This window comes from Mobula hypostoma, chromosome 25 (genome assembly GCF_963921235.1).
Source record: "Mobula hypostoma chromosome 25, sMobHyp1.1, whole genome shotgun sequence".
Taxonomy (NCBI): domain Eukaryota; kingdom Metazoa; phylum Chordata; class Chondrichthyes; order Myliobatiformes; family Myliobatidae; genus Mobula; species Mobula hypostoma.
This window is the reverse complement of record NC_086121.1, coordinates 32,933,594-33,005,682: the sequence shown is the minus strand read 5'-3', so window position 1 is coordinate 33,005,682 and position 72,089 is coordinate 32,933,594. Positions and strand designations below refer to the sequence as shown.

At 40.5% G+C, this 72,089-nt stretch overlaps 1 protein-coding gene across 2 annotated transcripts; it reads right to left on the bottom strand.

The window, feature by feature from the left end:
- Positions 1–23,956: 23,956 nt before the first annotated feature.
- hp1bp3 (heterochromatin protein 1, binding protein 3) lies at positions 23,957–59,178 on the bottom strand. Of its 2 annotated transcripts, none has more exons than XM_063033320.1 (12): positions 59,053–59,178; positions 56,306–56,396; positions 52,433–52,577; positions 51,432–51,585; positions 49,239–49,382; positions 47,964–48,047; positions 43,018–43,172; positions 42,162–42,252; positions 40,005–40,164; positions 26,989–27,100; positions 25,376–25,501; positions 23,957–24,987 (listed from the first exon to the last, which is right to left on the bottom strand). In XM_063033320.1, exons 2-12 carry the CDS (start codon positions 56,370–56,372, stop codon positions 24,711–24,713), a joined length of 1,515 nt encoding a protein of 504 aa, XP_062889390.1. In that variant the 5' UTR covers positions 56,373–56,396; positions 59,053–59,178; the 3' UTR covers positions 23,957–24,710. The 2 variants fall into 2 exon arrangements, with proteins under 2 accessions (XP_062889390.1, XP_062889391.1); XM_063033321.1 differs by having other exon boundaries at positions 56,306–56,408; positions 59,053–59,167.
- Positions 59,179–72,089: the final 12,911 nt, after the last annotated feature.

Below are 72,089 nucleotides of genomic sequence, written 5' to 3'. Positions count from 1 at the left end.
TTATTAACTTGTACGGTGAACTAAAGGAATGCTTACAAATTGCATTTGGTTGGCTGAAATCCCACATTGCAATGATTTCCTGCTTTTACTTTGTTGATAGTGCAAGCCATCCTTCTTTTCTGATCTGGCAGTCTGCAACAGAGACTGGAAGATGAATACTCTTAATCTCCCTGTGCTGAAGATAGCCAGCTAAGTGAGTTGATTAAACTGCAGTGGTCAAGAAAAAAATAGGAGATTGTATGCCAGTGGCCTGTGAAAGGTTGATTTTATACCGGGTACTCAATATATAATCAACTCACTTAGCTGGCTATCTTCAGCACAGGGAGATTAAGAGTATTCATCTTCCAGTCTCTGTTAAAATCAACCTTTCACAGGCCACTGGCATACAATCTCCTATTTTTTTCTTGACCACTGCAGTTTAGATTTCTCACACTGAAGCTATATTTTTGGTGTGATGCACTTTCCACATTCCATTTAGACTGCCCTACACTCTCCCCTCTCAAAGGGCCAACTATGGTCTCTAGCCAATTTTTTGAGTCATTACATCTTTTAATCTCTATTTCCAAGAAAAGTGTTTGTGGTGGTTATACCCTGAATTCTCCTAAGCGTGGAAGAATCTAATGCACCATCTGCAGTTGTCTCTCTCTGCTTTTTCTTACTCATTTCCTGAATAGATTTAGGGAGGTGGGAGCTTAGGTTATTGCCAAGGTGTAGAGATTTCGAGAAGAGGTCCTCTACTCTCTGTCGGTGTAGTGTGTAATAAATAGGCAAGGTTACAACATTTCAAGGTTGAAAACATCTGAATGCAGTTCATTGTAATCTGATATGTATTCTGTCTTAAGCATTACAGTTGGCATAAAAACTCTAATTCTTATGTTAGTAACAACTAAAATACTGCTGACGATGGTGAAGAAGATAACGAATATAATTTAATAACCCAATATGGATTTAGAACTTATCTTCACAACTACTTTTGTAATCATATGTGCATGCATACTTTAATGAAGGAAATCAACAATTTTACTGTTTAGAGTACATATTTTATTCATTTATATTTTCTAAATAATTTAGGATAGTGGTCTACAGGCGTATTGCTATAACTTGAATCCTTCAGTGATAGCCAGTGAAAAGAGGATACGGTCTTTCACAATGTTCCGAAGTACCACATAGCCAACCTTTGAAAACTCCAGACTGTGATGTTTTCAAAGTGTCCTGAAGAAGGGTCTTGGCCCAACACATCAACTATTCACTCTTTTCCATAATTGCTGCCTGGCCTGCAGAGATTGTCTAGCATTTTGTGTGTGTTGCTTTGGATTTCCAGCATCTGCTGATTTTCTCTTGTTTGTGACATTGTGGTAATGCTGGGACACTTGTCTGTCAGCTTATATTCATTGAGTAAGATTTCATAACAATGAAGATATTCACAAGATTATAACAGATGGAAATAACAATAGTTAGGAATGAATATTGGACAGAATATTCATGAGGATCCTCTTATCTTTAGAGAGAAGTTGAGGGATTCTTTATGTCATTTGAGGAAGCAGATGGAACCTTGTTTTAAGACCACATAAAAAGTGTTGTTTTCATTGGTAAGATGAGAACCTCAGCCTCAGAAATATGTTCAAACCTGTAATAGTGGGCATGACGTCAAGATATTTAATTCCGCATTCCCATCTACTGATTGGAAAAACTTTCACCCTTTGCTTTTGAAGTATCTAATTACCTCCACCTTAAGAATATTCAAAGATTTTGTTCCACCTCCCAAAACTATACAAACTTTAAGTAAATAAAAAACATTATTTCAGCTCTGTCTTAAATGAGAGATTCCTAGTTCTAAATTCTCTTGCAAGAGGAGACACCCTCTCCACATCCACCCTATAAAGAGTTGTAGGGATTGTGTGTCCATTTAGGTATTCCCTCTCAATTTTCTAAACTCCAGCAGATAAAAGCCTAACATGTCCAATTTCTTCTCATGAGGGATACATCTGTTTATTAGTCTAATAAACTTTCTCAAAACTGCTTCATTCTGTAAATACAGAGACCAATAAAAGTAGCTAAAACATTATCTCTGTATTCTTGTATTTAATTTCCTAGCAATGAACAATAGCATTTCAAACACAAGAAATTCTGCAGATGCTGTAAATCCAGAGTAACACACACAAGATGCTGGAGGAACTCAGCTGGTCAGGCAGCATCCATGGAAATGAACAGTCAATGTTTCAGGCTGAGACAATAATATTTTGGTAGTTTTCCTAAAATATTTGCTTCTTTCCATCACGAAGAACGTACAGAAGCCAGAAGGCACACACTCAGCGATTCAGGAACGGCTTCTTCCCCTCTGCTGTATGATTCCTAAATGGACAATGAACCCATGAACACTACCTCACTTTTTAAAAAATAAATTATTTCTGTTTTTGCACTAATTTAATCTATCCAATATACATATTTACTGTAATTCATTTACTTGTATATTTTTCTTCTTTTGATATTACCATGTATTGCAGTGAACTGCTGCTGCTAAGTAACAAATTTCACAACACATGCCGGTGATAATAAGCCTGATTCTGGTTCTGAGCCTGTGTACTAGCTTTCAGTAAGTAAGGCATCAGGCTTCCTGAACCCTCAGCATCTCAGAGCTCTGCAATCTCACGCCATTTATTGACTGTGCTTTTCTTTTATTCCTCCCCTGAAAGTTTCCACGTTTTCCTATTTTTCAGACCTTTGCCCAGTCATGTAACCTATCTATATTTCTCGGTAATTTCCTTACTTCTTTTCCTTCGCAACTTTTTTTTCTCTAACTATCTGTAATCAGCAAATTTAACAAACATGCTTTTAATCCTTTCTTCCAAGTAAGTAAGAATTTCAAGGCCCAACACTGATCCCTGTAGCCCACCAATCATTTCATCTCATCAACCAGAAAAAGACTCATTAACACCTACTCTGTTTCCTGTTCCTGGCTCAATCTTCTATCCACACCAGTGTGCTAAATTCTAAACTATGATTTATTGTCCTCTGTAACCTCTAAAGTCTCAGCCTATCAAGCCTTCTGGAAATAGACTGGCTCCTCTTTATCCACAGCATATGTGACTCCTTTAAAGGTCTGCAGCAAATTGATCAGAAATGATATCCCTTTCATGATAACTATTTTTAATTGTCCTGTTCTTAATAACAATTTCCAACATTTTCCCTATGACTGAAGTTAGAGAACTAACTTTTGGATTTATTCTCCTTTTTCTTAAGGGGACACTAGAATCATGGATCTTAAATTTTGTCTCCTTCCTTTTTCCAATAAAGGAACCTTACTTACTGTTTTGCAACTTATTGGAACCTTACCCAAATCCATGGAATTTTAGAAAATTAAAGCCAATGGATCAGCTCACTCACTGGCTATTTCTTTCCTGGGATGAAGTCCATTAGAACTTAGAGAGATGTCAGCACGCAGCTCCAACAGTTTGCCCAGTTTTCTGTTAAATGGAAAATATAAGGTGGAATGAATGTAGTTGAGGGGCTGCAAACCATGGTGGAGGGAGATGAGGGAAAAGAAGGGCATATCAGATGCACTGTTACATTGGATGACATTGTCAGAACAAACAGAATGGAGATGCAGAAGCTCAAAGAATGGAAACAGAGCCTCATAGAAAATTGGGCAGGGGAATATAGGGCTAAAATCAGAAGCTGAGAACATCCACCACACACTGGCTGAATACTTATCTCCAGAAAGGGAAATAGGAATTAAGAATAATTCATATAAAAGACAATAAAGTCTTGAAATTTGATGGAATTTTCCAGATTGAGTTGTAAGCAAGAAACAGTTTTAATCATAAATAAGAGACCATAAGACATAGGAGCAGAATTAGGCCATTTAACCCATTAAGTTTGCTCCGCCTGTCAGGGCACTGGAGCAGGGATCCAATCGCAGACCCAGTACTGTGCACACAGTGATATTAATTGATTGACAAATCCTGAGGTGCAAACAAAGTTGGCATCAAAGTTCAGGCAGAGATCAAATCATCCGGAGAAATCCAAAAACCGGAACCAAGAAAGAAGCAGAGTCGATATTCAGACTGACAGAGTACAAACCCGAGGTGCAAACAAAGTTAGCATCAAAGTTTAGGCAGAGGTCAAAACATTCAGAGAAATCCAAAAACCAGAATCGTGAAACAGGCAGAGTCAATATTTATACAGACAGAGTACAGATACGAATACTGGAAAGGCTCAGGAAAATTCACTGGCACAATCTGGCAACAAACAGGTGAAAACACAGGACTGAAATACACTGAACAATAAACAGATGATAGGTGGAGAACAATGAGACACAGGTGGCAGCAATACAGGTAATAATGAGAAGCAGATGAGAGACGGAGTACTCAGTAATACAGGGGCTGGAGTGGAGCAGGAGCGGGGACAGGAGCACATGGCAATACAAAACCACACTGACAGCTAGAAGGAAACACACAAAAAGACAGAGTTCAACTGGAGGTACTGACACCACCATTCAATCATGGCTGATCCTTTTTCCCCCTCCCCAACCCCACCCTCTGGCCTTCTTCCTGTAATCTTTGATGCTGTGGCCAATCAAGAACCAATCAATCTCCACCTTAAATACACCCAATGACCTGGACTCCACAGCTGCCTCCGGTAACAAACTTCACAAATTCACCACCCTCTGGCAAAAGAAATTTCTCTGCATCTGTGTTTTAAATGAGTAGCCCTCTATCCTGAGGCTGTGCCCTTTTGTCCTAGACTCCCCCATCATGGGAAACATCCTTTCCACATCTACTCTGTCTAGGCCTTACAACATTCGAAAGGTTTCAATGAGATCTCCCTCATCCTTCTAAATTCTCGCGAGTACAGACCCAGAGCCGTCAAATGGTCCTCACATGATAAGCCTTTCATTCCCAGGATCATCCTTGTGAGCCTCCTCTAAACCCCCTCCAAAGCCATCACACCTTTTCTTAGATAAGGAGCCCAAAACTGCTCACAATACTCAAGGTGAGGCTTCACCAGTACCTTATAAAACCTCAGCATCACATCCCTGCTCTTATATTCTAGCTCTCTTGAAATGAATGCTAACATTGCATTATCCTTCCTCACCATTGACGCAACCTGCAAGTTAATCTTTTGGGTGTTCGGCACAAGCACTCCCAAGTCCTTTTGCATCTCAGATTTTTGGATTTTCTCCCTGTTTAAAAAATAGTATTCACGTTTATTTCTTCTATCAAAGTGCATGACCGTGCATTTTTCAACATTGTATTTAATTTGCCTCTCTCTTGCCCATTCTCTAAGTCCTTCTGCAGCCTTTCTGTTTCCTCTTCACTACCTGCCCCTTCACCAATCTTCGTATCATCCGTAAATTTGGCAACAAAGCCATCTATTACATCATCAAAATCATTGATATACAGCATAAAAAGAAGTGGTCCCAACACTGATCCCTGTGAAACACCGCTAGTCACTGGCAGCCAACCAGAAAAGGATCGTTTTATTCCCACTCGCTGCCTCCTCCAATCTACTGGCTAATGCTCTAACCATTCCAGTAACTTCCCTGTAATACCATGGGCTCTTAACTTGGTAAGCAGCCTCATGTGTGGCACCTTGTCAGAAAATCTAAATATACAACATCCACTGCATCCCCTTTATCTATCCTATTTGTAATCTTCTCAAAGAATTCCAACAGGTTTCTCAGATTTTCCCTTAAGGAAAGCATACTGACTTTGTCCCATCTTATCCTGTGTCACCAAATACTCCATAACTTCACCCTTAACAATTGACACCAACATCTTCCCAACCACTGAGGACAGGCTAATTTGTCTGTAATTTCCTTTCTGCTACTTCCCTCCTTTCTTAAAGAGTGGAGTGACATTTGCAATTTTTCAGTCTTCCGGAACCATCCCAGAGTCCAATGATACTTGAAAAGATCATTATTCCTCAATCTCTACCGCTACCTCCTTCAGAACCTCAGGGTGCAGTTCAGTTGGTCTGAGTGATTTATGTACCTTTAAGTCTTTAAGCTTTTGATCATCTTCTTGCTTGTAATAGTAACTGCACTCATTTCTCTTCCCTCACACCCTTCAACACCTAGCACACTACTAGTGTCTTCCACAGAAGATCTACAGATGCTAGAAATCAAAGTAACACACACAAGTTGCTGGAGGAACTCAGCAGGTCAGGCAGCACTTATGGAAAATAATAAGCAGTCAATATTTTGGGCCGAGACCCTGATGAAGAGTCATAGATGCTGCCTGGCCTGCTGAGTTCCTCCAGCGTTTTCTGTGCATTACTTTAATCATTATTGCATCTGAATGAGGTGAAAAGGGATCTGGTTAAGACCAGAACAAAGAATGTTCCTCATCTCTCACAGCAAACCAGGTCTAGTTAGCATCCTTACAGATCACCTTGGTAACAGCTTCCAAATGGAGGAAGTGAGGGCCTTTTGCTTCCTTGAACAGAGGAAAAAATAGCTCCCTCTGCCACCCGGCACACCTGCTTCCCAAATTGAACAACTTCTCCTTTGACTCCATTCACTTCCTTCAAAACAATGACACAAAATACAAGAGCAGGTTTGATCATTTCATCAAAATCCTTGAAGGTATGCAACAACATATTCAAAACCCAATTTGCTTTTATCGTAGCATTGACAGTTCTTTAATGTAGTTCTTATACTGGAATTTCAACACATTCTAGTTGTTTTGAATTGCTGGCATTACATAATTGCTTTTGGAACATAGAGTTACTACATAATTGGTATAATTCAGCATCTACCAGATAGGTTCAATATGTTAAATCAAGCTGGTGATTCGGAAAGGAACAGACGGTATTCAGCCACAAGCAAGTAGGTACAACACCATAGTTCTGCGATAAACTGGGTGGAAGCTGGGATTCCCCATTACCTGCCTTCTGATCCCAGGCCGGAAAGGCTTGGCATAGGATCACAATTCCTAATGACTTGAGATTGGAAGGGAAAAGTTAGTTTCTTTAAACTTAGTATTATTTTAATGTTTTAATTACAGTACATTTATAACTTCATTTAAATGTAGAAGTATAATGAACATATATTGAATCTGAATATGCTTTAAATGTCTCTGAATATCAGAGGCGTTTCAAAACTGCTTTAGAGCCTCAAAGAATCTGACAGAAGTGGAACGCTGCTATTCCCCCCCTGTCAAAATCTTACTTTATGTACAGTATTGATTTCATAGAACATGTACAACACTGACAACATTAGCATTGCTTGGCCATAACTAATTGCCCTGAACAGGAGGCAGTGGAGAATCAACAACATAGTCCAATTAGAGTCTCGTATAGGCTGGACCGAGTAAGGACTTCAGACTTTCTTTCTCTAAAAGGGGGTTAACAAATCAGATAGTGTTTTATAACAATTTGAGGGTTCTGTAGTTATTGTTACTGATACTAGTCTCTTTCAAAAAGATTGTCACATTTATTAAATAGCCTGAATTTAGTGCTCACTTTGTCAGAAGAGTAACTTGATGCCAGTTGTGGAACACAGATCTCCCCTTAAGTGAGGGGTTGCTTGGTCCCAAAGCCTTTGCCATATCCAGTACTCTTAACACATCGATGTTGTAATGAAATGAGTGGTTGAAGACTGGCTTGTGTGAGAGTGGGGCCTCTGGATGAAATAGAATTCGATAATCCATGGCACTTCTATTTGAAGATGGCTGAGAGTGATAGATTTGTTACTAACAAATCGGGGTGTATGGGATGTCAGGGAGGGGTAGCACCTCTGGTGGGGTAACATGTCACGTTCTTTTCAAGGCGGTTAGTCCACCTTTGGTCCCCACCTGGCACTCAGCTCTCACCTGTAGCTCCCCGTAGCTGTTTGCATGTGACAGCGGCCACACCCTGGGCAACGGCTTCGACAAGCCGGCTAAACCAGGTGAGGGTAGCCGACGGGTCTCAAACCCTCGGTGAGATAGGGAGTTGTCTATCCCAGCATGTGAAGACAGACTCCGGCGGATTGAGCAGACGAGACCAATGCAAGGTCCAACGGTCAAGAAGGCGGTCTCTGCAAGCGTCGTGGAACGTGTAGAGCAGGACAAGACACAGAAGATGTCCTGGTCATCCACTGCGCCTAGTCCCATCTCCAGCCGTCTAGACTCTGTCTTGCCACTGGATCCAGATGGGAATTGGGAAGAGAGAGTGAGGCTGACGCTGTGCAACTCTCCCTCACTTAAATCCAAATCACGCTCTAGTCTCGACACCATCAATAAATGGTGTCGAGGTCCTCATTGACATACGATGGACGAACAACAACAACAACTAATAACCAGATTCCATGTTGAGAATAAAGATGCTCTTAGAGCCGCTTGCTTTCTTCCTATTGACTCTTTCTTTGTCCACCACAGTCCACAGCTGAATGTTGCATGAACCACACAGCTTTGACTTGACACATTGGTGGTGTTCTTTACGCAGTTTTGCTGTTTAGCACACATGTAATTCAGTGATACATCTTCATTAAGCTGGCATCTCACCACCTCACCATTTTCAGATACACTTGGTGTTGTTATGAGCACTTTGATCTTGGTTTAACGGTAATGATAGAATGAGGAATGAATGCATCAAGCCACAAGATTGCAGATTGTGGTAATGTCATCTATTCTGCCATTGACTGTCCAGACTGCCCCAGAAATGCCCAGAGTGGCAAAATCTGGTCTGAGTCTATCCCAATCAACACAATGGTAATGGCACACAATACAATGGTAGGCATTCTGAACATGTAGGTAGGATCTGTTCTCCTTAGAACTGTGTAGTGAGATAATTTTTCTACCAAAGCTTTCATATCTGCAATAGGCAGACTGCTGAGGACAAGTTGAAGTAACTTATCCATAGGTTGGTTCACTATCTGTTCATGTCCAGCTGGACACCCTCGTCCTTCAGGTGATGCAATCAAGCCATTCTTGATGATGGGTCACTGATTCCTCACTTCAAGTATATTTTTGCATTTACTGCTACTTAGATTTTTTTCAAAGTTTTACTGACTATGGAAGAGCAAAAGTACATCATTTGAGGGAGGACAATACACAGAGGGAAGCATGCTCCATGTTTCAGTAGACACTGTGAGATTTCGCAGAGTCAGGAGTCAACTCTTATTATACCACTCTACTACCACCTCAGGTAGAACAGGGTGTACTCTCACATAGCACCTCTGAGGGCTGATTCTGTGAATGCAACACAATGCAACTGTGTCAAGCTGTTGCTTCAATACACTGACTACAGGACACAGAAAATGGTGAGGAGAACTTTAAGAATATTGACAAGGCTGGGAGTAACTTTGTGTGGCTGAATTCAGTGCCAAGGTAATCGCTGGGTGGTCTTTTTCATTTCAATAGAGTGACTTTAGTACATCATAGGGTAGCTTGCTAGGAAGCTTCAGAAAGTATTACAGAGTCTCTGCAGGTCTAGAGATACATATGCAGAATGGAACAGGATGGCATTTGACTCCCCTGTCAAATGAATGGAAGCAAATACCAAAATTTCAGGAAGTTTGTAGTTACTCCCAATAAGAGAGCTATTTTCAACCTCTGCAATGGTACAGTATTGTTAATACTTGTGATGCAGAGTTTCCTGCAGCTAAGATTTAACCTTCTGCTGGAAATTCTACACTTAGATTTGCTTATATAGTCCTTATCTCTGAAGATGCTTTCATTTGCAATGAATCTTAATTCCAATCTATTGTATATGTAATAAATGATTTCATAAAGATCTATTAATACCTTTTACAGTTTCACAATTTAACTTTCTCCCAATTGTTTTTATTTATATTCAAGTAATATGCTTTCCAACATCCATGTCCATAGTTATCTGAAAATTCCAGTCTTGGACATAGCATGAAAATGAGGAGCATGTTCAAGGACCACATTTTCCATCATTCACTCCTACTCTCACTGGTAAGGGGAAAATCCAGTGAAGTGTTCCCTCACCTGGAAGAACTGAATGGAGGTGACAAAGGAGGTGAATGGGCAGATGCAGCACTTTGACCACATACAGGGATGAGTATTGGGAGGGATGAATGGACAAGGGAACCATGGATGGAGCTATCCCCATGGAAAGCAAAGTGGGGAGGGGGGAGGCAAAGATATGTTTGGTGGTAGGATCCCTTTGGAGATGGCAGAAGTTGTGGATAGTGTGCTGAATGTGACAGCTGACAGGGTAGTAGGTAAGGACAAGGGGAACTCTCACTGTTAAGACAGTGAATGCAGATATTTGGGAAATGGAGGAGCGGTGGTTGAAGGCAGCATCACTGGCAGAGGAAGGGAAATCCCATTATTTGAAGAAAGCCACATACTGAGAACCACATGCTGCAGAGACAAAGGAGCTGGGAAAAAGGTGGGAAGAGGAATAGTCAAGATAACCCTAGGAATTTATAGGTTTATAAAAGATGTCTTTCGACAGTTTGTGTCAAAAGAGAAGGAGGTTCAGAAATAGACCAAATGAATTTAAGGACAGGCTGGATGTTGGAGGCCAAGTTGATGAAATTGATCAGCATGGGTGCATGAAGCAGCACCAATGCAGTTGTCAATGTTGCAGAGGAGCAGCTAGGGAGCATTAGCAGGGAAGGCTTGGAACATGGATCGTTCCATGTAGCCAACGACAAGGCAAGCATAGATAAGGCCGGGGCAGGTACCCATGGCTACCCCTTGTGTCTGGAGAAAGTGGAAGGAGCTGAAGGAAAGAAATTGTTGAGGGTGAGGACCAGTTCTGCCAGTCAGAGGAGAATGGTAGTGCAAGGGAATTGGTTGGGTCTTTTATCGGCAAATAAGGGGAGAGTTTTAAGGCCTTCTTGATGGGGGATAGAAGTGTATAGGGACTGGACGTCCACAGTGAAATGAGGCAGTCAGGGCCAAGGAATTGAAAGTTAATGAGGAAATCGAGAGCATGGCAGGTGTCGCGGATGTAGGTGGGAAGGGACAGAACCAAGGGAGGTAGAATGGAGTCCAGGTATGAAGACATGTGCTCAGTAGGACAATGACAGGCAGAGACCGTCGGCCTACCCAGACGGTCAGGTTTGTGGATCTTCGGTAGGAGGTGGAAGTGAGGTGTGCGGGGTGAAGGAACTGTAGGAGCCATATTTCTATTTTCTATCACGTGGTAAAAGAAAATGAGTATAGGTAGGTATTCTCGTTTCGTTAGTTATTTAATTTAGTGTAAAGGGGTTGAGCCACGGAGAATGATATTTTTTGCTGAACGCTGTTAGTTTATCTTCGATGATTTTATTGATCGCTAATTGAGATGTTATTGGAATGCTAACGCTAGAACGCTAACGTCGCTATTTCGTTTAAATACATACAGAACGCTAACGTCACTATTAGATCGCAAGTTAGACCTTGCATCGCTATAAGATTGTTGGTCTTTGCTGGTTTCGTAGTATATGATCGAATGTACCTTTCACAAACCAGAGAAAATCTGCAGATGCTGGAAATTCAAGCAACGCTCACAAAATGCTGCCTGGCCTGCTGAGTTCCTCCAGCATTCTATGTCGAATGTACTTATTTTTCGTCTTTCGAACCGCCCTGTTCGTGAGCGCATCATAGTGTCGAGCTCGGCGATTGTGGTTTATTTTAAATTAGCCGCTGCAGCAACAACGAGTCTGGTGGTAGAGGATGCGTAGTCTCCAGAATTGATGAGGTCAGTGTCGGACACAGTCTTCTGATGGTCCGGAGTGGGCTCCTCTTCAAGGGGTAGGTATGGGGAGGTGTCTGAGAGTTGCCGCCTGCCCTCCACAAAGTAGAGGTCAGTCCGCCACGCTACAGCAGCCCTTTTGTCTATGGGTTTGACGGTAAGGTTGGGGTTGTTGTGTGGAGAGAATGGGGGCGGGGGTGTGGAGGTAGGGTTCGAGGAGATAACAGCTGCTGTGATCATCCAATTTAAAAAAAACACCAGTTGCTACTTACAATCAGTTTGGAAAGGAGAAAACACAAGAGGGATTGGTAAATGGAGTCATACACACAAGAGATGCTGGAAATCTAGAGATACACACACACACACTGCTGGAGGAACTCAGCAGGTCAGATAGTGTCAACGGAAATGAATAAACGAACAGTCGACGTTTCGGACTGGCACTCTTCCTAGGCAGGATAGGAAGGGGGATGCACCAGATTTAAAAGGTGGGAGGGAGGGAAGGAGGACTAACTGGAAGGTGAGAGGTGAAGCCTGGTGGGTCGGAAAGATCAAGGGCTGGAGAAGAAGGAATCTGAAAGGAGAGGAGAGTGGACCATGGGGGAAGGGGAAGAAGGCGGGGCACCGGGGGTGGCGGTGGGCAGGTGAGGAGAGAGTGAAAGGTCTGAGGAGTGGGGGAATTGAAGAAGAGGGAAGGGGAAGATTATGGTAAGGAGAAATCGATGTTCATGCCATCAGCTCGGAGACTACCGAAGTGGAATATGAGGCGTTACTCCTCCACCCTGAGATGGCCCTCGTCGTTTTTAAAAGAGGAGGCATTGAGCGACATGTCGGGACGGGAATGGGGATAGGTATTAAAATTGTTGGCCAAGGGGTAATTCCGCTTTTGACGGATAGAGCGGAGGTCCTGCTTCTGTGCTGTATTCTGATTCTTACATCGGGTCTCACCCATGTAGAGCAGGGGTCCCCAACCTTTTTTGCACTGCGGACCGGTTTAATATTGTCAATATTCTTGCGGACCGCCGACCGTGCGGGGGGATGTTCAAGTAGGGTTAAACTCACCTCAGCATGTCTTTTACAGTTAAGTTTGCCAACTTTCTCACTCCCAAATAAGGGACAAAAGTAGCAGTCAAATCCTGGACAGGAAAGACTACCATGACCATGAAGCCTTGCGTGGGCACCTGTGTGCGCATGCGTGACGTGCGCATATAATGTGCGCGTGCGTGCCGATCCCCCCTCACCAATCGGTTTTGCCTTCATCTTCCCGACTATACTGTACATGCATTATTTCTACTTTATATAGGCTGTGTATTTATCACATAATTCCTGCTTTTACTATATGTTAGTGTTATTTATTTTCGGTTTTATGTGTTATTTGGTATGATTTGTTTGGTTATTTTTTGGGTCTGGGAACGCTCAGAAATTTTTCCCATATAAATTAATGATAATTGCTTCTGCGCTTTACGCCATTTCGGCACGAAAGGTTTCATAGTAACGCTCTACCCTAGCGGGGGAAATACGAGATAAACCAATTTAGCCCAATATACGGGATGTCCCGGCAAACACGGGACAGTTGGCAACCCTATGTTCAAGTTCAACAGTGTGTGATAGGGAATGAGGAAAGGTGCAGCTGACTCATATCGTTTCCTCCCGGCCCGGTAGCACATGCTTTGCGGCCCGGTGGTTGGGGACCGCTGAAGCCGCATCGGAGCACTGGGTACAATTGACGGCCCCAACAGGCTCACAGGTGAAGTGCTGCCTCACCTGGAAGGACTGTTTTGGGCGCCGAATGGGCAACGGAATCACAGAGGAAGGGATCCCTCCAGAAAGCAGAGTTGGTGGGGGCAAGAGGAACTCTATCCCCATGGATGTCCGGGAAATGGAGATGTGGGTGAGGGTAACATCAATGGTGGAGGAAGGGAAACTCCGTGTCTTTTAAGGTGGAGAACATCTCTGACATCTTGGAAAGGAAAGCCTAATCCTGAGAACAGATGGGGCAGAGACGAAAGAACTGAGAAAAGAGAATGGCATATTTACAGGAGAAGGGGTAGGAAGACGTGTAGCCAATGTAGCTGTGGAAATCGGTAGGTTTATAAAAGATGTCGATAGACAGTTTGTCTTCAAAGATGGAGACGGGGAGAGTTGTGTCTGATGTGTCGAGCTCAGCGTGGGTGCATGAAGGAGCATCAATTTGGTTGGTAACGTAATGCAGGGAGATTTGGAGCGTAGACTGTTTTACGTAGCCAATAAAAAGGCAGGCATTGATGGGAGCCTATGCGGGTTCCTGTGGCTACTCTTAAAGTTAGGAGAAAGTGGGAGGATGAGGACCCGGTTCTGCTAGATGGAGGAGGTTGGTGGTGGAGGCGAACTGGTCGGATCTTCTGTTCAGAAAGAAGCGGAGAGATTTAAGGCCACCTTGATTGGGGGTAGAGTGTACAGGGACTGCACATCCACGGAGTAAATGATGCGGTCAGGGGTAGGGAATTGCAAGTTGTTGTGAGAATGAGACCGTGTGAAGTGGTGGGAGGGGACTGAACCAAATGGGATAGAATGCAGACACAAGTTGCATGGGGCATGAGCAAGCAGAGATAATGGGCCTACCTGGACAGTCAGGGTTTGTGAATCTTGGGTGGGAGTTAGAAACGAGTAGTGCTCAGTAAGGAAACTATAGATCCAAACAGTATCACTCGTCGAACAAATCTGCAAAAACTGTGGATACATTAACATCCACAAGATAGTGATTTTAATTGCTCATTGTTTAGAATTTCCAGAACTGTTAATGAACTGTAAATAACACAACAAAACGCTGAAATTCAGGTCACAGCTCACTGCATTATTTGCTTCTTGTTCTTTGGTAGCTATCTGAAAATAAGCTCAGCTGCTAATAACTTCTAGAATTTGTTTTTATCTATGTAACTAAAAATATCAGTGTCTGGTTACATCTGGTTAAAATAAAATGCTTCATGAGTCAGCCTCAGAGGTGACTTTGCCAATATGATCTTCCCCACAAAATACTTGTGCTCTGGAGAGAAGATAGTTGTTACTCTATAAATCAAGATCTCTTTACTCATCATCCCTACTATAGTAAACCCATGCTTACCCCAAATTATTCCAGGGTCAGGTCAGAATGCATCTCTAAAGAACTAAATAAAAGACAATGGATTTTATTTAGAGTTTACAGGTGGCCCACCCTAACAGCTGAGTGCTCATGATCATACGGTACAACACTTCCCTTCTTAACCCAAACCTCAGCATGTTTCTATTTCTTTTGCCCTCATATACTTTACAGCTTCCTTTAAGAGCAGGGGGTTCCCAACCTTTTTATGCCATGGAGTCTTACCGTTAAGGTCCATGGACCCCAGGTTGTGAACCGGTGACTTAGATGATCCATAGCCATCTCAATTCCAGGTGATAAAATGCTCCACATTCTAAAGCTTTCTGAGTAGATGCCTCCACCAGCGTGGAGTGGGCAGTTTTTGGGGGTGCGAGCTACTCTGAAGGCAGGATCAGGACAGAAACCGGGGTTGCACTTCAGAAGGCCTCCCATCCCAGTGCCATCCCGCTCTCTCTTTACGCGTGGTAATGACAGTGGATGAAGAATAACAGTTGGCTTGTCAACAACACATTATCGGCAAGTATAATGTTTTTAAAGATTTAAAAGGGTGTTCATACAGTCCAAGCCATTTTGCCCACAATAAACAAATGTGGTTCCTGAATTTGAAAAATTACAATGTTTAAGAGAAAAAGGTTGTGGGATAGACCGGTTTTGCTCTTTTAATTCGGATAGAATTACGAGACGTAGTTTACTTGGCGGCCACACAGCGCCATCTATGGCAGTAGAGTAGAGCTACTAGGACTTGCTGTTTCAATCCCTTGGGTAAATCGGCGCTCTCGATGTTGGCAGTGGGCTTGGAGTGGTGACAGGGAGGGAGGCTAGGTACCTCATTGGGGTCATCAGGTGGGCACCCTCCTTCTTTGACGTTTCGTTGATACGCCCACGACGTCTCCAGAGGGCTCAACGGTGCTACCTGGCATCCCAGATACACCCCCCTCAGTTCCATACCCTCCTGTCTTCATCTTGCAGCCCAGTTGTTGTCTTTCCTTTTAATCCAAATCCAATTGCTGCTTTCTTCTGCTGCATTTGACAAGGACTTGATTGCTTGTTGGAGGGAGTGACCCCTCACCCCCATCTTCCTCGGTAGACTGGTCGTAGATGTAGCAACAAATTCCATGCATCCCACTTCTACAGGGAAAATCTTGGTCTTTCAGCCATTCTGGGCAGCTTCAGTTGCCAGTTCAGAGTACTTGGTCTTTTTCCTCTCACAAGCCACTTCAACACCATCTTCCCATGGTACTGTCAATTCCACAACATATGCCAGCTTGGCTGTTGTGGACCACAGGACCATGTCTGGCCGGAGTGTTGTAGCCATAATGTCTGGGGGAAACACAAGCTTTTTTTCCAAGTCCACGTTCATTTTCCAATCCCGAGCAACCTGCAGAGAGCTTACCTCTTTTGATGTTATATGGTGCTCTGGAGGTTGGTCTGCTGGTACAAATCGTGTGATGTGGATATTTCCTGCCGATGTTTGTGGGAGAGCATTTGTGGTGGTTCGCCTCTGTTCCAAGATTGATGCCAGCTGTCTGAGAACTTGGTTATGCCGCCAAGTGTACCGCTCCTGGGTAAGGCTCGTGGTGTATCCTGTTAAAATGTGTCTTACTGATGCAGGTGCTTGACAAAGAAAGCAAGCGGGGTCTTTTCCCCACCACTGGTTCAGGTTCTGGCGTGTGGGTAGGAGGTCATAAGTGGCTCTGATGATAAAACAGCCGAGATCCCGCCATTTCGCAGACGTCACGCCAGCTAAGTTTCCTCTTTTCCAAGCTCTCCCAATTAGTCCATTGGCCCTGCTTGGTCATTGAGACGGGTCTGGTGTTTTGCTCTGCCCCCTCCTGCCTTCTCAACTCCTCCACCACGAGCCGTCTCTTCTGCACTGATGTTGCCTTGTGCCACTGAGGAGCTTTCGGGACGAGCTCGAGCCTGGCTCTCCCATGTTGGACTTGGCCAACCACATCCCTGAAGCGAAGAGAAGACGAGACTCATTTTGACAAAAACACGCTATTTTTATTCTTTGCATTGCACAAATTGGTGGTAGTCCCAAAATTTTGTGCTTATTTTTGCATATTTTAGGCAAATTTAACCCTAGCTATGGCTTCTAAGATAAGTGCAAATACCAGTGTTGGTGGCAAACGTAAACATCAGTCCATATCGAGCCAAGAGAAGGTTGAAACGTTGAAAAATAAACCGGATCACGGCGTACGGAGAAAAACGGTCTGCAAACCATGACGGAACTACTCAGTACAGACGAATTTGCGAAGCTCATTACCGACGAAAACCTCAGTCCTGAGCAGGTGTACATTGCAGATGGAACTGCATTATACAGGGGATGCACACTTAGCAAAACATTAGCAACAGAAGACAAAGATCCCACAGAATTCAAACAATCTAAGGACACAGTTACCATTTTAGGATGCTTGAACGCAGCAGGTACTCACTGGTGATCAGAAAATGTACATGTCCTAGGGCCTTGAAAGGTGTTAAAATTGACCCAGTAACATAGAAAACCTACAGCACAATACAGGCCCTTCGGCCCACAAAGTTATGCCGAACACATCCCTACCTTAGAAATTACTAGGCTTACGTACAGCTCTCTATTTTTTCTAAGCTCAATTTACCTATCCAAAAGTCTCTTAAAAGACCCTATCGTATCCATCTCCACCACAGTTGCCGGCAGCCCATTCCACGCACCTGAAAAAAACTTACCCCTGACGTCTCCTCTGTACCTACTCCCCAGCACCTTAAACCTGTGTCCTCCTGTGGCAACCATTTCAGCCCTGCGAAAAAGCCTCTGACTATCCACATGATCAATGCCCTCTCATCATCTTATACACCTCTATCAGGTCACCTCTCATCCTCCGTCGCTCCAAGGAGAAAAGGCCAGGTTCACTCAACCTATTCTCATAAGGCATACTCCCCAATAAAAAATAGCTGGATTACCACTGATATTACGTTAGAGTAGTTTGAAAAATATTTTGTGCCAGGAGCCGGAGCAATTGCACATCTATAGGGCTACTCAAATATTGCAAAATTACTATTTTGGATAACTGTTCAGCTCATCCCAAAGCTGAACACGTGTGTGAAAATAGTGTTTGTACAGTGTACTTACCACCAAACTGTACATCGCTTATACAATCCCAAGACCACTCTCTAAAGGCCAAGTATTGTTTGCTTTTCACTAAACTCCGGTTAGATGAAGTTGAATGCTGACAATTCTGTACAGACATTTATTAAAGAATTTAATATGAAGGACGTTCATTGTATAAAATCCTAAAGGGATTGGACAGGCTAGATGCAGGAAGATTGTTCCCGATGTTGGGGAAGTCCAGAACGAGGGGTCACAGTTTGAGGATAAAGGGGAAGCCTTTTAGGACCAAGATTAGGAAAAACTTTTTCACACAGAGAGTGGTGAATCTGTGGAATTCTCTGCCACAGGAAACAGTTGAGGCCAGTTCATTTGCTACATTGAAGAGGGAGTTAGAGATATGGCCCTTGTGGCTAAAGGGATCAGGGGGTATGGAGGGAAGATTGGTACAGGGTTCTGAGTTGGATGATCAGCCATGATCATACTGAATGGCGGTGCAGGCTCGAAGGGCCGAATGGCCTACTCCTGCACCTATTTTCTATGTTTCTATGCTCGAGGGTGGGAGAAGGCCCGCCTTGATGTTTGTTAATGCGCCTGAAGAGAAGGTTGACGATGATTTTACAGGATTTCGTGTACCAAAGGAGAAAGTTCACGATTTGCTTGCGTGTACAAAAAGTATTACAGGATCTGTTTTCAAAGATATAGCAAGTAGTCTTAATGAAGAAGATCTACATGAGTGGATGATTGTCGACGACGAAAGACCTGCTGTGCATCACCTTACAGACTCGGAAATTATAGACAGTGGTTTGATAGAAACACTGCAAGTTATGATGATGGCAGCGATGATGATGATGAAGTGGATGGAACGGGAAGATGTACTATCGACAAGTTAATAGAGTTGTTGGGTGATTTGATCAGAGTTGGAGAAAGGTACCTTCGTGAAGGAGAAGCTAATCAATTTTTATTTGATGCAAGAAAAATTACACAGGGAGAGATAAAAACACATGAAACTACTGCGCTAGGTTGATATGTTTAAGATAACCTAGAGCAACATTCTTTGTATGCACAGTAATTAATAAATATACATTAATTTTTAATTAATAAAATTTTAAGCTTCTACAGTCCATTTCTGCCAATATCAGTGCGTGGCTTCTTTTAATCCGGCAAGGCTTAGAACCAAAGGTGCCAGAAAATCGGCACCTGGTATTACCTTTCTCTACTTCTGCTTGGAACTCATTAACAACGATTTTTTGAAATTCATTCTACAAATTAGGTGGGACCTGGAAAGCTTCCTCCGTCAATAAAAGCTCCAGCCAACAATAGTCTTGTTAACTATTCATTCACTTCTCATTAATAAGACCATAAGACATAGGAGCAGAATTAAGCTATTTGGCCCATCGAGTCTGCTCCGCCATTCAATCATGGTCGATCATTTTTTTCTCTCCTCAACCCGTTCCCCGCTTTCTCCCTGTAACCTTTGATGCCATGTCCAATTAAGAACCTATCAATCTCTGCCTTAAATACACCCAACGACCTGGCCTCCACAGCTGCATGTGGCAACAAATTCAACAAATTCTCCACCCTTTGGTGAAAGAAATTTCTCCACATCTGTTTTGAAAGGGCACCCCTCTGTCCTGAGGCTGTGCCCTCTTTGTCATAGCCTCCCCCACCATGGGAAACAGCCTTTCTGCATCTACTCTAAGTCTTTCACTATGTCTAATAAGCATTCTGAGAATTGAATATCAAAGCCATCCCCAGTTCAGAGTAACCTTGAGTTTACATTTGTCACTTTAATTTCCCATCACATTGCCACCTTGACCCCTGGGTGTTTGGCCTTCTACATTGGTCTAAGGATGCTCCACAAGCCTGAGGAACACAATCTCATTTTCAACTGGGCACATTAAAGCTTTCTCAACACATCAAATTTGACTTCTAACATTTGTTTCCCTTACAATTTCAGAAAAAAATTAAGATTTTGTTCAGTCTCCTATTTTGACTTTGCCAAACTTACCTTCACCCGCACTTGCATCAATCACTTTGTCTCATTCACGTCACATACCTTTTCCTCTTCACATTTACCTTTTTTATGTTTAAACCATTTTATAATTTTATTTTTATAATTGCTTTCATGTAATTATGTATAACTTACCTATTTCTGGTGTAGAATTACTGAGCTGAATGAAGTGGTAGTTACATTTCTCTCTCCCCACAGGTGCTACCTGTTGTGAAATTTCTACAATTTATTTTAAATTTTAGATTTCCATTTTAAAAATTGGGATTTTCATTCACAATCTGCAAGTAACCACTTTCACTTCCCAGAATATGTTCAGCTTTCCGAGATAGTCATAAAGCAGTAGCTTTGGTATTGATCTTCTGTTTTCAGCAGTACTTCCACTTCACTCACAGGACTCCAAATACTTGCCATTAACCTCCATGCTTTCACAGTGTATTAATTTGCACTGATGTATTAATGATGTAGCTGTATCCAATTGTGAAGAACCAGATTCTCTCCAATAGTTTCTTATTTGTTTTAAAGGTCTATCATGTGGAAATCTTCTTTGAATAAGATTATCTTCCCACAGAATAGATTATGAACCTATTGTATTTTATTCTAGATCTGCTTGACTCCCCATGTATTGAGAATGGTACCTTTAATAATTGGACATTTGTAGCAAATTAAAAGCTTCGGTTTATGCATAATTTTTCAGAAGATATTTTCCTGATGCATAGAACAGGTAGGTCCTACATGTATTGGTCTAAAAGACAACCATTAGAAGTACATTTCTTTTCCTCTCCAATGAAACACATTCAATTCAGCATGGATCATACTAGCATCTTATTTAAGACCTACTTTTCAGCACCAATTTTAGAATTGCATTTATAAGAGAGATGTACAAAGAATGCATTCAATTACAGTGGCTGTTTGCTGGAGATTACTGTTCCAAGAATATTACACATTTATCAGCTCTGCTCTACAATTAATTATTTTTGCTGCTTTAGATTAATTGCAAGTGCAACTGAATTTTCATTGCTCCAACCATGTAGACCTTTTAAAGACTGTGCTTGGAATGATAACACAATGAAGATACTTTTCCTTTCTCATATCTCCATAGTGTACAAACATCCTCATTTCTGTAGCTTACAGACCTTTTAGATTTATACATTTAATAAACAAGAAATAACATGCTGTCATTATTGGATATCTCCCATTCTCCACATCGTAATTTCAAATAATGCCACATATAGCTAGAAAGTGAACAGTACTTTCAAAAACTATGGAAGTCGAAACCTCAATAAATGAGAGATATAGTTTGGCCTACCAGCAAGAGATAAGTACATGTGCTCATAAAAGACTATCAAAATCTTTTGCCACTTATGCACACTGCTTTTGCAAACAATTATGTCCTATCTGGGAGTTGGAAGAGAGATGGGAAGAAAGCTGGACTATAATAAACTGGCAACATTTCCTCATACTTTAATGGAAAAAGGGGTGAAGTTTCTTTTTAAGATTTACTGAAATACTTATTTCAGCAGCACTAAGTACCCAGTCTTCTCTTATTAGTAAGTTATTGTAACCTGCCAATAGCAGAATGAATGCCAAGTCTACATTTCACCATGAGTACTGCAAGAAGGTAGACATTTTAACAAATGCTGTGAAAGAGCAGCCCAATTCCTTGTAAAATTGATGATATATTGACTCAGGGCAACAAGGCTTATAAATTCCAAGAAACTGGTTTAATATGCAAATGATTAAATTACAAATGCAAATTTGTAGACAAGATACTTTAAATAATGATATGCATTATTATAATTTTTTGTATTAATTGAGTTAGCCCCCTTAAGATGATCATTTCAATAAACATTGGGTACTGTATCACCTCATCTTTGTCATACCTGGCCCCCAGTCTGATTCCAGCAGGCTCTTCCAGTTTTCAGATTATAGTGGCAACAATATAACTAATATTTTATCAAATAATACATTCTAAAATAGGTTGATAGTTTATATACATAATCTAAATCCAATTCAGGTCTTCCTAGCTAACAAAGGGATTAATCTCCTAAAGAACCCTTTGTTATGCAAACACATACAATGGGGGACACAACAAAACCTTAATTTTCACAATGGATACCCATAGCTGGAAATGATTTAAAGTCAGAAGCACTTCAAACTCTTCCCTTTAAAGATGCAGTATATTAAAAGTAAACCACTCTTATTTTGAAAAGCTGAAACATAAAAACCCAAATCAAAATACTTGGCTTTTGTTGCCAGATTGAAGTGGTGATGCTCAGGGGACCACTTCCATTAATCAGATCAAAAAGTCTTAAATTTTACAGGTTTTCACAGAACTGTGTTTGAAAGAGTGTTTACAAATGTGTTCTCTATCATTTGTTTCAGCAAGCAAAACCCTTGTAAAAGAACAAATTAAATTATTGCTGGAGCAAAGATTTTAGTGGATGTTCACTAATGATAGCCCAGGAAATTAGAGACCTGTGAGTCTTACTTCAGTGGTTGGTAAGTTGATGGAAAAGATCCTGAGAGGCAGGGTATGATTAGGAATAGTCAGCCTGGCTTTGTCAAAGGCTTACAAGCCTGATTGAATTTTTTCAGGATGTGACTAAACACATTGATGAAGCTAGAGCAGTAAATGTAGTGTATATGGATTTCAGCAAGGCATTTGATAAGGCACCCCTTATCAAGGCTTATTGAGAAAGTAATAAGGCATGGGATCCAAGGGGACATTCCTTTGTGGATCCAAAACTGGCTTGCACACAGAAGGCAAAGAGTGGTTGTAGACGAGTCATATTCTGCATGGAGGCCAGTGACCAGTGGTGTGCCTCAGGGATCTTCTGGGACCCCTTTTTTTTGTGATTTTTATAAATGACCTGGATGAGGAAGTGGAGGGATGGGTTAGTAAATTTGCTGATGACACAAAGATTGGGTGTGTTGTGCATAGTGTGGAGGCCTGTCAGAGGTTACAGCAGGACATCGATGGGATGCAAAACTGGGCTGAGAAGTGGCAGATGAAGTTCAACCCAGATAGGTGTGAGGTGGTTCATTTTGGTAGGTCAGGTATGATGGCAGAATATAGTAAGACTCTTGGCAGTGTGGAAGATCACAAGGATCTTGGGGTCCGAGTCCATAGGACACTCAAAGCTGCTGCGCAGGTTAACTGTGCGGTTAAGGCATACGGTGTATTGGCCTTCATCAACTGTGGGATTGAGTTCAAGAAGCCAGAGGTAGTGTTACAGCTATATAGGACCCCTTCAGACCCCACTTGGAGTACTGTGCTCAGTTCTGGTCACCTCACTACAAGAAGGATGTGGAAACTACAGAAAGGGTGCAAAGGAGACTTACAAGGATGTTGCCTGGATTGGGAAGCATGCCTTATGAAAATAGATTGAGAGAACTTGGCCTTTTTTCCTTGGAGCAACAGAGGATGAGAGGTGACCTGATAGAGGTGTTTAAGATGATGAGAGGCATTGTTCGTGTGGATAGTCAGAGACTTTTAGCCAGGGTTGAAGTGGCTAACATGAGAGGACACAGTTTAAGGTACTTGGAAGTAGGTACAGAGGAGATGTCGGGCAATTTTTTTTTAACACGCAGAGTGTGTGGAATGGGCTGCCAGCAACGGTGGTGAAGGCAGATAACATGTTCAGCACAGCATTGTGGGCCGAAGGGCCTGTATCATGCTGTAGGTTTTCTATGTTCTAATGGAGATGGGCATCAGATGGCAAAACATGGAAGATGCAAGAAATCCAATTTTCACACAGAAATCAGAAAAAAACTTAGCAAAGACACTGTTGAATACAATCAACCCGAATCTCTGCTTCTGTTCAGATGTTGCCCCATTTATTGAGTGCTCTAATACCTTCTGTTTTAACATCTTTTGAAAATATTATAAACCAAAACTCACTTGTTTGGTTTGAGAGGGTAGCTTGAGGGTAAGTGTTACCTGCTGTTTCATGAGGGTAATATTAGACATAATGGACGGAAAATCTGTTCCAATAGTTCTTCCTTCTTTGTCATGTTTATTTTACATTGAATGTCAGAAGTGATGGAGAACCAAAAGGAACAATTCTGAAACAATTCATGTGAATTTGTAGACAAAAGATTGTTGACAACAATATACAATGTACAGTATTTTTACTAAGTGAGACAAGATTACAGAAAAAATGCTTAACAAAATGGTGCTGCATGCAAGTACTGTACTTACAAATCTGACACTAATGCAATTATCAAAAGAGTAGCAACATTCAGTAAATACACATACTGTGTACAGGCCAATTTCTTAAGACTAATCTCCAATACAAATCATACAAGGATTTTGAACAATGAACTTGTAATACCCGACTTCAAAAGGGCAAAAACACACCAAAATGCTTCCATTTTCACTCTGTAGTTACCTCATTAAGCTTTCATGTCTCAGCAGTAATGTCAAAACTCAATATACTATGGCACAGATAAACTTTTGTATTAGCTTAGGAGGATTCTCCCCTTGCCTCCCCAAAGTATTTATCAACTGTACATACCAGTTACCTTATTTAGAAGAAAATTCCAATGAATTAATTCTCCATTACCATAATTTCCATTTAATTCAACAGGCATTTTGGTTTGCTCCCCACTTAAAAGGTAAAAATTGAGTGTGTTGCCTATAATTTTGTTAAAAGGTCACACACTTAAATATAAACCCATTAAACTAAAAAACATTCTTGAAACAAGTTGATGTCCAACAGCTTATCTAAAATAGCATTCTACTGAATTATCTAAAAATAAGTATCTACTTTTTTTTTCTAGGTTAGCTGCAGAAAAGTATCGTGTCACGTGGCACATTTCAAATGAGAAAACATGCACCACTGAGTAAGAGCATTCCAGCCTTGCTGTTACTTTCTCTGCCTCTGTGAATACCTTGTGGTGGCCTTGGCAGGTCCTTTCACCTTCTTTGGGGTTGCAGCAGACTTTTTAGGAGACCCACGCCGAGGCTTTTGAGGTGCTGCTGGCTTTTTAGCCAATTTTGAAGAAGACGGCCTTGATTTTTTAGCTGTTTTTTTTGCAGGTACTTTCTTTGACAGCATGCTCTTCTTAGCAGTAACTTCTTTCTTCGGTTTGGCAGCTTTTCGCTTCTGCAACTTGGCCTTGGCTTGTGGAATTGGCTTCTGTCTATTTTGGGTTACAAATATGATAGCATTAATATTGGTAGTTCAGCAAAATGGCTCTACTGACTGCTCATGGTTACAGTACAACTCCGTTTTTGGCATCCATCAAGGAAAGGAAGTATCAAATGGTTAAATCAAAGGACATTGGTTTAAAATCAAATGCACTATTTTGTTGCTCTTTCCAGGTATTAAACCAATGAGTAACAGTAGCATTCTATTTTTGTTTCAGATTTCCAGTTTTTCTTCATACCCAAGGCTTTGTAATTTTTCAATGCTGATGCTCTTCATACTTATAAAATTCCTAAATGACTGTTTGGGCAATCTTGTCAATATATTAAAAATGCAGCCACAAACATTCTCAAAATTAAAATAATTTAATGGCAAATACATACCTTTTTTTAGGAGGTTCATCTTCATCAGATTCTTCTTCTGACTCTGATACCTCATCCTCATCTTCCTCTTCTACCTCAGATTCATCCTCATTCTGATGCTGCTTTTCAGGGAAAAGGACACTAGGACTAAAGAAAAAGAAAAATATTTAGTCACAGTTAAGGAATATTACTCAACAGCAGGAAAGCTTAGTCCCTACATTGTCATCTAAATGGAAACAGCCTGCAGTAGCATAAGCAATCCTATTACAATTTAGACAGCAAACTACTGGAAATAAAGATGATAGAGAAAATTAGACAGCAGAGCAGAAAGAATTCAAGAGACAGAAAAAGACAAATATGAAAATTTGAAGCCTCATTGTATCTCTCAGCACTTAAAAGTCAATGAAATTGTAGTCAATTGTAATGTAAAAAAATAATCTAAGGGTTCAAGGCCTTTAGGCTGCATTTAGATTGTCCCTTCATGAAAACGCCAAGCTGTCCCGTCTAGATTTGAAAAACAATGATGATCAACTTCCAGAGTAACAGAATAGATTTCAAAACAAAAAGCTCCAGTTAACACATTAGAAATATGGAATGAAGGAAATGTTACAGTGCTCAATAGAAAGAAACACACTGCCTAACACAGATATCAAATTCATATTATCGAACTTCCATAAGTATACCAAATTAAAACAAAAGCCAGTGGTGTCAAAGAGATGAGAATGAAAAACCAGCACTGAAATACTAGTTCAAAATTGTTCGACTAAAACGATGCTATTTGCTCAAAGCATGCTAATTATCTTAAACCTCAATTACCTTGCAAATATTCAATCCCCTCTGTTGGCCAGATAGTAGTTATGAAACAGACTGAACAATCTAATCTCCTCTGATGAATCCTGCTACTCGAGATATCACCACAAGGACTCAGAATTAACTTGCCGATCCATCAGCAGCTTCATGAAAATCAGCTGTTGCAGGGATGACACCAGGCAGAAATGGTCCAGGCCTGGGTTCTACAGATGCAACTAAGAATGAAACAGCACAGATGTCTGCTGTTGGTCACCAAGTTAACTCACACTCTGGGAGCATCAAGAGAATGGTCAGTTGGTCAAAATCTAAGCTAGGGAAATGTAAAATTAAAAATTACTTGCCACTTAAAAGTTACTGTTGCAAATTCACTAAAAGAAAATGGAAAGTATAAATCTTAAAACTAATTTGCCAAAGGGCAATTACTGACCAAGATGGTGACTTTGGGCTTCTGAGGACCAGAACTACCAAATCAAACCCCACCATTCACACAACCAAAATGTACACAATGCAAAACATCTTACTTTCAGCAAAATATTCAAGCCTTTGAATTTTCTTTAGATTTCAACAATCAAGCCTTATGCTGAACATTTAAAAAATTAGTATTGGACAAACCAAAATAACAAACTTCATACAGAAGTAAGTCCTGATGCTGACCCATTCACTGTACCACTTTTAATGGCTGTAGCTACCTGCAAGCAGATGATCAACAAATGAGTATTTGGTGTTTCTAAATATGGAAACAAGCAAACCCTCTGACCAAAACTATATGCCAATCTGTTACTGAAATTTTACAATTTTCTGATATTAATTAAAATCATTCTTGCCTGGGGTAAAATGGGAAACAGAGCTGGAAGGAGCCACTGAATCCTTTGCCAGAAATCTGTTCAATCCATCCATTTTTTTCACATTTCTGCAGTGTTCTCTTCAACATATGCACTGGAAAAAAATAAGCACAAGACAATTAAAATACTAACACTGAAAAATGCAGTCATTTTGGTTACAGTGGTATAATGGGTAAAAGGAGAGACTCAAATCCATTCTTCCATGCAGAATTAACTTTACTCTCTTTGGAAGAGAGAATAACAATTAGTACTTTTTAAAAAATGCCACTCCAATTTTCAATTATAAATGTTTAAATTTATCTTCTGCATGCCAAGTATTATATCTTGTTGCAACACTGATGTAAAATTTTCTCAAAGCAGGTTCAATTCTTTTGTGATTATATGCTTCTCCTATAATAATCAATATATTATTTGCTTTTGTAGAAAAAAATGAAAGCCATTTTAATCATCTCTATTTATTTCTGCTCTCAAGTACACAGGTTAAATACTGATTGGTACCACTGCTAACATTCATTTCATGAAACCTGGTGAGATATCTGGATTATTGTAACACTCCTTCCATAATTGTGATATTCCATTCCTCGGCAAGGTATAATGAATAGTAATGTAGACAATTTCTCCCCTAAGTTCGCTGAAGCATGAGAAATGATTTTATTCCTTGGCCTTATCCAAAAGCCTAAGAGGGAGAACATGATCCGCGTCTTCTACATTATTAAGGGAATTATTAACATAAGTTAATTTGATAACATAGGAGCTAGCACATTGAGACTTACTTGGAAAGGGTTAGTTGTGCAGTTTCAATTAGTTGGTGTGCATTCAACTAGGAAGATCAACTCTTTGTTAGAGTAGCAATAACCACCTTGGAAAATAAGATAAGGACAGGAAGGTGCTTATATTTTTAAGTACAGGTCGACCTTCACTAATCCGGCACCATTGGGAGCTGAGAAGTGCTGGATTAGTGAAAATGCTGAATTACAGAAGGATCATGTTTAGCATAAATCAGTGCAGGATTATTGAAGGAACCGGATTACAGGTAGTCCGATTATTGAAGGTCGACCTGTATTAAGTAAACACTGCTGTCTTTCCAAATCTAGATATTATCATTAATGAATAAAGGAAGAATCTCTGATTTGTTGAGATGTGCAGAACTGGCTTTTGATCTCTTTACAACTCAACCAGAAAGATGTTGTATGGATGGGAGCAAACTGTCAAACAACAAATTTTTAAAATCTGATTTCAATTTAGATTTCTTTACATCTAGAGGAGTATGGGGTGTCAAATGGTTGTTGTGATGTGTCTAGTGTGGTAGTGTAGTGGGTAGTGCTAGTCACTCTCGCTTTCAGCTTCCACCACTGGCTAGCAGTCTCGCGAAAAGCAGAGCTGAATGTGCAAATCTCTCCCAGCCTGTAAATCAGGGATCCCCAACCTTTTTTGCACCGCGGACCGGTTTAATATTGACAATATTCTTGCGGACCGGCTGACCCGGGGGTGGGGTGTGTTAATCACAACCGCAACATAGGTGAAACTATAGTCACTTATAAGTCACTTATAACTCAATAGCATCATAACATTTTAAGTTATGTTTGGATATTAAACACAGCGCATATTTTCCTCGTATGAACATATAATGGCTAATAAAGTCAATTATAAGTCACTTATAACTCAATAGCATCATAACATTTTAAGTTATGTTTGGATATTAAACACAGCGCATATTTTCCTCGTATGAACATATAAAATCATTGCAACACACCAATATCACTGAATCATTGGGAGCCCTGGGCTTGTTTCCCTGCAACAAGACAGTCCCAACGAGGGGTGATGGGAGACAGCGATACTCGAAGGGGGTTCCTTATGTCCAGTCTATTCTGCAATTTAGTTTTCGTTATATTCATTGCAGAAAATCCTGCTTCGCAAAGATATGATGTTGGAAATGGAAGCAACATTTTCAGTGCTTTTGTGGCTATCTCAGGACACTCAGCCTTGACTTTGATCCAGAATGCCAGCAGAGATGTTATGTCAAACATACTTTTCAGCCTGTCATTTGCAAGCTCGAGGAATTGATCTTCTTCCCGTGCTGACATGGATGATTCACCGGGAACATTCACAAATGGGTCATGGACCCATTCCTTTGCACGTCTTGGGTCATTTGCGGTTGGGAAGTAACACTGGAATTCTGTCAACAGCAAAGATAGGTGATCGCGCACCAGCTGTGAGAAAGACGGTGCAGCCTCAGTCTCTCCCAAAATCCCAGTTAATGTTGGGAACAAGTCAAATATGCCCCTGTCCACTCATCATCCTCACACTTCCAGTTTGGCTTTGAAAGCAGACATTTTATCTGCCAACTTGAAGACAGTTGTCATTCTCCCCTGAAGTGACAATCTGATTTCATTGAGCAGGTTGAAGATGTCACACAGATAGCCACTAAGTACGACGCTCTCAGAACAGCAGCATTTGTGGAGGTGGTTGCTCTCAGTACTTGCTTCTGTCCCGCTTGCTCACGTTCTTTGCCTCTCAAAAAACTCAACAGGTTTGTCTTTAAGTGCAGGGTGCTTGGACTCAAGGTTCCGAAGCAGTTTTGAGGGCTTCATTGCCTCATTAGACAGTTTGTCTCCACGTATCACACACAGGGGGCTTGGAGCGTGCGAGTTACCAGTCGCAATAAAGCCATATTTTATGTACGACTCGTAGTATTTTCTGTTGAAGGAAGCTTTCTTTCTTTTTTTTTTGCCGTCTCTGCCTCAGCTGTCTCTGCGTTATCATCATCGTTAGGCCTTTTATGTCCCCTACCACATCTTCCAAAGAAACTCTCAAGCGACAATTGTTTCTGACTCATACCAACTGATGACCTCGCGTACGTTCAAGTTCAACAGTGGACGTGACAGGGAATGAGGAAAGGTGCAGCTGACTCATCGCTTCATACCGCCAAATAATATCGTTTCCTCGTGGCCCGGTGGTTGGGGACCACTGCTGTACATAGCCTCTCCAACAGCAAGCCTCCTGTGGTGCCTCCTCACTGGCAACACACAGAAACTGAACTTCTTTCAGACTTGGGCTGAACTAGAGGATGGGGAGAAGATCTGGCCCCTACACACGTAGCACGCAGGCTGGACACGTCCTGGTGCTTGTGAACAAAATCCTTAGCTATGGGTAAATAGTCCCACTGCCTGGTGGACAGCTTCAGGAGAGACGAAGTCTACGGGAGTAAACCCAGACAGAAAATCCAGAGTGGAGCCCCTAAGGCAGCTGAATGTCACTGAACATCTAGTTGGCAGCTCCTGCAGCCAAGCTGGTGCCAAATATATTGCTTCACTTTCCTTTGGACTATGCCAGTGAGGCAGAGAGGGGGATCTTGACGACTGGGCATCCCAGGATCTCTGTATCTTCTGCCCAGGCTTATGCCCTGGAGAGGTCACTCCTTCATCACAGGAGTATGAATGACTGCATGTTTGTGACTTGCACTGGCAGAGATGACTAATCTTGATATTTATGGCTAGGATCTAATGCAAAAAACAACATCTATAATAATTCATCTTAGGATGAGACTCCGCATTCTAGAAAACCCAAGATGTCCTGAATTTTCAGAGAATGGGGTTTCTCTATGCTGCCCTCACCTGCATCTCCTTCATTTCCCATACATCTGCCTCATTCCATCCTTCACTGCCATAATAGTAATAGGGTTCCGCTTATGCATACCTAACACCCTACGAGCTTTCATATCTACATCATCTTCCGGAACCAACACGATCTACAACGGGGTCCTACTGCTCAGCTCATCTTTCCCTCCCCCAACCTATATAGGCATCAGTCTCTACATGACTCTCTTATCCTCTCGTCTCTCTCCACTGATCTTCCTCCTGGCACTTATCCCTGTAAATAGGACAAGTGCTACACTTCACCTGCAAATCTGTCAGAGATTTCTTGGTGGCCACCCACTTCAATTTGATTTCCCATTCCAATGTCAGTCCTTGGCACCCTCTACTGCCACGATGAGGCCACACTCAAGTTGGAGGAACAACACATCACATTTCATCTGGGTAGCCTCCAACAATGGCATTAACACTAATTTCTCTTAACTTTCTGTAATTCCTCTGCCCTCTATTCTTCTCACATTTTCCAAACGCCATTCTGGTTACCCTCGTACCCCTTCTCTTCTCTCCATCTACCTATCACCCCCCTTTGATGCCCCTCCTCCTTCCCTTACTTTCATAGTTCACTGTCCTATCCCATTAGATTCCTTCTTCAGCCTTTTATCCCATTCACCTATGACCTCCCAGCTTCTTATTTCATCACTCCTCCCCCACCCAACTCCCCCCTCATCTGGTTTCACCTATCACTTGGCAGCTTGTACTCCTTGCTCTCCCACCTTCTAAATCTAGATTCTTCCTCTTCCTTTCCAGTCCTGATGAAGGGTTTCAGCCCAAAACATAGACTGTTAATTCCTCTCCTGGTATTGTCTGATTTGTTGAGTTTTTCCAACACACTGATGCTACTGTAATAAAGATCTATTAGTAATGATACAAGTTTCTTTCACCTTTAAGATTAGATGTCCAAGTTCTTCCATCTTTCAACACCTGAAGATAATGGATTTCCTAGAAAACAGTGCCATTTTCACTCAGATCTTTTCAGCATTTTTGCAGGTGGGTTTTGTCCTTAAACTTCTCCAGTATATCAAACTTGGCCTGCAAATGACCCTATCCTAACACAGGAAATAAATTGCCCTGTTCCTCACCACCTAACCCAAAGAGAATACACTCTAGATAATTCTACTTAAAATACGCCAGTCAACAATAAGGGTCGTTGGCTTGCTGCTGACTGGAAGATGTTGCCCAATTTTTCTCAGTCTTGTGCTCCTTTCTTTAACATATCAACTTTTTTTTTTGCCCTGGAATGATTTTTCTTTTATTTTTTTTTTCTTTTTTTTTAAATTTTATTTTTATTTGGATAAGGAGTTCACAATTATCATGTACTTTTTTCACACATATAACCTTTTCCATTTTTTTATATGTATAAAACTACAATTATTTATACATTCTTAATACACATTGAGATGATATAAAAGCAAAATAAACATTTAAATAGATAATTATGTACTGTGGTAAATCTAACCTATTAGGCTAAGTAATGAAATTAGTTGTTAAGAAAAATGGTAATAATAGTTTCCATACAACCCTTCTGGACCATTTCCACTGGTCCAAAATGTTGCATACAAGCCTATATACCAACCATTGTAGGTGTTTATATCCCAATTTGTTCGTGCTTGTTCCTGCCCGCAGACATAATTATTCAATCCCTATGTACTCATTTACTTAATTTTTTCATTTTTTTTATCCCTTTCCCAAATCTTTCCCTTTACTTGTGTTAATTCTCTATTTTCCAAAAAAAAACAACAAACATTTAGACTAGGGGTGCTTACGTTAGCAATATTACTGTGTTGATGAGAAGAGCAATATAAATCATTAGGAGAGTCATCTAAAGTCTGCTCGCATTGGGGTTATATATTCAATGCATTTATTCCAGATTTGATAAAATGTTTCTTTTTGAGTTCTCAGGGAGTAGGTCAACTTTTCCATTTTGAGTATTTCCAAGATAATTTCGTACCAATCTTCTAATGTAGGTGGTATTGGATTTAGCCATTTTCTAGTGATTGATTTCTTACTTGCCGCTAAGAGGGCCTGCAGCAACTTTATATCTTCCTTCTGTTCAAGGAACAATACATGCCCCAAATAGAGCGTCTCAAAGTTCAGAGGTATCTGGGACCTAAGTACCTTAACTAATGTTCTATGAATACCTTCCCAAAATAGACTTAATTTAGGGCAATCCCAGAAAATATGAAAATGATTTGCCTCCTTAGAGCCGCACCTTCTCCAACACATCACATTTGTATCTTTATATTTTTCCTGATATGGGGTCTTGAAGTATCTTATAATGTTTTTCCAACAATGTTCTCTCCAAGTCAAAGAAATAGTCGAGGACCATTGAAAGCTGCAGATTTTCCCCCAAGCCTCCTCTGAAAGTACCAACCCCGCTTCTTTCTCCCACTTCTCTTTAATATACAGTGTATTTACATTTTTAGCATGGGAGAGTGCATTATATAATCGAGAAACTGATTTACTAGGTATTGAACTGCAAGCCGAATTCAGAATCTTGAAAAATTCTAATTCTACTGTTGATAGGTCTGTATATCTACAACTCTGGTTAACATAGTTTCATATTTGAAGGTACCTAAAAAAGTCATTATGTTCTAGGCCATGTTTGTCCTGCAGGATTTGGAAACTTTGTAATACTCTTTTATCTATAAATGAGAGGTAGGTTGTAAGACCTTTCTTTATCCATAGCTCAAATCTTTTATCTCCTCTGTTGGGAAGGAATTCGGTATCATATGCACACCATCTAAAGAGTTTTAGCATGTTATTAATTCCACATGAATTAACCACCTTCTGCCATACTTTTAATGTAAGATTTATCCAAGCATTATTAAATTTTTCCAACTGGGCCATCAATCCTTTGTCAGCTATTGAGGCCTGAAGAGGAAAACTGTCAACTAATCCAAATTCTATTTCCTTCCATCTAGCCTTATATTCCCTATTACACCAATATAACAGAGGGGTTATCTGTGAGGCATAAAAATAATTTCTCAGGCAAGGAAGAACCATACCTCCTCTTTCCTTCCCTAACTGTAAAGTGTTATATCGAATTCTAGGTTTCCTTCCTTGCCAAATGAAGCGGGAAATCCATTTGTCCCATTCCCTGAATTGATTATCATCCACCTCCACTGGTAAAGTACGGAAAAGATGTAATAACCAAGGAAGAATATTCATTTTTATAGTATTTATCCTTGAATTTAAACTTAAAAAGGGGATAAGATTCCATCTATGCATATCTGCTTTTATCTCTGAGATTAATGGCCCATAATTTACCTGTGACAGTGTTGAAAGATCCTTCGGCAGGGTTATTCCTAAATATTTTAATGATTTAGCTTCCCACTTAAGGTCGTATGTATCCTGCAATTTTTTGGATGGTGTATAATTTAGGGACATAACCTGCGTTTTCTTTACATTTATTTTATAACCTGATATTTTCCCAAAGTCATCCAACAGTGTAAACAATCCTATAAATGATTTTTCTGGTCCACTCAGATAGACCAAAACATCATCAGCGAATAACGCCACTTTCTGTTCAATCCCTGCCACCTTGATACCTTTTACGATTTTGCTCTGTCTTATTAGTTGGGCAAGTGGTTCAATATATAGCGCAAAAAGGAGAGGAGAAATTGGGCATCCCTGTCTAGTGCCTCTCTCTAAAATGAAGGAGTCAGAGAGGTCCCCATTTATCTTAATTCGGGCTGTAGGGCTGTCATATAGAGTCTGAATTACTTTAATAAACCTTTCTTGAAAGCCGAATCTTCCTAACACACTGTATAGGAATGCCCAACTAACCGAATCAAAAGCTTTCTCAGCGTCCAATCCTACTACCATTGTCTCTGTCTCGTTCTTATTAACCTGTTCTAATATGTGCAGAGTTCTCCTTATGTTGTCCTGTGTTTGTCTTTGTTGAATAAATCCAGTCTGGTCTAAATGGATTAGGCCAGGTAAAAGCTTTTCCAATCTGCACGCTAATATAGATGTAAATAGTTTGTAATCTAAATTAAGAACACTAATTGGCCGATAATTGCCACATTCTAGTTTATCTTTACCCTCTTTAGGAATAACTGAAATAATCGCTTCTCTCCAGGAAGGTGGAGTTTCTCCTCTCTGCAAGATCCAATTAAAGGTGTTAAGTAGTAATGGGGCTAACTGTGTCTTCAGGGACTTGTACCACTCTGAGGTAAACCCATCAGAACCTGGGGACTTTCCAGCCTTTAACCTAGAGATGGCCACGTTCAGTTCTTTGACAGTTACTGGTTCTAATAAACTTTCATTTTGTAAATCTGTAAGTTTAGGTAGATCTAAAAAATTCAATACACTGTCTATATAGGGCTCATTGGGGGCCCGGGGTTGGGAGTACAGCTCTCGATAATACGTTTCAAAACTCTCTTGAATTTTCCCTATTGTACTCTCCACAAGCTTTGTCTTTGGATTCTTTATTTTATGAATTGTATTGTCTGCTTGTTGTTTTCGTAATTTATATGCTAATAATCTAGCTGATTTACCTCCTACTTCATAATTCTTTTGTCTCAGGTAAAGAAAATTTCTTTGAGTTTCCAACGTATAAATATCATCAATTTCACTTTGCAATTTCCTAATTTCCTGTTTTCGATTTGAATTACTTTTGTTGCTATCTCCAACTTGAAGTTGTTTTAATTTTCCTTGAAGGTCTGCTAATTTTTGTGCATTGATTTTTTTCATGTGAGTAGTAATGGAAATAATTTTCCCTCTCAGTCCAGCTTTCAATGTATCCCATAAAATCACTGGTGATGTTTCTCCCGTGTCATTAAGGTCTAGATATTCTTTGATTTCTCCCCTTAATCTCTCCATTACTTTTGGGTTATTAAGTATATGTGAGTTTAGCCTCCATAGTGTTTTCCTCATTTTCCTTTCCAGGATTAGAGACATAGAGACTGGGCTATGATCCGACAGATCAATTGTTGCAATATTACAGTTTTTTATCCTGAGTCTATCTGTATTAAAGATAAAGAAATAGTCTATCCTTGAATAGGCTGAATGAGGGAAAGAGTAATATGTATAATCTTTACTAGTAGGGTGTAATTCCCTCCAGACATCTATAATTCCCAACTCCTCCATCAATGAATTCACTTTCCAAGTCAGAGGTTTATTCTGAGTAACTATTCTTGAAGAATCTAATATAGGATTTAATCTAATATTAAAATCCCCTCCACAAATTACTACCCCTCGAGAACTGACCATTAGGTCAAAAATGTGTCTATAAAATGACCATTCACTACCTGGAGGAGCATAAACATTCAGCAATGTTATTTCTGTACCTTCTATTCTTCCTGTGATTTTTACAAACCGTCCTTCTTTGTCTCTAGTCTCTGAAATATGTTCATAATTAAGAGTACTTGATATTAAAGTAGCTACCCCTCTTTTGTGACTCAATTTATATGATGAATAAAATACATGCTTAAAGCCCATTCTTTTTAATTTTCCATGTTCAGATTGGCTCATATGTGTTTCCTGGAGGAAAGCTATTTGTGCCCTCTCTTTTTTTCAATTTAGACATAATCTTATTTCTTTTAATTGGATTCAAAACCCCATTAACATTATAGGAAATTATTTTTACCAATTCAGTTTGCATTTTTCTCTAGTAGAAAAAAAGCACTCTTCTTTTCTAACCAAACAGTAAGCAATCCCTTCTCAACAGTAAACCAAGACATATAACCACACCCTAGACATTTCTGAACGTATAACATTTGAAAATTTTCCCCGACTTCCCACAGTGAGGCCTGAGCACCGACCCGCCTCAGTTCAGAGGGATAACCTCTATCTTCACCCTGTGTTAGAGGGCCCTCAGCAGTTTGAATAATCATAGAGAATTTTCTCCTATTTATGTCTCGACCATATTGCTATCATTCAATTTATTCCACCTAGATTATTTTCAATTACCAGTTTTCATTTTACTTTTAAGTCCGATTTACTCTTTTCAGTCATTTCTCTTAATTAATCTGTACTCTCTGTACATTCGCGTCTGAATATTTGCAGCTTTTCCTTGTAGTTTGACACTCTGTTTCGAGTGGAGCGTCCTCGCCCAACTAACTGCCACGACTTCTGCCGAATCCTCTCCAGTAGCGACTCCGGTTGGGTGATAACTTTAATAGGTAGTCCCCGGTCCACCAGGTCCAACGTTGCCTCCTCCACCGTAGCGTAAGTTTTTGTCCCTTCGTCGTAAAAGACTCTCAGCCGAGCTGGATACAGGGTCTGGAATCTGATGTTGTTTTCCTTCAGGACTCTCCGTGTTTCCGTATATTCCTTCCGTCTGGCAAGAATCCCCGGTGCGTAGTCGTGGTCTAAACTGATTTTACAGTTGTTCCACATGAAACCTTTCTTTTGCCATGCTCTTTTAAGCACCTCTTCCTTCGTTCTGTAACTGAGAAATCTGATCAGAATCGATCTGGGCTGGGCGCCTGCCGGGGGCTGTGGTGCCAACGCGCGGTGAGCCCTTTCTAGCTGTAGGTCTTTTGCGGCCGGTATATCAAGGTTCTCTCTAAGCAGCTTCTCCACGAAGGGAATCATCAATCCGGGTTTACCTTCGGTTCCTTCGGGAACTCCGTAGATCCTCACATTTTCCCTTCTCGAGCGGCCTTCTTGATCTATTAGTTTCCACTGGAGTTGGTCTTGTAGCTTCAGCATTTCTGCTATCACTTCCTCGGCATTTTGTAGCTTCTCTTCAATTCCAACAATCCTCGCTTCGGCTTCATCTATCCGCGAGTTAGTTTTTACTATTTCTCCTTTAATATCTTCCAGCTGTTTGCTGTTATCTTGTCGGAACTCGCGAATCTCTCCAAGAATCAAAGACAGAGTCACCGATTCCCCCTCATTATCTCCGTCCTGGCTTGCCGTGGGAGAGCTAGGCCCTTCGCCTTGCTGCATCTCTTTATGTTTATCAGCCTTCGAAGCGGACTTTTTATTCTTGTTCTTAGACATCATCCTTGCCCCTTTTATTAATATAGTTATGCAATATTAAGTATTTGTCTAAATTCGATTTTGGGGCAGTTTACCTTCTTTTTTGTCGAGAGACCTTTTCCTTACGCCGCCATTCCTTTGATGACCCGGAAGTCCGATTTTTCTTTTAAGTAGTTTAAAATAAAAGCACCTTGGAAGTAAGGTTTCCCATGAATCTAATTCCTTCATTCCCTGTCTTGGTACTGATACCACAGAAACATAGAAAACCTACAGCACAATACAGGCCCTTCAGCCCACAGTGTTGTGCCAAACACGTACTTTAGAAATTACCTCAGGTTACCCATAGCCCTCTATTTTTCTAAGCTCCATGTACCTATCCAGGAGTCTCTTAAAAGACACTATTGTATCCGCCTTCACTACCGTTGCTGGCAGCCCATTTCACGATCTCACCACTCTGCGTAAAAAACTTACCCCTGACATCTCCTCTGTACCTACTTCCAAGCACCATAAAACTGTGTCCTCTCGTGTTAGCCATTTCAGACCTGGGAAAAAGCCTCTGATTATCCACACGATCAAAGCCTCTCATCTTATACACCTCTATCAGGTCACCTCTCATCCTCTGTCGCTCCAAGGAGAAAAGGCCAAGTTCTCTGAACCTATTCTCATAGGTTGTGCTCGCCAATCCAGGCAACATCCTTGTAAATCTCCTCTGCTCCCTTTCCATAGTTTCCAAATCCTTCCTGTAGTGAGGTGACCAGAACTGAGAAGCATACTCCAAGTGGGGTCTGACCTGGTCCTATATAGCTGTAACATTACCTCTCGGCTCTTGAACTCAATCCCACAGTTGATGAAGGCCAATACACCGTAGGCTTCTTAACCACACAGTCAACCTGCGCAGCAGCTTTGAACGTCCTATGGACTCGGACCCCAAGATGCCTCTGATCCTCTGCACTGCCAAGAGTCTTACCACTAATACTATATTTGACCTACCAAAATGAACCACCTCACACTTATCTGGGTTGAACTCCATCTGCCACTTCTCAGCCCAGTTTTGCATCCTATCGATGACCCACTGTAACCTCTGACAGCCCTCCACACTATCCACAACACCCACACCTTTGTGACATCAGCAAATTTATTAACCCATCTCTCCACTTCCTCATCCAGATCATTTATAAAACTTACAAAAAGGGATCACAGAACAGATCCCTGAGGCACACCACTGGTCAACAACCTCCATGCAGAATATGAGCCGTTTAAAACCATTCTTTGCCTTCTGTGTGCAAGCCAGTTCTGAATCCACAAAGCAAGGTCCCCTTGGATCCCATGCTTCCTTACTTTCTCAATAAGTCTTGGGGTACCTTATCAAATGCCTTGCTGAAATCCATATACACATCTGTGATCTGCGGCTCTACCTTCATCAATGTGTTTAGTTACATCCTCAAAAAATTAAATCAGGCTCATAAGGCACGACCTGCCTTTGACAAAGCCATGCTGACTACTAATCATATTATGCCTCTCCAAATGTTCATAAATCCTGCCTCTCAGGATCTTCTCCATCAACTTATCAATCACTGAACTAAGAACCACTGGTCTACAATTTCCTGAGCTATCTCTACTCCCTTTCTTGAATAAGGGAACAACATCTGAAACCCTCCAATCCTCTGGAACCTCTCCCATCCCCATGGATGATGCAAGGATCATCGTCAGAGGCTCAGCAATCTCCTCCCTCACTTCCCACAGTAGCCTGGGGTACATCTCGTCCAATCCCGATGAGTTATACAACTTGACGCTTTCCAAATGCTCCAGCACATCCTCGTTCTTAATGTCTCAAGCTTTTCAGTCTGCTGTACATCCCTACGATCGCTAAGGTCCTTTTCCATAGTGAATATTGAAGCAAAGTATTCATTAAGTACCTCCCTAATTTATAAAACACCCAGTGATGTTTGTTTACATTGAAGCAAACCAAGCAAACGTTGTCATATCCCTACTTTCAAACAGATTGACAAACTATATTCTTTAATAGCAGTACCAATCAATTCAGAGGATTGGGTTATGCACTCTGCATTACATAGATTCATACTGATGCCATACATAAAGCTTCAAGTAACCTTAAAAACACACACAGCATCTATCACCAGATGTTTAAGGTTCATTAAGTCTCGCCTAAACTATGTTTATTCATTACTAGATAATATTTCAAACAACTGTCCACAGTCAATATACAATTTGTTGCAACATGCAAGTGTTAAGAATGCCAACTTGTCAAACTTTAGCAGCAACTTAAGTCAGCCATAACTACTTTCACAATTACACCAGATGTTTCCAGAAGGGCATCATAAAATTAGATCTCAAATAACTATTTTTAATGAAGTAATTGTGAACTAAAGATAGGAAAGATAATGTTCAACTTACTCTGGAAATTTGAATTTGTTGCAGGAACTTTCTCTGACACATATTTTTTAAGTGCTGTAGTTGAACAGGTTTTTGGTTCATTCATGGCAGTTATAGCACTTAGAATTGCGTCCTCAAATGGACCTCCAGTCAACAATGGCTTGTCTCCAGCCTTTTTAAGCTGCAACAGGAAGATGGAAGCAGTAAAACCTAACAAAAGATTCTAAACACTAATCAAGTTTCAATGTTATGTAACAAGTGGAGCTAAGGTGTAGATCTTTGTGTTCATTAAGCAAATTGCACAACCCTGGCTAACACCAGGACAATGGGATGGTTCTGCCCAGCTTAACCAAGTTAAAGCTTCCATGTGAGAACTCATCCCCACCCAAATTCACTAACCAATTGTCTGACTGCAGTTATATAATCCAGTGGTTCTCAACCTTTTCCTGCTCGTGCCCAATTTGTGACTTTCATTTACTTCTGTGACCATAGTCTCCTAGTTGCTAATGTTATTTTTGGTCAACTGTACTAATTATTCTAATATACAGTCAATATTTATGTTTTAACATGTTTTTAGATAATATGTTAAATATAGTGTTACGGGTATATATGAAAACTAAATCTATTTCAAAGCTCCGAATAAGCTGCTTTATTTATATTTATAAAATATTCTTCCAAGCAGCAACAATAAAGTGCTTAATATTGTTACTTAGAGTATTTATTGAGATCCTTGTGACGGATGCAAGCTATCCAGTTTTTGAATTATCTGTTTGCAACTTGGTTAAAGATAATCAAAGATCACCTCTCTTTACATCAAGATGATTACAAGGTTTTGATAGCAGGTGAAGAGCTTAACTAAAACCACACCGAACTAGAAAAGAGGTGGAAAATCCAATTGAAAACAACTTTGCTTTCTCCCAGAACTGTGGAAACTTATTTTGAATATATCTTATTATCCAGAAATTTTACTTGCTGCATTTGAATTTTGCTTGAACTGTTAGAACAACGTCATTCACTTTCACCCCAAATGGATCCATCACCCAATCTGGAATATGCATCTCCAGCAGGTCGCCGAACCAAAATTTATATCAATGTGCAGTTGTTTCAAATGATTAAGATATACAATCAGATCATCATCTTGCAATTCTATTTTAAGAGTGGCCAGTAAAGGAAATTGCATAAACTCGTGACGTCCAATATTGAGTTTCCCAAGGAAAGCAGTAGTAGTATCTTTGCATGGTATGAGATTGCAATTTTTTTTTCAACTAACTGTTTGTTTAATAAATTCAGTTTTTCAAATATACCCAACAGGTAAAATGTCAGACTTAGCAGGGACAATGTGTTGTTATAACTTAGAAACGCTACAATACTATCCCAAAGTACAACAATTATCTTTTGATAACCTTCAAGCAGGAAGCTGGGATAATGATTGACCCCCCCCCCCAAAAAACACACAATGCTGTTTTGCTGCCTTATTTGCATCACCTAGCATTATTTTCCCATCCATTTCATTTAGGGTTACAATTAAATCACAAGTGTCCATTTTCAGAAATGTGTATGTATGTATATATGTAATATATACATATATATATGTAATAATATATGTATTTCTTGTTTCTGTTTTACTTGTGGCCCCTATGAAATCCAGCGGGGGGGGGGTTATATTGCCCATATTGAGACCCACTGATTTAATAAAAAACAACTTATTTCAAAGTTTAGTTCATCCTTCTTCTGCTCTCTAATAATTAACACCAAACATCAGTATCCATTCAGGAAGTAGTAGTAGTGTGATCACTCCAGTCGAGTATTAAGTTCTCTTAAGGGATTGTCGATTGTTAGGTCCTCTGGTGGCTGTAGTTAGTGGTTGGATCTTTTGGCTGTTCAATAACAAGAGTCCTGCACCAACTACATGTCAGTTTCCTTTACTCTCAGGATCTTTGTGAAGGAATAAAAATTAAAATGATAAACGATATATACAATGAAATTTATGTTTCAAGGATATTCCAACAAATTAATAAAATCCCAAACTGGGTTGGGAGCAGAGGTTGACATAAAACCCTCATGATAATTTCCAAAAGGTGGTGAGACTGAAGTGCACTTCAATGTAGTAGAACACATGTACCTTAAACTGACAACCTTGCCCATCCATTTTTCACGTCTAGCATCAGTGGTTCTTACCTGGAATGTGCCCGATGCTCCCTTGCCAGTGATCTGCTCCAGCTGACCCTTATCTACAGCTCTTTGCAAAGCCTGTTTGAGTAAATATGGCCTGCAAATCAATCACATGCAAAATAGTTGTCAATGGTAGAAATGCAACAGGAAAAAAATCAACATTACAACCCCACATCATGCATGCCTCAGAGAAATGAACAGCCTATTTCATGTACTGAGGATGGCAGAATTTTGTAGCAAGGCTAAGAAAGGTTCAGTAGCACCCTGATGCACTTTTCTTGACCATTAGTCATTTAATTTCTATTTTGTTCTTCCCAGTGAAAGGGAAGATGATCATGCTCACCAGTGAATGGGACAGATAGATGGAAAAGGTAAAAGAAAACAGAGCAATGCAGAGGGAAAAGAAATCACACAGAGGGGAAAACACTAGGCCACAAGAAAAAAGTTGCTAAGAAGTAACATTGCTGCTCTGAACTTCTTCCTTCCCTTTTGTATGCATGTAACTTTATGTTCTCTCTCTCCCACTATGACTAACATTTGGTGACTGTGGTTAAATTAGAAAACTATACCTCTTTTTTTGCCTCTACTGTCTATGATCCAAATTTGGAGGAAAACTCACTTGGCTAAAATTCAGTTTACTCAGCAGAAGTAGTCAGTTATCTAACCAATTAAGATTGAAAATACAATTTTACCTTGACAAATGACCTGAGCAATGGGTGCATCTGGTGACCAATCTTCAAAAATGAAAAACAGACCATGCTAAGAGAATCCATGGTCTTTCAAGCTGAATCTTAAAAGTAGGAGTTTACACTTTAGTTGTAGCCTTGGGCAAATGCACGAATATAAATCTTTACTTTCCTACCTGCTCTCAGCATTCAGTTTGGGGTAATATTGAAGGAGATACTTCTTGATAAGACTGTATGATGCCTCTTTAGGTTCACATAGCTTTGTAAATGCCAGTGGTAGAGCATCCTCCAGTTTTATTGGCTGCTCCGTTGGTCCAGATGAAGCAGATTTCTATTAAAAAAGAATAGTATGCCTGATTAAAAACAACTTTTCTTAAATCCATTTAAACTGTCAGCACAGAGGTACAAAATGCAGGGTTTGAGGCAAGATCCAACTCCAACTCAGACTAATGGACTGAAAAGTGAAAAAAAGGTTATCAATATGGCAATTTTTTGAATCAGTGGAAAATTGTGGAAAAGAAAGTGCAAAAAAAAAGTGAAAGTTCAGAGGTCATTGCTGCTAATGCTTACAAGGTCTATTCACTAGTATGAAGCAGAGCCTGGTAACCTGATTATAGACAAGAACCAATTGTATGATAAAATATTTGATCCGAGTTGGATGCACCATGTTGACCTAACTCAGTACTTTATTCAGGGAAAGATGATTTGGTTGATTTACAATGTCCTATATAATCAATATTTGGTGCTTCACCCTTAGACGAGAATGTTTAAGATTCTCATGCTTGTGGTCAGATATGAAAAAAAAATAAGACCAATGCTCAGGCTGGGTCTGCACTGACCAAGTAGACTTCAATATGAAAGACCAGAGTTCAACTAAAATTCCCCAGTTCTTGTATGAGGGACTCTCCCGCATACAGAGACAAAATAATACACAGTTTACAACAAAAATTGACCCAAAAAGCCACTGTCAGTTAACAATCAACGCATCACAATAAAACTAAAATTGTTTCTTGCTGAACATGTTGTGATCTTCAGTCAGACTAAGTTCTGAAGTTCAGCAGAACTGGACTGAAGTTGTATCATTATCAACTTTCTCTAAGTTAAGCTTCATTTCATTCAACCTTACACATGTATACAGCTAAATGAAATGTTCCTCAGGGACCAAGGTGCAAAACACAGTACATATATCACATAAAATATCAACAGATAAAAAAGCACTCTGTAGATGTACAAGTTGACATAAAGTGCATATACAAAATATAGTTAAATATACAAAGCTACATGTGCAAAAAAATGTTTGTGAACCCTTTGCAATTACCTGGTCTTCTGCATTAATTACTCATAAAATGTGGGCTGATCTTCATCCAAGTCACAATAATAGACCAGCACAATCTGCCAAAACCAATCACACACAATTGTACTGCTTCTTATCAATACTGAGCACACCATTTAAACAATCACAGCCTAGTTCAAAAAAGTATGTGAGCCTCTGGGGTAATGCCTTCTACAAAAGCTATTTGGAGTCAGGTGTTCCGATCAATGAGATGAGATTGGAAGCGTGGGTTGTCGAAGTGCCCTTCACTATAAAACAAAGACATACAGTCAGGTTACTGACACAGGCTGCTCTTCTCAAGAAAGATATAATTTAGGTGCACCATGCCTTGATCAACAACACCTTTCAGAGGAGCTCAGAAGAATTGTAGAGATGCACTAAGCTAAAAAAGGCTACAAAAACATTTCTAAAGACCTGAGTTCTCATCTGTCCACTGTAAGAGAAACTGTCCACAAATGGAGAGAATTCAGTACAGTTGCTACTCTCCGTAGGAGTGGGTGTTCTGCAAAGACCACACCAAGAACACAACGTGCAATGCTGAAGGAGGTAAAAAGCAAAAGACCTGCAGAAATCTCTAGAAATTGTCCTATTCATGTGTCCACTATAAGAAAAACACTAAACAAGAATTGGGTTAATGGAAGGACAATATGGAGGAAACTAATGCTCTCCAAAAAAAAAATGATGCATGTCCCAAAATTGCAGAAGACAACCTGAATGTCCCACAACACTTCTGGGACTGTGGACAGATGAAACAAAAGTTGAACTTTTTGGCAGAAGGCACACCGCTATGATTGGAGGAAAAAGGGCACTGCACACAAACACCAAAACCTCATTGCAATTGTGAAGAATGGTGGAAGGAGCATCATGATTTGGGGCTGCTTTACTGTTCCAGGGCCTGGATAGCTTGCAATCGTGGCAACAATGAATTGAAAATTGTATCAAGACATTCTACAGGAGCGGTCCATCACCTGAAGCTTAATAGCAGTTGGTTGGTGCAACAAAACAGTGATCTGAAACACAAGATGAAATCAACAGAGTGGTGTAAAAAGAAGAAAATTCATGTATTGGAATGGCCAAGTCAGAGTTCAGACCTTAATCTAGTTGAGATCTGAAGAGGGCTGTTCATGCAAGGCATCCCAGAAATACTGATGAACTGAAACAGTTTTGTATGGAAGAATGGTCTAAAATTCTTCTTGCCATTGTACAAGTCTGATCAGCTGCTACAGGGAACATCTGTTGAAGGTTATTGCTGCTAAAGGAGGTTCCACCAGTTACTAAATACAGGGTTCACATATGTTTTCCAGTGTGGACTATGTGGATGTGGACAGTGTGGATTAAACAATGTGTTCAATAAAGAAAAGTACAATTGTTTGTTTGTTATTAGTTTAGGCAGATTGTGTTTGTCTATTATTGTGACTTAAATAAAGATCAGACCACATTTTATGAGTAATTAATGCAGAAAACCAGGTAATTGCACAAAGGGTTCCCCAACCTTTTCTTGCCACTGTATGCTGCTATTCGCACTGTCATAAGTAATGTGTACTAGGTGGTAGCAGGATGTTCAGAAGCCTCACAGCCCAGAGTAAGAAGCCGTTATCCAGCAGAGTCCTTGTTCTGCAGTAGCTTCCACCTACTAGTAAGGGGTCAAAGAGATTGTAGGATGGATAGGAAGGGTCCTTAACAATCCTGAGGGCTCTGTGAACGCTCTGTGTCCACAATCATCTCCTTAATCGCGTCCACGTCGAGACTCAGTTGGTGTGTTCGCACCAGTCCACAAGCCGCTCTACTTCCTCTCCGTAGTCCAAGTCATCATAGTTGCTGATGAGGCCAACCACTGTTGTATCATCAGCGAACTTAATGATGAGGTTAGAGTTGGATCTAGCAGTACAGTTGTGCGTCACCTGTGTGAACAGTAGTGGGTAGTATGCAAGTCTGAGGGGATCAGTGTTCACTGTGATAGAGATGCTGCTGCAACCACTGACTCAAGTCACTCTGTCAAAAAGTCCAATATCCAGCAAAGGCGGTTTACCCACCAGCTTCTGAGGGATGATTGTATTGAATGATTAAATATTTTCTTAAGCAATTTAGGACATTGAAGCAATAATAAACCCTAGCACCTAAATACTGTTAGGCAATGAACAAATCATTCCAAAATAAATTCCAAATAGAAATATTCCACCTATGACCCAAATACTTGCAATGTGTACATGTAAATGCATCTAGCAGCCCCAAAGAAAATGCTTCAGAAGTTTCCTACTGGCCTCATACATTTCCAGTATTAATGATGAGCAAGACATGACATGCTCAAAGAACTCACTGGATCAGGCAGCATCTATGGAGGAAAATAAGAGTCAATCCTTCATCAAACATCAACTATCCAACTTCCTCAACAGATGCTGCCTGACTTGCTGAGTCCCTCCAGCATCTGCTATTTGTCTCATAATAAATTACGAGCTCAAATGCCCTAATATTAAGTACCATGGGACCCACCAGATGGAACTATGGTAAAATTCTGATAATCCAGTACCCAATTGTTCAGCAACTGCCCCACTCATCAGTCCATGGTGTCAACTATGGATCCAGTCAGTAACAAAGCGCATCTTCTTAGTCTTCTGCTGCTGCAGACCATCCAGTTCAAGATTTGATATGTTGTGCATTCAGAGATGCTCTCTTGCACACAACTATTGTAATGCATGGTTATTTAACGCCTCCTTCCTGCCAGCTTGAACCAGTCTGGCCATTCTCCTCTGACCTCTCTCATTAAGAACAAGGCATTTTTGCCTACAGAACTGCCACTCACTGGATTTTTTTTTGTTTCTCACTCCATTCTCTGTAATCTCTAGAGATTGCTGTGCATGAAAATCCCAGAAGATCCGGTCAGTAAGTGGGGTTCAGGACCATAAGGGAATACCACAGGTCAGTCCAACACATTCAAGGTGAAATTGTTATTTCCCACTTTATTCAAACTCATCAGATTCACTGGAAAATTTATTATCCAGATAAAAGAGACTGCAAACACTGGAATCCAGAGAAACTCAATGGGTCAAGCAGCAACTATAGGAGCAAAAGGATTGTCAATGTTTGGGGTTAAAATCTTGCATCATGGCTGAAAGTCGAGGGCAGTTTAGAGGATAGGGTGAACATAGAGATGGGCTGTAAGGTGATAACAAAGGGCAAAAGATCTGATATGGTAAACAGTGGAACCAGTTAAAGGAGGGATGGTAGGAAGATGTAACTGGTGGGGAGAGGAGTGGTTGAGAGAACCTGGGTGGAAATGTGGGTTGAAGCTTACCTGAAATTGGAAATTTCAATGTGCATGCCATTGGGTTGCAGACCACCAAGGCAGAATAAAGTACCATTCTCCTGGCTTGCATTTGGCCTCACCGGCACAGTAAAGGACATTGATGGGTCAATGTAGGAATGGGAGGGGTAAGTGAAATAATAAACGGCTGAGAGCTCACGCAAGCCATCTCCACTTAGCAACATTCAACCCCTGATTCTACATCCACTCTCCCCCTTAGCACTAGCTGCTCATCACCTCCCACCTTACCTAGTTCTACATATACTGGTCATCTCTGCTCTACTTTCTCAGACCCCATGTTAAGTCTTAATCCAAAACATAGATTATTTAGAGTTATAGATCTGCCAAAGCACAACTATACCTCAAGCTACACACTGCCCTCCTGACATGAACAAACTCAAACAAAATAGTAAGTGCTGTTGGTAAACGAACAAAAGACAAGAAAAAATATTAATATTCCATTTTTACACCAATAACAATGCAATTACCTTTTTGTCTTGTTTTGATTTATGCGATTGTTTCCCTGCATTTGACACAACCACAAAGCTTCCAGAGGCACCTTTTCCTTTCACCTGAAGAACAGGATGCATTCAAGATCATTCTTGTATGTAATGCACTGTAAATAGCGAACTAGCTTGGAAGGTCAATAGCAATATTATTATGCATTTACAAGAAGTTATTCATCTTGTTACCGGGAACATTTTTGCAGAGGTTAACAATTATACAAAACAATCCATCACACTCTCACTTTTTGAAGTGGACTAAAATTTCAATGAAATTTAGACACTACTGAACTCAAAATGAGACACCAATAGTGACAGAATGCACTCAGTGGTCACTTTATTAGATACCTCCTATACCTAACAAAGTAGCCATGAGTGGTCTTCTGCTGCTGTAGCGTATCCACTTCAAGGTTTGATGTGCTGTGCATTCAGAGATTCTCTTCTGCACACCACTGTTGTAACATGTGTTTGGTCATTCTCTTCCAACCTCTCACAAGTTGCTGCCACATGATTGGCTGATTAGATATTTGCATTAACAAGGTGTACAGGTGTACCTAATAAAGTAGCCAGAGTGTAGAACTTGTTCAATGTGAATTATTTTCCAGTAGTCCCAAGTAAGCCAGAGTATATTTAGACAAATAGCAGAGTAAAGATATCAACCTCCAAATATAACAACGTCTCCCTTGCAATGTGTTTTCACCAAATCATCCTTCAGACTCCTACCCAAAACCATTGCTCTGTCATCCTTGCATGGCAACCATGTTATTACAATGTGCTGTTCTGATGTGTACTGATTCCCAAGGCATTTCAGATTTCCTTGGGCCTAGCCTTGATAAGTTTAAACCAGTCAAATAGGGAATACAAAAGACACACCTTAGCTCCAATAGCAGTATCATTTCCCATAGTCCTTCCTTTTTTTTTTGCAAACATGCCCAATCTACTGAATGTTCCTCAAATTGTAATCCCTCCATTCAGCAAAATACGTTTGTATTGTAGCAATTAAAACCTTACACTATGTTCTAGGTACAGATGAACCATTATTTATGAAATGTAAACATGTTCCCACTATCCTAGCAATGGAGAGGACCAATTTACAAGTAAGATAAGCAAGGCGGAAAAAACCAATACCATCTTTCCAGTGCAGGAACTTCCCTATACAGAATGCAATCCACACCAACTTATCTTGCAACCTCTGGATTTCACTTAATTTTCAAAAAACAAATACAGGAAGACAGCTCCATAAAAAAATCTAGTAGTTACCTGTTTAATAGCACCGCGTTGAAGCTCCCGTTTTAAGGCTTGCTTTAGTATATATCCCCTGCGTTCGAGTTCCAGTGATGGATACTTGTTCATGATATATTTTCTTATGGCGACAACGGAAGCACCAGACTTCTGGAAACAAGCCTGAAAAGTGTCTGAATATTTTTAAATTGTCCCATTTTCAGCGTGCATTTCAAGTTTGAAACGACTCTCACTACAATGGTCATCCTACAAAGAGGATATTTTGTTTTAACCAAATTAATTTGAACAGCAAAGAACAATAAGTCATACAATATGTGAACACAACTTGAGATCTCTTAAGAACATTTCATGATACTTGGAGCATCAATCCTGAGTTCAAGTTGAAAAGCAATCTATAATACATTGCTGAAATTTCAAAGCTTGATTTCAGATCAGTGCAAAGTTGACAGACTTCAAATAGTGTGCCTACGTAGCTGATACAAATGGCAACACCCAAGTCTAGTGTGAAATAAGACTGTTCACAACCTAACAATCCAGCCAACACTGAACTTCGCTTTAAAAAAAAGGCTTCCTATTTCTACCGCCATGTTATCCAGGTAATCAACTTGCAGCTGAATACATCCAGCTCCTTTCAATAACTCAAGACTCAACCAATTCCAATACATATCTACAGTTGAGCTCATCCTCTCTACCAACTCAGGAGAGTGTCGTTTCTCAAATAAATGTAAACAGACACCTCGTTCTCTCAGATAGATATAAAAGACGCATAGTATTACTCTGAATGGCAGAAGCAGCGTTACTTCCAAAATCCTGGTCAATAATTGTTCCTCAATGAAAAATAGTTATTTTAAAATCACTCACATTACTGCTTGTGAATTTTGAGCACAAAGTATCTGCCACATGACTACAAACTACTTCATATCAACAATGCATTCAGCTACCATTAAATCCTTTGTACCTCCACATTAGATCTAATGCTTAATTCTTCACAGTTGAATTCTCAACCTGCCAGTTTGAACCACAGTACAGTCGGCTCTCCTTATCCGCGAGTTCTGCATGCGCAAATTCAACCAACCTCGAATCGTAAAAACCCGTAAGTGCTCTTCCAGCACTTGTTGTTCGAGCATGTACAGACTTTTTTCTCTTGCCATTATTCCCCAAACAATGCAGTATAACAACTATTTTACATAGCATTTACATTGTATTAGGTATTATAAGTAATCTAGAGATGACTTAAAGTATACAGGAGGATGTGCGTAGGTTATCATGGATCGGGATCGGAAAAAAAACAGAAGTTCTCTTACTAAGCAAGTCAGAACAGGTACATCTGGTATTATTTAGCGTCAGTTAGTCAAATGTTTGTCTTAGTATATAGTATACATTTTACCTTTCTATGCAAATAAAACACTTAAGAAACGTTTGTTTCAGCGCCAGGCTCAGGAATGGAAGCTCCCGAGTTTGATCCAGTGACAGTTCGCTCCCGAGCACGCTCTCCATCTGCGCCGGGTTGATGTGGAGGATCAAAAAACCAAAACCCAATAATTAAACCACTGCGTTGCTTAGTAATAACTGTAGTTTTCAGCAGGGCAGGGGCCTTTCTCACTTTATCCTTTAAAATTGTTCCGATCGTTGACCGACTGTAGCCTAACGCTTTTCCAATGACCGATGGCGTTTCACCTCTTTCCGGTTACTTTATTATTTCCACTTTTTCCAATCGTGATCGTGATTATTTTCATGAACAGAAACACTGCAGATTCAGAGTTCCGCCACCAGGTCCTAATGTCCACTGCACTGAGACAGGTTAAATAAGGTCCGGGGTTCCGCTGGGTCCTAAGGTCTACCTCATTGAGACCGGTTGAATAAGAGACTTCAGCATCCGTGTTTATTGGTATCCGCGAGGGGTCCCGGAACCAATCCCTCGCGGATAAGGAGGGCCGACTGTACAATCACGGAGCCCAAATCAAAATTTACAGATAAACACTACAATGAGAACATTGAAATTTGAATGCAACCTTTGATGTTGCACTAACTATTAATGTGGCACAGGAAATGTCAGCAGAATTGTGTTCGAATATTTGAGTTTAGAGGAGACAAAGGACCTAAACAAGTGTTTCTTTAAAAAGGATCACAAAAGCAGGCATTAAACATTTGAGATCAAAGTACAAAAGGGAGGGAATATACATAGTAGGCGTTCTATTGGCCCCTGTCTACCTTAATAGCTTCCAAGACAATTGCATCCATTTTTGGTCGTGCAGTGGGAGACATCTGAGAATTTTTCTGCACTCGAGCTAGTTGACTAGCAGACAAGGTAGCCCATGATGGAATGGTCTTTTTAATCTTCTTATCCTTGGTTGGTTCCTTTTCTCTGTAATAGAGGTCACAAATCATAAAACTTTACGAGTTGGTCAACACTGAGCATTCTTTCCAATATATTTTTACTAAAATGATCAAAGATTTTTTACGCCTTGCATTTTATATTAAAATTATAAAACACAATGAAAATTAACATCCATTTTTAACTGATTCTTATTGAGCGACAAAGATTGCCAAATGATGACAGAGCTCATTACATATGGTTGAGCCATGAGATTCTGAATGTCCTGTATGGCAAATATGGATGAAGCAATTGTATCAATACTTCAGTTCATATATCCAATAGTGCTCATCTACTAAATAGGCTTGATGGACGCAAGTTTCACAGTAGATTAACAGAATGATTACTGACATGCATTCAATCATTTTTCCCCTATAATGTGCTATTAAGGAAAGGTATGTTGCAAAAGACTAGAATTGTAAACTTAATTATCACATTTGAGAAATAAGGTTAAAAATAATTTTTCACACTAACACTAACTCATACATAATTGCTGAAGACACAAAAGAGGAAATAAAAAGGCATCAGAGTAACAGTACACATAAGCTGTCCATGAATTGGAAGAGGACATGTACTCCAAACATTATGTTCTTTACAGGACACACAGAACACAATATTTTGATGCCGTACTTTGGAATGTCTTCTTTCACTATCTGCCTTGGGATTAAACACCAATTGCTGCCAGTCTTAAAAATTGCTAGAGAAAAACAAAACTATGTATTGAACAATAAAAATATCTCCCCTTTCTCTGCAGCATGTCATCATACTGCAGAAAAACAAATTATTCAGATTTCCAATCTTAGCACCACACAACATTTTTGAATTGACATGGGTATACTCTTTTTTGGGCTCCTCCAAAGGTTTGGTTTCTTTCTCTTCTTCTCCATTTTTTTCGGCTTCCTTTTTTTCCTCCTCTTGAGCTGTAGTGTCGTTTTCTGGTTCCTCCTCTGCTGAGACAGATTCTTCGGAAGTCACATCTGCATCTTAATGAATAGAAAATAGAAATTATAATCTAAGCAAATTATTTATCAACTATGTTTCTCACAAATAACTACTATAATGGAAATCTCTGACGCCATCCAAGAAATTGTTTCCCTCATCCCAACTGTACAGGAACAAGTTGTTTCCAAAAGCAGAGCCAATCCCCAATCCTGTGGGCCTTCCCTCACAAAAGATGGTACAGTTAATCTAGTTAATCTTTATCAACAACATTGTGCAGTTCATTCAAGGGGAAACTTGCAGTCACCCTACTCCTCATCTAGACAATAGCCCTTTATTAGGGTCAGTTGGTGGCAGAAGTCAACAACCCCAAGAAAAAGAAACATGAAACATTAGTGAACCATAAACCATAGAAAAACTACAGCACAGAAACAGGCCTTTTGGCCCTTCTTGGCTGTGCCGAACCATTTTCTGCCTAGTCCCGCTGACTTGCACACATAGAAACCAAGTCAGCTGTCAATGCACAAGCAGTGGCTCGATTTGTCTGACTCGGATTATGGAATTTCCAGCATGGGTACTTGATCTTGAAACCATTTTCAGCAACTGCAAACTATTTCCAGTAATCCCATTACATTTTGTGGGTCGCAACCAAAGTTTTGCAAATCTTTAAGGGAAGGTGTTATATAAATACAGACTTCTTTCCATTCACATCAGATAAAAATGTATTGTAAATGGTTCAAACTTGTCATTGACACTCTCATTGTAAAGAATGGGAACGTTCTTAATATCTTTATGCCATTAGATGGCTAATTGTCTGGTACTATTCAGGACTACAGATTGTTCTGTCATCTTCAACTCTAAAATTGGTCTGCTCTGTTTAGCAAATAAACAGTTTAGCATGCATCTAATCCAGCAATGCCTTTTTGCCTGTTTCATCCTATTTTTAAAGATGCCTTGTACTACTCCTGTTGCATTCATCATTGAATGAGGACTGATCCATCTTAATTGCAATGGTCCAGTGTGGGATGTATCAGGCCACAAAGTTACATATCATTACAGGGTACAGTATTGCTGCAGTTAATGGTTCATAACCAACTCCCTATCGTTGCCTAATACTAAATGCCACCTCCATTCCAAGTCTATCCTAATGAGAATGCCACACAAAACAGCGCACACTTTTAACCTAGAAATTTATAGTGCGGTGGACACTTCTAATGCAACCTCTACAAAACTAGATTGGTGGCAAGATCAAGGATATTTATCGCTCATTGTGGATTCACTCACATCTGACAATTATGATAGTGATGGTGCCACTGAGCCACTCCCATCCACTGAACAACCAAAGAGGTAGTCAGCATGTTAAGTGGAATCAACAACTGAGGGAGGTGGACGGAAATTAATCTTTTCATCGTTGTGTTTGACTGAATGCAATGTGCCCTGATGCAGTCTGGAGTCAACACTGAACTCTCAATGCCACATTCCACCACTGTGCCATTATAACAGTGAATCAAAGTAATGGAGATTTACCTCAGCTTTACTGAAATTGTAATTTCATTTCACTTCTGAATGGCTTTATCTTCCATGCATTTAAAGTTAAAACTTACATATTTAAAATCAAGAAATTTAAATCAAATAAACAAATTAACCATTTCTTTCTGATCTCCTAATAACTGTTTCTTCACAATGCAATAACAATCCCACCTGATTTAATCAGGCTAAATCAGAACAGGTTCAGTGCATAGATTGATTTAACCACTGGGTAACTAAGGGACAAATGAGGAAGTCCAAAATAATCCAGAAGACTTTCGGAGACAAGCAGCATAGCAGATACATCAAATTTTGATCTGAAATCCTGACTTTCATTTCAGTTAAGGTGTGTGAAAGCCACAGTATTAATGGTAAGACTCTTGGCAGTGTGGCAGATCAGAGGGATCTTGAGGTCAGTATCCACAGGACACTCAAAGCTGCTGCGCAGGTTGACTCTGGTTAAGAAAGCATACCTTCATCAATCGTGGGATTGAGTTTAGGAGCCGAGAAGTAATGTTACAGCAATACAGGACCCTGGTCAGACCCCACTTGGACGACTGTGCTCAGCTCTGGTCGGCTCACCCCAGGAAAGATGTGGAAATCATCAAAAGGGTGCAGAGGAGATTTAGAAGGATGTGGCCTGGATTGTTGAGCATGCCTTATGAGAATAGGTTGAGTGAACTCGGCCTTTTTTCCTTGAAGAGGTGTACAAGATGATGAGGGACAATGATTGTGTGGATAGTCAAAGGCTTTTTTCCCCAGGGCTGAAATGGCTAACACGAGAGGGCACAGTTTCAAGGTGCTTGGAAGTAGGTACAGAGATGTCACGGGTAAGTTTTTTTACAGAGAGAGTGGTGAGTGCGTGGAATGGGCTGCCGGTGACGGTGGTGGAGGTGGATACGATAGGGTCTTTTAAGAGACTCCTGGACAGGTCACTGGAGCTCAGAAAAATAGAGGGCTATGGGTAACCCTCGGTAATTTCCAAGTTAAGGACCTGTTCGGCACAGCTTTGTGGGCCGAAGGGCCTGTATTATGCAGTAGGTTTTCTATATTGATCTCATTTTCTCAAGTCTGATGTATGGAGCTATCACTTCTTGAATTGATTTACACTATCCCCTTCTAACTTGCTAAAGGACCTATTACTGGTGAAATTCTTTACCAATTTGCCTGCCCTTCCAAATGTCCTGATATCAAGGCTCATTAAATTCCCCTCAATAAATTGCTATTTATTATTAACCATGGTTGCATTCTCCACTAATTGGTCAGCTGTTCAAGCTTCTTGATCAACATGCTCATAATTGAAGTGAGTTCTCTGAAATCCTTGCTGATGCTAAATCATCACCATGGTTGTCCAAGAACAAACATGAGCTTTCAGTAGATCATATGCTTCATGCCGCTGGCCCATTGCTAAATGTAGCATTTAAGCCTCCAACCAATTTTGGTTACCATATCAAGGATAAAATTATCAAGAAAAGACTGAAGCTGTAACTAGCAATTCTATCATTTGTATTTTCAGTAACAGAATGGACAGCCAACCAGCTAGCCTACAGTATCATAATAGCAACAGCTGTGCAAATTGAAGTATTGCCATCTTCATCTTGTGGCTAGAGAAGTGGGGGGAAGAGGGGGTTGGATAGGCTCTGAATGAAGGGTACAAATTTTGGTAATTTGAACTGGTGCTAGAATTAGCCCATTGGAGATTTGGTACTAGTTACTTACACACAGTAATTCTATAACTACACCTCACACAACATCCCTTCAATCACCACCTCAGGCTTTCCATTAGTTACAAAGCTCAAATGATCTGATGGAATGCTTGGTGATCACTAATATCAAGTTAAAAATAAATTCAGTTAAAAACAATCCAGAACAGAACAGTTTACTTTATTTTGATGTAAAGATACAGCACAGCAACAGGCCTTACTGGCCCATGACCCTGAGCTGCCTAATTACACTCCTGTGACCAATTAAACCTCTAACCCATACATCTTTGGAATGTGAGAGGAAACCCACATGGTCATGGTAAGAACATACAGACAGTGGTGGGAAAGGAATCCAGGTCACTTCTGCTAACCACTATACCACCATGCTGCTCCCAACCTGACTGACCTAGTAGCATATCTAAATTGAATACACACACACACAACAAAACTACCAAGTTTTTCTAACAACACCCTTATCTTGATTAATCTCTCACACAATAAGAACACAATCATCTTGAAAAAGATTTAAAAGTGACTTTTACCTGTAGTAGGCTTGTTTCTCACTGGACTCTCCTGTGCTGAGGGACTAGCATTCCGCCGAATAGGCATGTTTACACTGATAGAATGAGTGACCTGTTAAAGAAACTGCATAATATAGTTTCAGCCAAAATATCACTGTGAACAGCAATTTTTAACAATGATGGACAGAAAACAGAAGTACTCGAAGACTGTGGTCAAAATCAGTGAATAAATAGATATCAGCTATTATAAAGAAGCAAAGCCAATATTTCCATTTTATGTGCACCATTTACAGATATCCAATTGCAGTGTGTAATTGAACAAAATGTGCAGATAACATATTACCTAAAATAAATTAAATGAACTGTGTTAAAATGTTAAAAGAATGAACCAAACTTTAAACTAAGAAATACAACTGTGGTGTTTTGTCATGATAATGAGATAGAACTGTCTATTTAATAGACACTGTTAATATTCTTACACAATCTAAATTAGCAAGAATGGATGAAATCTTCAAGTTATTTGGATAACATGGACTTACTTCTCACTTTACAGGTGAACCCCTGTGAACAAAGTTTGAATGTCAGCATTCCCATTACTGCAAGGACCCCCAGTTTACCCTGTGAAACCAATAATGTAGGGAAAGGGAAAGGAGACAATAACAGTGGAAATAGCCAGTGATATTTTGTAGTGTGTACACAATAAGACATTTATTTAGATGTTGGTTGTCATGATCAGAGGATGCGGGAGAGAGAGAGAGGGGGGGACGGGAGAGAGAGGGGGGGACGGGAGAGAGAGGGGGGACGGGAGAGAGAGAGGGGATGTGAGAGAGAGAGAGATTGATTGAGATTTCCTTTACAACGAGAAACTGGGTGTCTACAACCGTCTACGACTTGCTTAAGTTTTTCATATTTAGTTGGGGCAAATCTCTTGCAATCCAGCACTAGAAATTAAACAAGCAGTTTTGAATGACATGTAGATGAGATCTTAGGAAATGAAGTTAAGAGGCAAAATTTTTTATTGCTTGTCTTTCTGAATGCACAAGAAATGGCCAACTTAATTGAGGAAAATTATCAGGTTCTGCTATCAGGATATTATGGATCAAAGGCAATTAAGTGCTCCATCAAGCTAAGAAAAGTAAGCTGTCAAAAGTGTACAAATATTGTCTGCCTACCGTGCTTTAGGAAGGAACATTGCCATCTTCACCAGGACTATGTAGCTGAACCTCAACTACTTGATAGAGTGGTTCAAGCTGTCAATTTAATATATCAACTGCTACAGACCTGGACTCATTACGACTTAAAAACAACCTGTCACAGGAACTCAGGAGACCAAGTAGCATTTGCGGAAGGAAAGGATATGCCGATGATTTGGATCATGATTTCGGCAGAATAAGGCCAGAGTCTTGAGCCACCACTCAATGCACCTATTTTCTATATTTTCTGTAATAATGAGTGGGTTTTATACAATGGCCATTGTAGTAGCTCTAAGTTATGCTCCTGTATTCTCAGTTGTTTCTGAACATATAATGATCAAAAAGGTGAAACTGGCCTTGACAAACTTCAAGGATTTTTGAAGTTAGTGGCGGGAATTCATTTAGTAAATTAAGTGACCCCTGAAATGAGATCTTAACATCTCAAATATTTCACAAATGCTCTTTGGACAAAGAATTAATCTGAACCAATACAATCTTACCCACAATTACTTCTTAGCTCAAAGATCATTACCCTGGTTTAGTCTAACAGTTGCACTGGCTCATGGCAACTAGGGACGTCAAATGTCAGATCCGAAAATTGAAAAACATTAACTTGTTTTTAATGTTTTTTCAGGGTTTTTTTGTATATAGATATTCCAGCCAATTTACATATATGGATGTTACTTCACAATTTACAATGCCTACCAGAAATGGAGAAAAAGCCAAATTACCCCAGCTTACGCATTTAGTTATAGAAATTTTACAAGAATGACCATTGTTTAAGCCTTCTCCTAATTTTTTTGCCCAAGAAACTTAAATTTCTATGTAAATCTGTCACCAAGCCTAAAACATAATGGTACACTGTAAATGTTGAGATGACTTCAAGGTATAAGGGCGTGCAATACTGTTTTTGACAGATCAAGATCAGGCAAAAGCCATAAAACACAGCCTGTACCCCTCATCTGTTTCTCCAGTCCTGATGAAGGGTCTCGGCCCGAAACGTCGACTGTACCCTTTTCCACAGATGCTGCCTGGTCTGCTGGGTTCCTCCCGCATTTTGTGCGTGTTGCTTGTAGTATATAGTTTAGGCTACCCAATTCAACACACTCAAGCAGAGAGAAGAGTCTTTGATGTGCCTGCGCCGTTTCGGGGGCGGGAAGCTTTATCCTGGGGAAGGAGGGAGCCCCCCAGATGGTTGCAGGGGCGCATGCTCAGTGCATTCCGATGGAGCAGCGCCTCGACAAAAGCAAACAAATGCATTCATTCAAACTTCTGCAAATAAGCAACTGCAACACCCAACTTCCCGCAGGCACACACAGCGCACACTCCGCACCACAACAGCAGGGCTAGTGGCAACGGAGGCAGTCATATGCTGTGTGCGAGCGCTGTGCAGGACGACGGCACCAAAAACCCACTCCCACATCAAAGCCACAGCATCAAAATGGCGCTCGGTGGAACACAAACATTGTAGCCTCCCACTCCACGGCTCCGACCGCCGCCGGTCAACCACCGGAACTGCACAACGCACAAGCGGCATGGCGCGCCCTATTGTGACTTTAAAGCTTCATTGCTTACCTTAGCAGTTGCCCTACACTTTGCCTCTTGCCGCTCTGACTGCAACCCAAGCTCTAGCGCTTCTCCGCCGTACCTGCCTCGGCCGGAAACACCGTCACCCAACTGCCAACTGATTCAAATGAAAACAACAAAAAGAAACACCTCAAAATTACAAATCATAGCTTTGCCCCCAAAATCAGTGTGAAAGCAGTGTGAATTACCTTGCCCGAAATAATTTTAGTTAATAAAATGGACAACTATTTTCCTGGCCGTTTATTTTTTTCATTTTACCCTCAAATATGGCGGTCGCAGGCGTTTGCCCCTTACAAAGATGGCTATGCAGTTTTTTTTGCCCCCTGACAAATATGGCGATTACAGAGATTTGCCCCCTTACAAAATGGCGGCTAAATTGGTTTTGACCCTCACAAAGATGGCGGCTAATTCTCAAAACCGTTTTATGTTTAACATATTTGCTTCCTTGGAGTTTTAAACAAAATCCATCTAAAACTTGCAAATAAATGCTTTCTTGGAAATTTTCTGGTATTATTTTAAAGCAGAAAACAAACAGATCCTATTGCTTAATTATAATGTTAACGGACAAGACCCTCGGGGAATTGATGCCGACTCCTTCCACCCGAGAATGTGGCGAGCCATTTCCAAGCTTAGGTAATGTTTAGCCTTTATCATTACAACCTCGGGGACGACATTTTAAAGCGTTGGCCGAACCAAAGCAGCAGCTCCGCCTCTTATTGACCACTGTTTACATTTGAAAAGGCCAATTAAATGGCGGTCCGGCCCGCCATGGCCCCTAAGGGGACTACAATGAAGGCGAATCCGACTGCTATCTTCACACCAAGTCTGGTATTTGGGTTCTATTAGAAACCTGAGTGATTTGTTTTGGGAATATAACTAACCATGGTAGGTCCTTTTCACAGAATTTTTCATAAAGAATATTTCCAAAATGGGAAAAAAGATTTGATGGGAATGTTTTCATGTTTGCAAGAGGTTCTACCAAAAAGAGAGGAATGAACAAAGCCAAAATAGAAAGAGAAATACTGAAAACACTGAGTAAATCAGACACCATCTGTGGAAAATAAAAGAAAAGGGTTAGAAAAATATAGGTGAAACACAGGCAAGTGGGTAAGTAAGCTCAGTAAGACAACTTCATCAGCGGAACTAGTTCAAGAGAAGAATGTATTTCTGTGCCATACAGCTCTGTGACTCCAAAGGTCTGAGTCAAAGAACAAAAATTCTAAACATTCATGAATATTTAAGTGAATTCTTTACTTAGCATTCATCTATTTAAACAGGGCCACACTAATTACATAAACTTTGCTGAATAGTAAAATCAGGATGAATGTCTAAGAATAATGAATTTTATTCTGTATTAGTAGTTAGATCTGCCTCTCTATTTGTAGAATGAAGTCATTGAGAATTATTGGGCAAATATCCCAGTCTAGATCCATATTTCACATCAAAAGAGATGGCACTTGGAAGTGACTTATTCTCCAGGTTGTAAATGCAGGACTTCCTCAGGCAGGGGTTACTCAGGGTAATATGTGAAGCCCAGCTATCATCAACTGCTGCATTGATGGTCTGCATTCAATTGCAAGATCAGAAATAGGAAAGCCACTTGCAATTCTTTATAAAATAATGCAGCCCAAGCCTTGGACACCATGGGCAGATAAATGACGAACAACATTTATGCAACACATCTGCCTGGCAATGACCATCTCCAGACATTCCACCTCTCCTGGAAGTTCCAGGAGTCTCCCGCATCTGAATGGTGGCTCCCTGATGCCCGCAAATTATATACAATATCACGGAAATCAATTTTTTTGAGAGCGCAAGAGCAAGCAAGCCAGAGAGAAAGCAAGCGAGAACGCGCGAGAGCAAGCAAGCGAGAGCGCGAGAGAAAAAGCAAGTAAGAGCGCGAGAGAGCGCGCCATGGCAGAGTGTTCCAAAAAAAATATAAAACGTACGTCACCCCAGACTACACTAAAGTGTACCCCTGCCTAATAGGGGTCAAAATAATGACAGTGTTGCTCGCTGCACCGTTTGCAACAGTGACTTTTCTATTGCCCATGGCAGGTCAAGACTGTAAAAGACATGTTGAGTTGAGTTTTAACAGGTGTCATTATGCTATGCTAATGAACGAATTGACAATAAACTGGATTGGTCTAAGAACACTGAGGCTGTCTACAAGAAGGGTCAGAGCCGTCTCTATTTCCTGAGGAGACTGAGGTCTTTCAACATCTGCTGGACGATGCTGAGGATGTTCTACGAGTCTGTAGTGGCCAGTGCTATCATGTTTGCTGTTGTGTGCTGGGGCAGCAGGCTGAGGGTAGCTGACACCAACAGAATCAACAAACTCATTCGTAAGGCCAGTGATGTTGTGGGGATGGAACTGGACTCTCTCACGGTAGTGTCTGAAAAGAGGATGCTGTTTAAGTTGCATGCCATCTTGGTCAATGTCTCCCATCCACTACATAATGTACTGGGTGGGCACAGGAGTACATTCAGCCAGAGACTCATTCCACTGAGATGCAGCACAGAGCGTCATAGGAAGTCATTCCTGCCTGTGGCCATCAAACTTCACAACTCCTCCCTTGGAGGGTCACACACCCTGAGCCAATAGGCTGGTCCTGGACATTTCATAATTTACTGACATAATTTACATATTACTATTTAACTGTTTATTACTATTTTCTATTACTATTCTATTACTATTTATTATTTCTATGACTGTTACTATTTACTAATAGTAATATTACTATTAGTTTTTTTATTACTATTTATTATTTATGGTGCAACTGTAACAAAAACCAATTTCCCCCCGGATCAATAAAGTATGACTATGACTGACATTATTTAAACTAGCTGGCTAGCTGCTAAAAAGCTGCTCTGTTGCAGACATCCCACCTCTCCCGGAAGTCTCCCGCAAATTGATGGTGCTACCTCCCTGAAATCAGTTTTTGCAGGGTGGGGTGTCTGCATCTCCAATGAGAGAGAGTTTGTTATAGAGCACTTGGGGCCTGCTTGTGTTCTTCAGCCCACTGAGACCAGCCAACCAACAATCACCCATTTACACAAATACTTTTTAAAAATTTTTCTCATGCTCTCATCAATCTCCTGCATATCTTGGTAATGTAGGAGAAAACTAGCATCCAGAAGAAACAAGAGCACTTACGGGGAGAATGCGCACGCTCCATGCCAACAGCAGCAGAAGTCAGGGTTGAACTCTGGTCTCTAGGTCTGTGAAGCAGCAGCTTTGCTAGTTGTGCAAATGTGGCTCCCAGTTACATCGTCCCAATCTTTCTGGGGATTACTGGTGAACAGAAATGTAACTGAACCAGTCACGCACGCTCTTTCTGCAATGCTTGGTATCTAGCAACAAGTGACACATCTCCTCACTTCCCAAAACCATTCAACAACACCCACATTGGGAATATGATATACTACTCTTCACTTGACGTAGAACTGCAGTTCTTCAGCTTGGACCTTCCTAAAGCAGTGAGCTCCATCAGTAAGGATATGGCTAGTGATACACTGGCAGCATGTTCCCCTGCGAATCAATTGCTCCGAAATTTGAACTATAATGCCAATCCCTACTCTAAATTCTGTAATGTCTCACATAACAATGTTCAGAATGTACTTTCTGCAAGTGATTCGCCATTACCTTTCTAATGACAAGTACTGATGGGCATCAAATGCTGTCTTTTGGATTGATCCTGACTTCATTATGGTCTGGGATGGCAATTCAAATGCAAGAAGCTGCAGAGAGTAGAGGTCTCGGTCCAATACATCCCAGGCACATATTTCCTTACCATCAAAAGTATCTACATAAGGTGCTGCCCCAAGAATGCAATATCTATCAAAGATCCTCACCATCCAGGGCATGCCACCTCACAGCTCCCATTAGGCAGGAGGTACGGAAGTCTGAAGTCGCACACTGCTAGATTCTGTAACAGCTATTTTCCTTCAAACATTTGGTTTTTGAACCAGCAAACACAACCCTAATCACTACCTCAGAATAGCAAAACTATGACCACTTTGCCCTGCAGTGGACTTTTGTTTTGTTCCAGTTATGTTCTTTCTCAAATAATTTATGTTTTATTTCTTCTAAATGATGTCTGTTTAATATTTTGTGTCTGTGATACTGCTGCAAGTCTTTAAATTGCACCTGTGCATATGTGCACTGCTGCATATGACAATAACTTGATTTTGATGTTCATACTTGTAAATTAAGTGGAAAAAACAGTGGTAGAGGATAAAATGAAGGAAAACCTGGTGCTGGCACAACTCAAACTTGCATATTGTACATGAGGACTCTTCCCAAAGCAAATTACAACATGTACTGGAACCTCCTTTCATCTGTTCTCTGCCTGTCGCCAACCATTGCATTGCCCTCAACCTGGCTGAACTTGTTTTCACATAGAAGGCATTGCTATGGGAACACCAAGAAATCTGGCTCATCCTGCTTTCTCATGTGGCATAATTCATGCAGTTTTACTCAAGCGCCTTCTCTCTGTTCTTTCTTTTGGAAGGAAGGGAGGGCGCCTGAGTGGAACGGGATAAAATATGCAGATTATGCATACATTTGATCAGTGTTCTATCTAACTCTTGCACTGATATAGAAAATTAAGTTTGCTGCAGAACAAAACAGTCGATACTAGACATCTCAAATAAAAAAAAGCAAAGGTGCCGGAAAAACTTTGGTCAGAAACTACCTCTGGAGAGGAAAGCAACGAATGGTTTTCATTAGAACCCAACACTTCATTCAAAGCTGCTTATAATTTCTATTCTTCCCAACTGAAATCTGCCCCAACATTAAGCTCTTTCAACTGAGGCTTAAAACTTTTCTTTTCACTGTAGCTTTTAATTAGAGTCTCCAGCACTGTAACTTCTACGGTGTTTATCGTACCCATTTTTGATGTGATTTTATTCTCTTATATATTGTCTGAAAGCTGCTGTTTGATTTTTATATCTTGTTTTATGTAAAGCTCTTTCAATTGCCTTGTGTTTGAAAGGGGTGTACAAATAAACTTGTTGCTTGCTTGCTCATTGTCCACCAGTCCTAAATGTTAGAACAATCCACAAATTTGTGGATCCAGTCTACTGCAAAATCACTTAAATCATTCAAGATTAGCTTTATTTGTCACATGTACATTGAAACATACGTCAAGTTCCATCAGCGATTAGCACAGTGTGAGGATTGTGCTGGGGGAAGACTGCAAGTGTTTGCCATGCTCCTAGAGCTGACGTAACATGCCCATAACTCATTAACCCTAACCCTAACCGTATACCTGCTGGAATGTGGCAAGATACCCACATTATCATGGGAAGAACATACCAACTCCTTACAGACAACGGCAGGAATTGATTGCTGGCACTGTATAGTGTTGTGTTAACCACTCTGCTATTGTGCTGCCCTTCGATCTATATTGGTACAGATGAAAGACAACAATGGTCCCTGCACCAATCCCTGTGGCACACCACTAGGCATGGGCTTTCATTAAAACAGACAACCATCTACTAATACTCTCTGTCTTTTCCCAATAAGCTATTTCTTCTTCTTTTTCTGTTTCTATACTACATGTTTAAATAAAGTTTTATTGTCTATTTTTAAGTTCCTTGCTGGTTTTCCCCGCAATTTATTTTCTATTTTTGCTCCTTTGTTGGATTCTGAATTATCCCAGTTTTCAGGTCTTTTACCAGAAGTGATTTCAGTGACCTAGCAGTCTAAATCTCCCCTCTTGCTATGTGATCATCTGTCTGTTCTCCAGGTCCAGTACTCATCATTAAGTGACACTGGGAATAAGCATGAAATTACTACCTTCAAGCTTTCAAATTCATTTCCTAATGCAAATTTACCTTGCAGGATCTTACTCCTTTTCTCAGCTACATCACTGGTACCAGAAGATAGCTGACTTGCATGATCCTTGACCCAAGGTCCAGGAAGGCCTGCAGCCACAGAAAAGCTTTTTTCTTCTCAACAAGATATCCCTGATCTCAATAATTGTGCTTTTGTTTGTCCTCCCCCCTACGTGGCAGAGCTACTCGGAGTGCCGTGTGTCTTGTTGCATTCTCCTGAGAAGCAATCTCCTCCAGTAGTGTCCAAAACAATATTTCAGTCTTAGAGGTTTTTGAAGATTTTTTCCCTTGAGTTTTCTTCCTCCACCTTGACTAGTATCAACCCTTTAGAAATTTATTTAGTGGTAGCATAATGTCTTCCTCCGTAGACTCCAGTGCCTTAGATAGAAGGGTCAAAATTCCATTTCCCTTTTTGGTCTTTTTAAAGATCCATGCGGATACACTCCTAAAACTGTGGAGATCCACTGCACTGAAGCTTTCACTGTTCAGAAAGCACTTCATTACTATCTTTTGGTTTATTATCAAAGACTTCAATTTGCATACAAGAAAAGGAATTTGTTTCAGTTTTGTATATTTGCTTGATTAATAGTTATAGTTTACTGCATCCATGAATTGTTGCCTATCTCCATATCATCAGCAAATCTAGATGCATGGATTTTTAACATAACGTCTAAAATATTTATACGTATGGCAAATTAATGTAGACAAATAATTGCACAGTACAACTAGACACATCTTGCAGGGTACTGAAAATCTTGCTGACCAAAAGATCGGAGCATTCAAGGACATCTTCAACTTCTCACTGCTGCAAACCCCTGTTCCCGACAAGAACATGGCATGTTAAAGAAGAACAGAGTGAAATGCCTTAACAACTGTTACCCAGTTGCACACTCATCTACTATGGTAAACTGCTTTGAGAAGTTGGTCATGTCTGGAATTAACTCCTGCCTAAGCAAGGACTTGGACCCCCTGCAATTTGCCTACCACCATTAAATGTGTACAGCAGAAGCAATCTCACTAGTTTTCCACTCAGCTTTGGAGCAACAAAATATATGTCAGGCTGCTGATTATCAATTACAGCTTAGCATTCAACATCATAGTTCCCTCACCACTAATCAACAAGCTTCAAAACTTTTGCCTCTGTACCTCCCTCAGCAACTGGAACTTCGACTTTCTTATTAGGTGACCACAGTTAATGCAGACTGTTATTATGATCTCTGTTTTACTGACAATCAATAATGGCTCCCCTTAGGAAGTGTGTCTCGCCTGCTACTCTACTCTCTCTACATTCATAACTGAACGGCTAGGCACAGCTAAACACTATATATAAATTCTCTGATTACACCATTGTTGGCAGAAACTTGGATGGCCACAAGGAGGCGTACAGGAATGCGATAGATCAGTTGTTCAGTGGTGTTGTAACAACAATGTCAGCAAGACCAAGAACTTTGTTGTGGACTTCAGGAAGGAAAAATTGGGTGACAACACACCAGACCTCATTCGGGGGTCAGCGGTGGAATACTTTATGCTTTTAATGTTGCCAAACAATTGATACTAGAACATACAATCATCACAGTGATATTTGATTCTGTGCTTCCTGCTCCCTGGATTACAAACATTAAATATTAAAAATATTAAACATAGTAAAATTAGTAAATACTAAAAATTTAAATCATAAATCATTTAAAAAAATAGAAAAATGGAAAGTAAGGTAGTGCAAAAAAACCGGGAGGAGGGTCCGGATATTTGGAGGGTACGGCCCAGATCCGGGTCAGGATCCGTTCTGCAGTCTTAACACAGTTGGAAAGAAGCTGTTCCCAAATCTGGCCGTATGAGTCCTCAAGCTCCTGAGCCTTCTCCCAGAGGGAAGAGGGACGAAAAGTGTGTTGGCTTTTAGGTGAGCAGCTTCAAGTTCCTGAGCTTCAGCAGCTCAGAGGATCTGCCCTGGGCCCAACACAATGACACAATCATCAAGAATGATCGGAGATTAAGGGAGCCAGGGCTTTACTCTTTGGAGAGAAGGAGGATGAGAGGGGACATGATAGAGGTATACAAGGTATTAAGTGGAATAGATAGAGTGGATAGCCAGCGCCTCTTCCTCAGGGCACTACTGCTCAATACAAGAGGACATGGCTTTAAGGTAAGGGGTGGGAAGTTCAAGGGGGATATTAGAGAAAGGTTTTTTACTCAGAGAGTGGTTAGTGCGTGGAATGCACTGCCTGAGTCAGTGGTGGAGGCAGATACACTAGTGAAGTTTAAGAGACTACTAGACAGGTATATGGAGGAATTTAAGGTGGGGGGTTATATGGGAGGTAGGGTTCAAGGGTCGGCACAACATTGTGGGCCGAAGGGCCTGTACTGTGCTGTACTGTTCTATGTCTAAGGCACACCAGTGGCCATACTTCATTAGGATTTGGAGATTTTGATATGCCGCCAAAGACCCTAGCAAATTTCTACAGATGGAGGGTGGAGAGGATTCTGACTGGATCAGATCTCCAATATGCAGGATCCAAGGGCTCTGCGGAAGGTTGGAGGCTCCGCTCACTCCATTGTGGGCATACTCACCACCATCTTAGACATCTTCAAGAAGTGGTTCCTTTGGAAGGTGGCATCCATCAGGGACATGCCTTCTTCACGTTCTGCTACCACCCTGAACACCCACACAGCATTTCAGAAATAGCCTATCCCACTCCATCACCAGGTTACTGAACAGTTCACAAACTATCTTGTCGTTCGTCTTTTGCACTCTTTGTTTTATGGCTTTCATTGTCACTTTTTGTATTTTACTGCCGCTGCAAAACAAATTTCATGGCCAGTCAGTAATAATAAATCTGATTCTGATTCGAATTTGTGTATTACTCATGTTCCATGTTCTGCCTCTTACTATTCAGCTAGTAATCCAGCCTGGTCAATAATGTGTCCAATTCTGTAAACATAAAATTTAGCTAACTAAATTTGACTATATGGATTCTGGAAATGCATATCATTTTTCGTAGCCTGTCCGCTGCTTTAGTCACCACTTCAAAACGTAATTGTTCAGATTAATCAGACATAACCACACCTTTCCAAATCCTTACTTCAAACAGCTAAACAGTTTCAAAACATATAGTCATGAAGTTTTGAATTATAGATTTATCGCAATCCCTAACTGATATTATACCAACTGGATTCCCAGTAACACAATTTTTTAAAATCGTGCCCCTATGCAAGTAATTGTTCAAGTTCAGGCGTGGTTCCTGAATTGAGAGAATTTTCAATATCTGCAGCTGAAGTCTTCTTTTATCCATGTAATCCAATGTCATTATTTGGCTGGAAAACAGAGGTAGTATTTTATAAACCAGTATACCTGTTAATGTGTCTTTTCAGTCAAAGGACACAAGTATGGAAATACTCGTTTTTCATAAGTTTGATGTTAAAAAGCCAAACTAAGTGGATTTAAGAATAATCTGTAATTTTCTTCCATACATTTGACATAAATATGCACTTGATTACAAGGTTCTATATGCAGAATTCTTTCTTAAAATAATTACTTAGCTTCCTTTTTCATAATTGTCTTTTTTATAATTGCGAGACGTGGCTAGATGTTAACACCAAGTACTGCAGGTCAACGCATTTGCAAGTTGGGTAGCCGCGAGGCTGGACTTGTTGAGTATTGTATCATCACCTGTTTTCTGAAGGCATCAGATTTAGTGTGCTGTCCAGCAAATGGTGCATATGATTGTCTTGGACATTTTTCTTGCGATTGCAAGACCCTGTTGGAGATGGGTAATGTAGCCCGGTTCATTGGAAAGGCCGATGGCAGGGGAGCTTTGTGGCCTCAATTGTTGCACAGATGAGGCCTTCGTTCCATGGCATCAGCTGTTGCAACCACCCAGGGGAGGAGACACTAGAGGTGGTGAGGGAGATAGCAGAGGTGCAGCAGGCATGCCTCAGTCCATGCTGGGTTGTGGTCTGGCCTCTCCCTTCGGTGCTACCCTCCAGTGCTTGCTTGGAGGAAGCCAAGTTGTATTCCATTGGTCCGTGGCTACACCAGTGCATCATGTAGGAACTGCTGCATACTTGTTCTGTTAGGAAAGTGGATTTGAACTATAGTGGAGGATTCTAGGATCAGAGTGCACAGCCTGAGAATAAAATGACATCCCTTTAAGGGCAGAGATGAGAAGGAATTTCTATAGCCAGAGGATGCTGAATCTGTGGAATTCATTGCCATAGATGGCTGTGGAAGTCAAGTTATTGGGTATACTTAAAGCAGAGTTCTTGACTAGTAAGGGCATTAAAGGTTACTGGGAGAAGGCAGGAGAACAGGGTTGAGAGTGGTAGTATAAAGCCATGACCTCATGGTGGAGCAGACTAGATGTGTTGATTAGCCGCATTTTGTTTCTATGCCTTACGGTCTTCAATTACAGGGGTGATTTAACCAATTGTTAGTTCATATTTGCTCCATTGTGCCTTGTGGCTCTTTTAAAGAATCATACAATGAATCTCATCTGCTGGTTTGTTTGCCATTGTCTTTCTACATTTACACTTCTCAAAACTAACTTTAATATTGTTCTTGAAACTCCTTGCAGTATTTTTCAGGCAATGCATTCTGGATCGTAACGTCATGTACAAAACCTGTCTCAAAATCTGATCTTTTGGTCAATAACTTGTTGTAGTGATCTGCTGTGACAGGAGTCGGATTGTTACCAACTCTGACAAAGTTCTTTATGACCTTGGGTTTTCCATTAAGTGCCCATTTTGCCTTCTCCCCTCTCTTAAGATCCCAGATTTTCTTGTTAGTTTCAACAGCAGTTTGTTGTTTAGCCTTGATATCTTTCTAAAAGTGCAGTGTCTGAAATTAATCACTATGGGATCTGATCAGTGCAAGTTCCTTGATCTAGCCTCAATGCTTTTATAAAATCAAGCACCCAGATGAGTTTTCTTTTAAAGAGCAATCAGCTTTCTCAAAGCTGCCATGCTACTTCCAAGGATCTGCGTACCAATGTCCATACCTTTCTCTGTTCCTGCATTTCCTTTAAATTGCATCAATCATCCATGTTACAAAAACAAATTATTTTGTACCATTAAATTACATGATAAATATCTGCCCTTTTACCAATCAAACACTACTGAAATCATTTATTATCCTCATTTGACATCTTTCCAGATCGTGACAAATAAAAGGGTATTTCTGTAGCCACCGCCTTTGGACTGAGTTTGTATATTATAGGATTCAGTAAAAATGATAGCTCTTTGTCCTATTAGCTTGTCTTATGTTGTCACTATAGAGGTTTTTCAGGTTCATCTTTATGTATTACCTCTTGGTCATACTTTCTGTTGTAAAGGCAGATATGAAATGCTTATTGAAGATCTCTGCCATTTCTATATAACCATTAATTCCTCTGCTATGATTTCTATGACCATCACTTACCTTTGGGTTTCCGAAGGGAAGAAAGAAGTAATTATTTTTGAAGAAAATGTCATCCTTTGCTGGCTTCTAAACTCTCCCATATCTACAGGACTACATTACTCTATCATTTTATAAAACCTTTCGTTCAATCTAATGTCACAGTTAAGTAGAAATGTAGCAACGTATAACATAATCTACAGCACACTACAGGCCCTTCGGCCCACAATGTTGTGCCGACTATGTAACCCACTCTAGAAGATGCCTAGAATTTCCCTATCACATAGCCCTCTATTTTTCTAAGCTCCATGTACCTATCTAAGAATCTCTTAAAAACTCTATTGTATCCACCTCTACCATCTTCGCTGGCAGTGCATTCCATGCACCCATCACTCTCTGTGTGAAAAACCCCTGACATCCCCTTTGTACCTACTTCCAAGCACCTTGAAACTATGCCCTCTCATGTTAGCCATTTCAGCCCTGGGAAAAAGCCTCTGACTATCCACACGATCAATGCCTCCCATCATCTTATACACCTCTATCAGGTCACTTCTCATTCTCCATCGCTCCAAGGAGAAAAGGCCAATTTCACTCAAACTATTCTCATAAGGCATGCTCTCCAATCCAGGCAACATTCTTGTAAATCTCTTCTGTACTCTCTCTATAGTATCCACATCGTTCCTGTAATGAGCAGACCCGAACTGAACACAGTACTCCAAGTGGGGTATAAGGTCTTATATAGCTGTAACATTACCTCACGACTCAATCCCAAGGTGGATGAAGGCCAACACACCATACACCTTCTTGTCAACCCGCGCAGCAGCTTTGAGTGTCCTATGGACATGGACCCCAAGATCTCGCTGATCTTCCACACTGCCAAGAGTCTTACCATTAATATTATATTCTGTCTTCAAATTTGACCTACCGAAATGAACCACTTCACGTTTATCTGGGTTAAGTCTATCTGCCACTTCTCAGCCCAGTTTTGCATCCTATCAATGTCCCTCTGACAACCCTCCAGACAATCCACAACATCCCCAACTTTTGTATAATCAGCAAATTTACTAATCCACCCTTCTACTTCCTGATCCAGGCCATTTATAAAAATCACAAGGAGGAGGGGGTCCCAGAACAGATTCCGGTGGAATACCACTGGTCACCATCCTCCATGCAGAATAGGAACCATCCACAACCACCCTTTGTCTTCTGTGGGCAAGTCAATTCTAGATCCACAAAGCAAGATCTCCTTTGGACCCCATGCCTCATTACTTTCTGAATGAGCCTTGCATGGGGAACCTTATCAAATGCCTTGCTGAAATCCATATACACTACATCGACTGCTCTATCTCATCAATGTGTTTTGTTACATCCTCAAAGAATTCAATCAGGTTCATAAGGCAAGACCTACCCTTGACAAAGCCATGCTGACTATCCCTAATCAGATTATGTCTCTCCAAATGCTCATAAATCCTGCCTTTCAGGATCTTCTCCAACAACTTACCCATCACTGAAGTAAGACTCACTGGTCTATAATTTCCTGGGTTATCTCCACTCCCTTTCTTGAACAAGGGAACAACATTTGCAACCTTCCAATCCTCTGGTACTTCTCCTGTCCCTATTGATGATGCAAAAATCATCACCAGATCATCACGGCAATCTCCTCCCTCGCTTCCCACAGTAGCCTGCGGTATACCTTGTCCAGTCCTGATGATTTATCTAACTGAATAACTTTCAAAAGCTCCAGCACATCCTCTTTCTTAATATCTAAACACTCAAGCTTTTCAGTCCACTGTAAGTC

What these genes read in the sequence shown, in the direction of transcription:
- hp1bp3 (XM_063033320.1), bottom strand. Translation starts at nt 56,372, where the DNA reads ATGCCTATTCGGCGGAATGCTAGTCCCTCAGCACAGGAGAGTCCAGTG. An exon ending in AAACTGAATGCTGAGAGCAG is followed by an intron (nt 42,253 to 43,017) that starts GTAGGAAAGTAA and finishes ATTGATTTGCAG; the next exon opens with GCCATATTTACTCAAACAGG. An exon ending in GAGCATCGGGCACATTCCAG is followed by an intron (nt 40,165 to 42,161) that starts GTAAGAACCACT and finishes TTCCTGTTGCAG; the next exon opens with CTTAAAAAGGCTGGAGACAA.